This window comes from Tympanuchus pallidicinctus, unplaced genomic scaffold (assembly GCF_026119805.1).
Source record: "Tympanuchus pallidicinctus isolate F22 unplaced genomic scaffold, pur_lepc_1.0 scaffold5, whole genome shotgun sequence".
Taxonomy (NCBI): Eukaryota; Metazoa; Chordata; class Aves; order Galliformes; family Phasianidae; genus Tympanuchus; species Tympanuchus pallidicinctus.
The window spans coordinates 269,639-341,727 of record NW_026294769.1 but is presented as its reverse complement, the minus strand read 5'-3'; the positions used below and the strand labels follow the sequence as shown (position 1 = coordinate 341,727).

The following is a 72,089-nucleotide window of genomic DNA, read 5'->3' as shown; positions in this document are numbered from 1 at the left end:
ATTTTGTTTTACAATATGACCTTATAATATTCCTTGGATCTTAAGTCCTTATTTGAGAACAGTTTTTCCCTTCCCTTGGGAAGCAACCTCTCTTTTCCTAATATTGTTTAATTAATTCAATAAATATTAATTTCTATAAATTGTGAGAAAAATGTTGATGTTACTTGAATGCTAGAATATGTCAATCACCTAGCAATTTTCAATTCTTGTTAACAAGTATGCATACCTACATAGGTCACACCAAAGGTAATGTCTTCTATTTATTTACATGTATACTACAAAAGATACAAAGAACATGATTGCACTACTTGATAGAACACATTCTCATTTACAAAACACTGTTTTTTAATGTAGTCATCTCCATTAGCTATGCATTTTCATCAGAACAAGAACCTGTATGCCTCTCTCATAAAAATCTGCACCAGTAGAAGTGACCCACTATCACTGTCGTTTCTGCTGAGATACAAGACCCACCATCTCAATGTGCTCACATCTACTGTTTGATCTCCACAGATGTTCAGCAGGTTCAGCAGTTGATGAATGTCAATGGGTGTTATCTTTTTTGCAGGGAGTAATTTGATGATACACGTTTGCTTCACACACACATCCATGTCAGATGCCATTCTGTTTGATTGCCTTTCTGCTGCCATCTCTCACATGGAAACAAAATGTGATGGAATAATAGTAGGAAGGTTCAACCTCTGCTGCTATACCACCATCATTCCACTCTGACTTCATGAGCCAACAGAATAAAATGGAAGGCGTTACTTTTGGAGCAGCCCTCATATAATGCTGTGTTACTATCTTAGCACCTTATGCAATCCTCAGTCACTTTATTCTGCGTGTACACACCTTTTCTTTTGTCTTTAGTAGCATTTCTTTTTGATCATGAATTAGGTGATTTTTTAATTATCTAAGAACAAATGCCTTATACCTGTATAAACCTGGACTAAATTGTTGTCTTGTTCTTGAGAATGAAAATAGTACGGTTTTTCTTTCTTTTTTTTTAATAAAAATTGTCTTTCAATTTATGAACTGTCACCTACAAGGTATTTGTAACAAGAAGCTGGAGAATTAAATGTATTGTACAAAGCACAAATCACAACAGCTAGCTCTTATACTGCTTGTATAAAAGTTCAGTCTCTATAGGAAGTAAAGCCAAAAAAACCCAGACCATTCAAATGTTATGAAGTTTGTGCGCATCAGTGTAATAAACATGAATTTGCATTCCAAAAGATTATTTTTCCTGTAGTTCTCTTAGGGGGGTGAAAAAAAAAGAGAAGTTTTGGAGATACTTTAGTAAGCTTGTTCATCTTGCTTACTAAAGGGAGCAGTAAAAAGCATAAATACACAAGGTACTTTTTCCTTGCACCAATGCATGAAAATAGATGTTTTAATTCATGGAGTGCACAGAAAGTTAACAACTGTTGTGCATTAAGCAGTCTAACTCTCTTCCAGTTCTAATCCATTGAGACATACGATTTCCAGAAAGTCAATACAATTTTTGTACTTCTCTTGTGGGGAGTTACAAGATATTTTATCTCCCAGAATTAAGTAAAAATGAACCCAAAATGGTGTCCCTGTTTTTCAGCAAGCAGTAATGGTAATAGCAGAAAGAATCACAGAATCACAGAATTGTAGGGGTTGGAAGGGACCTCCAGAGATCGAGTCCAACCCCCAAAGCTATAGTAATAGCAACATTCCATATCAAATCTGTTTTATACAAATTCTAGACTTGAACACGTTTGGTACATTTGATATAGAAGTTTTCAAGGTCCTCACTTTCCCTGAGCATTTAGGGTCGACATGGATACACCTCCCAGCTAATGCTTCAGAGGCTCCGCTCAAGGAGAAGCCCGGTCCTTTAGTCTCAGTTTGAGCTATGTTGTATTATTTTCCTTGCCCTGAAGGCAGATCAATACTGTAGATAGTTTTATTTTTAGCTTTGCTTTACATACAGACTATATGAGCCTTGTCCTCTTAATCCCTATTTCCTCACTAATTTTCCCAGATTAATCTTAAAGATGATCCATGATTCCACACTATCTAATAACCATCTGGTAGCTGATGGACACCATCACCATCGCTTGCTTGAGTGCTGTGGGACTGTGCCTGGATGGTGAGGGTTCTGCCCTACTCTGACTTGTCTTCCCTTGTGGAGTAGCCTTGCTTGTGCTTTACTAATGCTCAGTTAAAGCAATGCCTGGGAACCTAAATCTGAGCTAAAACCAAACTTTTGGATCTTCTGGCCATGGATGCATATGTTAATATCCCAAAAGAGACTAGTAGTGGCAAGTAAGGTCCACTGGGCCTTGACAAGATGTGCAAGATCTTGTTCAAGTATTGCAGTATCGCAGTGCCTGTGAATATTAAATACTATATATTAATGGGCTATGTCATCTACTGGTTTGAACGTTTAGCTGAACTGGTAATGCATAATAAAATAAGGGATATATTTGACTTATTTAGTCTTTCATGTACTTAAACTAAACTTCAGAGCACAACTTCCTGCTTTCCCTTATTTTCTAAATTAGACAAAAATAGAAAACTACACTTTATTTTTTTCAGCCTCCATCAAGTCATAATTTGAAGACCTTGATATGAAATGTTCTTTTACAACTCTTAGATCCTAAAAGAAAGCAGGAATATTGTTTTCATTATGATGACTTTTCAAGAATTCTGGGCAGTTTAGTGTCAATCAAATGATAAGTTAATTACTCTATAAATTACTGAGCTGTCATTTTGTCTTGTTTTCTGTGGCACACCTTGACAGTTTTTATCTTGAAGAACCTTCATATTTAGAATAAAAAGAAGTACTTTTAAATATAGATTAATTGCTTCTTTTGAAGTTAAAAACAAGGCTAGCTGGGTGTTGTTTTCAGGTAAGTTATTATTAGTTATTAGTGTTATGATGCTTCTTTTACAGAATCAGGAACTTCTTATGCTGTTCAGAACAGGATTTCTGTCATGCTTAAAAACGGCAAACACATTCTTGCAAAGAGGTAGGCATCAACCCTGGCATGCTGCTAGAATGCATTAGTCAGAACTGGTTTAAAAGAAATAAAGGATATAACCACATGAAAAAGAGATATTTATTAAAAAATTCTGCTGATAACCTTCAAATACAAATCTATATTTGTATTTAGATTTTGTAATTGCTTGTCTTTAGGTTTCAGATGGCCTATGGACAGGTTTCACTGTCAGGAGATATTCTGATTAGCTGTTGGCTTGAATAAACAAGCCTATTCACATTTCCTTTGGATTTACTTTTCACTTTGGATTTACTTTTCACTAAATTGCAGCTGAGTAATCCATCAAAAGTGAACCTCATTCTCAACATGTATAAGTTACTGGATGTTTCTGTATTTTGGAACAAGCAAGTCAATGAAGTTTCATCTACAGCATCTCATTCTATACTAAAAATAAGGTTTCTTGCTTAAACCTTGAGCTTCTAAGTTGAATTAAGTGAAGATGCAAGTGAAAAATGGCAGAAGTGCTGTATGTGACTAGGGACAGGTTAAGCAAATATACATTAGAACAGAGGTGTGGATGAGCACTACTGAGTCACGGCCTGAACCTCTGATCACCTGAGGCGAGCAATGAGTCAGCCAGAGGAGCACAGGTGAAGGCAATTCTCCTGTGCTGCCGGAAGGAGTGGAGGCTGGCTCCAGCCCTCCTAAACCTATTTAAGAGCTGGCTACCAGCATGGAAGACTCTTTTCTGGAGATTGCCTATGCTGGTGTTTTGTGAGTGAGCTCAGGATAGGGGTAAGCCTTCTATTTATTCTCTTTTGTTGTCATGGTATGCTTTGCCTAACTCTCTTGTTTATTTTGTGAATATAACATCCTAATATTCTTTGATTATACAGAGGTGCTTCCCAGGCTAGAAAAGTCTCTTGCATTTAGATTTGTATTCACAGCATTCTTAGCTGTAGCTCCACATCTCAATTTCATACAAGCTAGAGAGAATTCTGTACTTGAGCTAGAAAGGTGTTTAACTCCCATATGCATTCAAGTCTGAAAACTATATGACTGAGTCTGAAGCTAACCCAGATCAAACAAAAAGAATATGGAGAACAGGATCTATCTGCCCACTTGAATGTTGGGATACTTAAGCTGGGTTTTGATCCTATTATTTGTGCTGGTGCCTGCAGAACTTGACCCACTCTCCTCCCCCTTAGGCTGCATGCTGACAGCCTACTTAAAGATATCATTCTTCCTTTACTATTTGACAATCTATTCCAAAGTCTGCTGAACATAGCCTTCACAAGTGTCTCAGCACACTGATCTCATCCCCTTTACTTCATGTTAGCTTTCCTGCTGATTCTTTTTCCCTTCTGAAAGATCTAGCTTTGTATTTCCAACAGCAAGTTGTACAGCTTGAATAACAAAGGGACATTTGACATATTGACCTCCTTGCCTTTGTCCCTATTGTTCTCAAGGTTGCTGCTGCACTTCAAGCTATGTTTCCTGCTTTTCTCAGTAATGCTTTTATGACTGTTTGATTGTGTAACTGTTCCAAAAGCAGACTGGCCTTTCTTCTGTCATTCATTTTAACAGAATTTTCTAGTCTGCTTCTGCTATACTAGATGTTCCTGATATCTGTCCCACCACTGCGCTGCTGTTTTTAAATTTGTGTAATGTCAAAAAATGAGTGCTGACTATCCTCCCACTACAGTACTTCTTTCTTACATACAACTTCAGATTCTTCTAAATTCTGGCAGGAAAAGAATCATTCCCCTTCTAATGAAGTAAGCTGCTTGTATATTTCATGCAACAGTTCTTCATTTCTTCTTCAAAGACTGCTCTAAAGTTCTTTCATTATAATTGCATTTAATCTTCTTTTCATTCTCTGTCCCTGAAGTTTCCTGTTGATCCATGTTTGATCTGGTACCTGAATGTAGTAGGATGATTTACACACTGGGACTAAAGAAGAACAGGTTGTAAGTTGTAATTCTCTCAGAAATTTTCTTTTGACAATGCAAAATTCCCCATTTGTGTATGTTTTCTCTTACTTGACTTATGCAAAGAATGAGATTATAGGGTTTCTGCCATCACTTCTATCTGTTGCCATTTTCATGCTGATTATTTTCTTGATATTTCTAAGTGCATTCATAATAAAGTTCTATTCAAGCACAGCCTTACCACTGGCACCTATGTTAATTAACATCAGAAGCTACCATGAAGCAGAGATTAGTAGAAATTTCTAAACTGGATTGAAAAGTGATCGATCTTGGTGGAAAGATTTTTACCTCAGCAATATGTCTACCACTTTGAAAATCCCTACAACTTAAGTAGATTTTGGAGCATGTTTGGAATATAATAAAATGACAGATAATTCAAATAAACTTGGGAAAGACCCAATACCAACTTGTTGAACTTTTCTGATGATCCTCCCCTTGTTAGGAAGCATTTATTTTCAAACCATGGCTATTATAATCACTAAGAAGTGCAACTTCTATCCTCACTGGGTGAGAACAGCTTTTTCATCCAGGACCTTAACTTTTGTCAGAATATTTACTTGGCAGCATCAGATTTCCCATATTAAAGTCAACTTGATGGTCAACATCTCAATGTTTTCTTATTTTGATTGTTTATAAGTCACTAAATATTCATTTTATTATGCATGTTGTCATACACTTCCCTCACTGCCACTTTGTTTGAGCCACTGATGTCAATTTATGCCTGTACATAAATTTTTTTATTCAGTGGGAATGTAGTTGCCATTTAGACTTTGACAGCTTTTTTCTGTAAAGACATAAAGATGCCGTTTTCAAAATGGTCCTTATACTATCCTATTGAAAACTGTATTTATGTAAGCTGAAAACACTCACCAAATTTTGTTTAGCTATTTATTTATTGTTTAAAGCCTTACTAAAATCATTACTTCTGATTTTACTATGGGACAGAAAATTTCACATAAAATGTAACAGTCTGATCCTAATCTGTGCCTCTTCTCATTCAGTCAGGAAAAACAAATGCTCAAGATACAGTTACATTGGTGTTACTTGTCAGATTCTGTGATGTGTTGTATCCACCTGAGGAAACAAAACAAAAGAAACATTTTCCCCGGTTCTGCAGAAAATTTCCAAGACACTTGGGCCTACCTGATATTGGAGGATGGGACTGGAAATCCTGAGATAAAGGATCTCTTATCTAGTACTGTCTTTTCTGGAGTAGGTAGGGTAGTTTTTTGCTGAGCAATCTAATACCACGTGTTTGTAAACGACTCATCGCTGCTGGTGAGGAACCTCAGCTCCTGTGACACTTCCACCCAGACCTACGAACTAGGTTTCCCCTTTTTCAAGGAGATCCAGTTGTATTAGTGCTAGATTAAAAGGAAGGAACAGGTGATACAAATTTTTCTGTTGTAGTATTTGTTAAAAATAGAATAAGCATCTAGATAACATTTGCTTCTTCGTGTCTCTTGCAAAGCCAGAATTGTTTTTAAAATCATCTGCATCATTGCTACTGCTCAATTCTGTCATTTGTTTTGTAGATGCAAAGGGAGGGGAAATATGAGCCATATAGATGGGGTTAAAGTTGCATAATAGAGATCATGTTACATTTTGCGGTGTGAGTTTGTGCTCATGGGACAGGCAAGGTGAATCCAAAATTATAGTAATGTTAGTTTTTTTCCTCATCACCTTTTCTCAGTATCCCCTCTCTTCATATGTTTTGATTTTATTTATTTATCTTATATCTGAATTTAAAGTTTGACGTAGTGTTGATGTAGAAAGTTGTAAAATGACTTAATCATAACTGTTTATTTTTTCTCTTCAAGTACTGCTTGCTTTGCTTGCTTAGTGTTCTGTTTTTCTGTTTGTTATAAATCTGCATTTGACTGCTTGACACTTTTTGGCTGTTTTATAAAAACACAAGGAGAAGTAGTGGATCATTACTATTGACAGTGTTTATGACTGGCATCTACTAAGCTGTTTTACATTATGTCCTTTGAGATGTGTTTGTTCTATCTGAATAATCCTGGTAGGCCTGATATTTGATCAAGGGAATTCACCAAAATACTGTTGTCTATTAATTGACACTATAGCAATGGAGAGTGAAAAAAAGATGGTGGTGTCATTTTCTTGGGTGACTTATACAAACTGTAAGACAAGTATAAATGTTGCATCAATTCTTTTTTAGCTGCTAACAACCTTGCTCTACACTCTTAAAGTTTGAGTTCTTTTTCTTTGTTTCAATTGCTTTGAAGAGATGAAAACAAGACAGTTCCAATTACTGAAATAGTACCAGAAATATAAAGACAACAGTTAATCAGTTGTTTATTGCTCAAGAGACAAGCAAGGGATGCACTTCTGGGAGAAAGCGGTTTAAACATTAAAAAACACAAATAATTCTGATATACTATTTACTAAAAAAACCTCTTATTTTCTCCACAGTGCATCAATTTCAGATTAGTATACTTTGTTCATGGTTACACTGGTGGCCAATGCTACTTTATGGCTGCTACTCTTAAGTCATTCTACCTTAAAGTGTTAGGTAATAGAACTGCCTGATAGGATCACGAACTGGCCAGGATCTGTAAGTGCAAGAATTACATCTTTTCCTAAATGGAAACTTCTAAAAAAAAAAAAAATATGCAAATGTCTTCTAACTTGAAAAGCTGGAGAATTTCTTTAGATTTCTTTTACTATTTTTATTTTTTAGATTGAAAGGAAAACAAACACATTTTCATTTGAGAATTCAGCAGAGCAGAATGCTTAGATTGCTGATATTATTTCATTAATACTTAAAGAGAAACTTTTGTCGTTTTCCTTTTAAGATTGAACACTAAATAGATATGATGGGCAAAAGCTAGAGGAAAAGAAAAATTAAGAGGCCTTACTGGTGATACTGGGGCAATTAAGAGAAGGAAAGTGAAGGAAAGAGGGAGTAGAAATCAAAAATTTTGAGAAATGAACTATAAGTTTTCTGAGAGCACCAAGAAGAGCAAGCCTGATTTCATCCACTGCTCTCAGGAGTTGAGCATGGTGGAGCTTCATAGCACAGTGTGGAACTGAGCAGAAATTGAAACTCTAAGAGGAGCAGCTACTGGACAAACTGAACATTTTAATTCGTCAATTCTGAGGTGTTCTGAGCATCCTCCTACAGTGTAGTGAGCAGCAAAATGGGAATGTGTTGTTCTGAACAGTAATGAAGGCTCCTAGGGGGGTAAAAAAAGCTTAAGAAATCTGAAGATGAAAAGAAAGGGAGTTAGCCAAGGCAAGGAAAGCTGATCCCTTCCAGATATAAAGAAGGTAACACATACAGTGTAAAGCTGTGTTCTGATCTTTGTGGAGGAGCAGAGAAAAAAATTATAATCTTCAGTTCTTTAAAACCATGAATTTGAGAGACTTTGATTAGAAATAAATCTGAATGAGCAAAGTCAAGGATGCTGAAGACTTATAAATGAGAGAGAAACAAATGCAGTGTTTGAGGGGCACGTGAACTAAGAAAATCTAGAATAATGGACACAAGGACCACTAAGGAGATAATAAAGTATTTTATCTCTAGAAAGACTTTCCACTCCAGGAAGCTGCCTGTGTGTCAGCAATCCAGCTAAATGATAAAATTACTGAAGCAGTCTCAGCAGTACTGAGTTTGCTCGATACTGGAAGATTGAATGTACTTAGGCAAGAGTGCTGAGAGGTAAAAAGGAAAAAGGTGAAGAGCTTTAATAAAGGGCACCCAGGTGGGAAAAATAAGTGCCAGATTATTTTGTGGAGACAAATCAGTGCTAGCAGTGTGAGTTAAACACATCTTTGTTCTCAGTATGACTGAATGCTGGAGATGTCACAGTAGACTTCTCCCTACTTCAACCAGCACATGGGGAGATAGACGCAGAGAGGTGGAGGTGAGGGAACTTGAAGTTGCTTCTGCCTTTCAGAAGTATGAAACTTAACAAGGTTCAGAGAAGATGAAAGCTCAGCACTGTGCAAAGGAGATAGACAATAGAAGGTAGGGAATTACTGTGATAGTTTCATGCTTAGTGCAGTAGTCTTCATGCTATGTGCTACGAAGAGTAAGCAAGCTATCATCTCTCTCTTTTTGAGAGAAATGTTTAGAGCTATGTTGTTTCTATCTCACAAACTTCAGTGCGTGCATTATCACATCACTCCCCAGAATAATTTCTAGTAGAGAGAAGATAGAAGGTGGTGAACATAATGGCATTATATGTATGCTTGTAGATAATGAAACACAGTACTGAAGTATTTAAAAGATAGAGGCTGAGCAATGAGAGGAAGAGCCAGAGATGCCTCTTCTCTAGTCCCAGGATGCCTACCTGTGGGGAAGTGAAACTCTCTGGAGAGAGTCTCTCCCTTAGAAGCATTGAGTGTTCTGGGTGAGTTGTCATTTCTGGTGAATTCCTGAGAATTCATTGATAATCCTATGAGGATTTGGGGGTAGTAAGACAGTAAGGTCTTACTTAAAATCCAAAGGAGTCACTGAAATGTCAATTGTAAGCAAGACAGTGCTAGAAATCTGTTGTAGTGCCAACAAGACTATTGGAAAGAACCTGTTGAAAATATTGAAGCACAAAAAGACAAATGTGTTTTTGAATGTATTTGATGCTTTCTTTAAAATTCTAGAGCTGAGTTTCATTTAAGTCTAGTTAACCTAGCTGTAGAAAAAAGGAGTTTCTCTGAAAGGCAGACCTGGGTTTCACAATGCATGTGATTCAAACCATAGACATACTAACTTTCATCCTGCACATGAGATGGGAATTAAGAACTTCTGTAGTTACAGGGAAAAAGACCTGAGCTGAGACGTGAAACTGAAATAGGAAATACTTGCAAACTACAAGCAGTAAAATGCTTTGTGTCAGCAGATATTCTTCACTCTGAAAATTTTTACTGTGGTTCATTTCAATACTGACCTTTTTTTGGATTGCATTTAATATAAATTCTGGAAGAGATAGAGGAAAATGGTCATATTGAAATGATTATTTACTTTTTAGTTTTACTGCAAGAAATATTGAATGAAGTGGCTTGGGTTAACCCCAGTAGGCAGAAAAACTTTCATCCATTTTCAGAAACACAGGGCTCATTGCACATGATGCTATGTTGGGAAGACAAACACTGTAACACCTTTCATCCTTTCTTCAAGTTCTCATTTTTCAGCATGAAGCAATATGGTATGGAACATCCCTTCAGCCAGATTAACTCAGCTGTACTGGTTCTTTCCCCTTCCAGAACCTTGAGTCCACTCAGCCCCCTTGCTGACAGCTGCAGGAGAAGCTGAAAAGTCCTTGGCTCTGTACAGCACTGCTCAGCAACAACTAAAACATGAATGTGTTATCAACATTTCTTTGATTAAAAAATTCTAAAACATCAAGTGCATCATATAAATATTAGTCAAAACCGGTACATCCAAGTATCTTCTTCCAGTGCTGTATTTTAAAAAACATTATTTTTGACAAATCATTTTTTTTCACTTTCCCCATTTACTACATTGCTAGAAAAAAATGGTAATGAGTTGAATTTAAAACAATAATTGTGCTATTGGCAAACGTAGGAAAGAGTCATCTTAGGACATTTGTTTAATAAAAAACATGCCATTATTTGCTGTTGAAATGGATGAGTAATGATCATTTATCTTTGAGATTATATTAATAGTATAATACATTAAATATAAATATAATATTTTAAAAATTGAAAAACTTAACGTAATCATCTAAAAAAAATTACATGGCAAACTTTAATTGAAACTGACATTCTGACATCTACTCCCATACTAAAAAACCAGGGTCTTAAATCTTACAATCTTCTGTATGGCTACATTATATTTCATGTATTTAAAGACCTTTGCATGATGGGAAATGTAGATAACCTGAAGCATCTAATTTGATTCAGTTTATAAAATATCCCACAAATAGCATTAATGTTATCTGTGCACCTGTCTCACTTCCTGGGAACTCTTCATATATATGTAAGCATTCCTATGAGACTTGGGAGCCTTGTCTGGATTGAACAGCAGCCGAAATACATAGGTAGAGAGAGCCATGGACTGCTTAAAAAGATAGTTGTCAAATGCCCCAAGCAAAACACAGATCATGATGTAGATAAAACAGGTGCAGAAAACAACTGGGCCTCTGTTCAATATGAAAGAGATAGTTGCAGAACCATGTACAAACAAATACTGCTTTTTTAGTGACAGGAACTGACTTCATCCAAATCAAACTTCCATCAACCTTATAACCAATAGCAGAAAATGTCAAACTCCTGATAACATTAGGGGAGTTGACTGCTTATACAATGTGTTATAAGTAGCATACAAGGTAGATGGCAGTTTAATTAATATACCGGAAAGTTTTCCTTGATTAATCTGCCGTATATAAATCACATTAATCAAGAAGGAGTCCTTCTATTAAGTTTAATTTTATAGGCGTTATACTGCCAGAAGAGTTTATTAATGGCTATGTGCATCCTTGATTATCACAAATACTCTGAAGGCCAGACCTGAAAGGTAATAGATTATTTCTACTTCATCTGAGATTTCTTGACCTTCTGGCTATACTGGGGAGGACATCAACTCTACAGGACTTTCAGAGTAAAGTACATGGTGTAATTGAAAGAATGGGACAAAATTTACGTGTGGTGACAACTGATTCTAAAATAGCTCTGCATTGCACTGAGGAGATAGATAATAGGGATAGTTGACCAAATGATTGTGAGGATATGTAGCAAGTCTCTAAATATTTTTACTTTAAAGCTATGGATAGTAGCTTACATATTATGTGCAAAAGTAATATTTTTCTTGCTTTGGAAAGTATTATTTTTCTACATGTTTACCATAAATAAAAACCCGTATCCCTATCTAATATTAAAAAGATATTTACTTTTCTGTGTGTTCTGCTTGTGCAAATATTTAACTAAGCATTATTTTCAATTCTAGTTCCTATGTGTGATGTTAATTACAGCATTGTTGGAAATTCTGTGCATAAAAGGGATGTTTCCATTTTGCCTGTTCTACTTAGAAGGGTGAGAGTAACAGCCAGAGATTTACTGCTCTCTCTTAAAAATTGATGTTGATTCAGTTGCTCAAATGCTGCATTAGTTTTAATTCTCCACTGTCTCTATTGGTTATAGTTTTCTTTGGAAAGATATAATGCAGACATTCAGGCTGTTTTGCAAGGATGGTATCTGGCACAGCTGACTTATCCGTAGTATAGGCTCTGTGGTTCATATTCAGAATACCAAGGTGTTCAGGTTTGGTATGCTGCTCCCTCGGCTCTCATAATATTCACTGAGTTTCAGTACTGAAACTACACCCTTTTCTACCACTATTCATGGAATATTTTGTGCCAGGATTAACTTACAGTTACGATTTTACTGTATGAATACTTTCTTAAGACAGGTAAATCAGCTTTATCATTCTTTATCTTGAGTATGAGGAATCAGTAAGAGTTCAAGGTTGTAGTTGGAGGAAGGAAAAATTTGATAGTTGAGTCTAGCTTTCACCAAAATTTGAGTTCTTGAACTCTACCAAACTGAATATTTTTAAACATTTTAAATTTATTATTGAGCACTGAAATTTTTTATTTCTGCCCTTAACACTTGCAACTCATGCATGTCCATTTATTTGTCACTCTTATACAGTTAAAGAAGCCATATATGACTTATGAAACTAACTAAAAATCAGTCATATAGCAACTAATCATAATTCTTGCCACAGAAAATATATTTCAGACTATCTGAAAGGTACGTGCTTTATTCTCCCGAGGAACTTTCTTTTCAGTGCTCTTGCATCAAAATTGAGATAGTTTATAACATTATGACTTGAAATCTTGGAAACTGCTTCTGATTTCCATAAATCAGTCAGTAGGATTAGATTATTATAAAAAAAAAATTGAAACAAAAATCTGGAAAATTGTTTCTGTAAAATAAATAAATACATAAAAATATGTAATCTCTCTTCTGCAGCATTTCCACAGATAATGGTTGCAAAAAAAAAAAAAAGACAGGCATGGTGGAGATGTATATAGCATATTGACACATCTTTTATTCTGCTGAGCTTTATTTTAGAAAAGGCAAAGTCCTTAACAAGAAAAGACTAGATCCCAGTGCACACAAGATAGTATTTAAGACTTTAACTTTTATCCCCTTACCAGTGGTGCTTTAGAATTAAATTTCGTATAAGTAAAAGTGTTGCAGTTTTCTAAGGTGAACATTAGAGAAGCTTGAGGCAAAAGAGCCTTGAGCATGCTTGTGGAGAAATTGGTTTGAACAGAGAATGAGTACAGTGACTTATTGCAGTTCACGGTGCTGCCATATCATAGGGGACCAAATCAGGAGTGGTTTCATTGAAGTCAGCAAGTAAAATTATGACAGTGACATTTCAAGGAAGTCCTAAATAAGGTTTTCAGAAATGATTTGGCGCGTATTCATGCAAGCTCATTTTTAGATCAGATCAGCATCTTGCTTTTTGTTCTAGATCTCACTGTTTTTTGCTGACCTTAAAGGTCACAGCCAGACGATGCTTTCAAAGGCAATAGATGTTTAAGTTTGATGCAGGAAGCTTCTCCTGTGTCCTCAAAATGCAATGGTAATCTGTTGAAACAGGACACAAAAATAAGCTATTCATATATGTTGCTTCCAGGAGGCAAGCAGGAGAAATGAAAGCAGAGGATCAGCTCTTCAAAGCTTACCTCCACTGACTGTTAGTTTTGTCCATTTCATACCTGCTTTTTGAGCACTGCTGCTACTCAGAGTCTCTCTTCCAGTGTTAAAAGTATTGTGAGGCTGTAGAGGTTTATTTCAAGCAGAGATGAAAATATAGTTTCTGTAATAAAACAACAACAACAAAGTCTACCATTCAAACATTTCAGAAGAAACATAAAAAATGCATGACTTGGATACCCTACCTTTGCTTCTTAGTAAATTTTCCTGCATGCCATTGAAATGTGGTTGCTTTGATATCTTGCCTCAAAGACAAAAAGGTGCCTTAACCTCACATCACACAACACAATTTTCCAGTGAATAATCACACAAGATCCTCAGGGTCTGAGGCTGATGAATCATGTGTTCTGCTTTTCTCTTCAGATTTTAACTGAGTTTATTGACAATATGAAAGAAATATTTTGTCAAAAGTGAAATAACATTTACACAATTTATAGAGGTATTTCACATATCAGCCAGCCACTGACTATACTTTTCAACCTTATGATCTGGTTGGCTCATCTGAACATCATTGGTCTTTATTTAGGATATTAATAAAAAAAATCCTCAAACCAAAATATTTCCCAAGATGTTTTATCCCTCTAGATGAGACCAATTATTTCAGATTACCATTACAGTCCATTTCATTTGCGTTAAAAGAAAAAAAAATGTGTATAACAAAAAAAGAAAAAAACACATGTACATCACACAATATATATATTTATGTATGCTTTATATAAAGCATATATATATATTTAAATATATAGCATATATATATTTACTCTTCAACATGATTATACCTGTTATCTACTGTTCAATATGACTTCCCCAGTATTTGTTTTGTGCCTATAGCCACAACGAGGCCCACAGTGAGGCAGTGCATGGTGCGTTTCAGCAGTAGTGACAGTATGTCACCTCCAGTCATGGTGATTTTTATAAGCTCAGCATGCAGGTTCTTCTTCAACTCTGGCAAAAAATGTATAGGTATTGCTGGTGATGATGCTGAAAAACAACGTTTTGTAGCTGAGAATTTGCTCTATCAAATAGTGTATTGTGTTCTTTGCATGTGTTGTAGCTGCCATGGAAAATAAGAGGAGTTATATACATTTTCAGAAATTAACGTTAAGTATTAATATAACTAATGAGTAGTTTGCAAGTTTTTATAGGAGAGAGGGTTTATTTGGATAGACTCACTAATAAGCTATGTCTTGTCTGAAGACACCTCCAGGAAAAGCAGAAAGCCCTACAGCATCCTTTCCAGGGTCAATAATCCTACATGTGAGTGATATTTACTAGAGAATGTCTCAAAATTCATTGTTACAATCTGAATATTTGAAATATCAAAGTCACAATCTTATATTTTCCATTTTGCAAGCTGCAGAGATTATTGTCTTTGTTAAAATGTTTATCATTTTACAGTGAGCAGTATGATATTCTTGAGTGTAAGCGTGATGTATTCCCATGTCAGTGAGAAGAATCTAAACCCTGCAAAGAAAAACAGGAAAAAAAAAAAAAACTTGTTTCATTCAACAAGTGCTGGTATTTTTGCTATTATCAACACACTGTAGGAAGATATGCTGGTATTTGGAAAGTGACTGCACACGGTGGAATGTCTCGAGCTTCAATAAATAGCCTTTTGCTTATCAAAGGAATGTTGTTCATCTGAAGGATTAGAGGTGTAATGCAAGAAAGTGTAAAGAAAACATTAATTTACAGTAACTTGAAACAACGTTTCTAGTCTGTATTTAAGTAAGTATATTTAGCACGTAATATGTCACCTCCATTTTTGTTCTTATTTGTATTATACAGACTTGCTAAACCTAAGATAGGAAATAATTCACTTAAGACCATATTCTTAATAACTGTGTTTTCCAGATAGCATTTCCCTTTAAAAACAAACAAACAAAAAATGCCCTTGATAGGAATAATCTCTTTCACAGATACATTTGTGTTAAAGATGCTGAGTTTTTTACAACAGATACTTTTGTGCTCTTTCTGTTTTCTGAAATTCTGGTATTGGACACTTCTTTCACTGTTATGAAAGATCTAATGTAAGTTGAAAGACATTAAGTGGATGTGATGAAAAAAAAAGAAAGGAGAAGAAAAGAAATTGACATTGAATACACTTATTTTCTAGCCTTCTGGTGCAATAATATATTTTATTCTGACATTCTGCTTTGTCTCTTCTGAGACACCCTGAAACTTATGGCCTTATTCTATGGGTGATTGAAAGTGATATAAACACCTACTTCTGTTCCCACATTTCTACTCACTCCAGTGAACACGTTCAAATAGTATATTACTTAAAAATACTGTGCTTATTGAGGGAATAATTCTCATTTTCTGGAAATCTAATAGTGCCTATAGGAAGAAGACAAGAGGTTCAAATGTATGTAAAAACACTAAGGAAAAACAGTAACAAAAAACACACCGACAAAAATGAATAAATTTATTTCAACTAATTAAATTGGTTACCAAAACCTGTGATCTCTTTATTGATACCTCACATATAGCAGAATAAATTGAATGTAACAATGAATGTTTCAATTCCTTACATTTTTCTGTGATTCTTAGTGGTGTATCCTGTACCATGTCCCCAGACTGCCAGAGAAGCAGGATATATGTAGTTTAAATACATCCTTCTACTCAATAACTTGAATTGGCTCAAATTGCAACAGAAGATACTTTACAGTCTGAGTCGTAGCTACGATTTTAAGGTAAGTTTGTTTTCTGGGTTTTGCTGCCCCACACTGGGCTTACAAGAAACTACTTCACAAAAATCTAGCTAAAAGGCAGATAACAAGTAGAAAATTGAAGGCAAACAAAAGATATGCAAAATGCATATTATTTTCGCATAGTCATAACACCTCAACTTTTTCCTCTATCTTTAGTTATGGTAGAGCCACGTTAAAGGTGTTTTTACTTATGAATTTGTGCTTTTAGCTGAACATTTTTGTGTGTCTTTCTTTCTTTGCTATTACTGTTTTCACTTATACAATGAACAGATAATAACATTTATCTCAATCAATTTTAAAGTATTGTATTTTGTAAATGATTTAATTTATATTAGTCTTAATTTGCACAGATGTGGACTCAACCCTGCAGTTCTTATTCACTCTGAATTGTTTGTGTAAAAGTTTTAATAGCTCCAGTACTATTAACTGTATTTTCTATTTCATTATGGTCTGTGCAATTATTCAGTATTTTTAACATATGACAGATAGCTTGAAAAAACTTTTTTTTTTTTTGACCAGTTGAGAAATACTGAATGAATTCATATTGTTTTCTAGGTATTATAACTAATTTCTTCCCTTACCTCATATTTGCTTTTTTTTACAAAGAATATGTGTGATTTTTTAGAAGCTCAGATTAGACATTGTACCATGGACAAAATGTTTCAAACTTTATGAAATTTTAATTAATTGTCTGGGAGATTCTATGCCAAAAGCAGTACTCTTGCCAATGATGAAATTACTCCTCTGCGTTTTACTCTTGGACACAGAAACTTGACCATATGTCTGAGAGTTAAGATAAATATATTATACTCAACACTAATCTAAAACTGCTTGCAAAAAAATGGTAGTATTCACTTCTGTTTCAAAATGTCTCATTTGCTAGTGTTTGCTGGTCTTACATGCTGAAATTTTTAACTTCATATTTAGGCTTAATGTATAGCATAATAATTCACTTCTTCCAAATGGTGAATGGGAGTATAGTAGTATAATCTTCTCATCTCTGAAATACAGGGTGTGATATCTGATTTTCTGTACTGTAGCAGTTTATAACAAAGCTTTACAGAACAAAAATGTAGTACAAAAACATAGTAAGTCTCTAGTGGTAAATGAATATCAGCGCATGGTCAGTAGAGAGTTTTAAAGCTGTGATGGACATAAAGACTGGATAGTGATTGAAGGAAAATATCCTAGCATGTAATTCTAAGATGTAGATGCATTTTTGTAAATTTTTGTTCTATTTTGCTGAAAAAGTTTGTGGGCAAATAAAAAAAAGCAAAAAACAAAAAAAAAAAAAACCAAAAAAAACCCAAAACAAACAAAAAAAAAAAACACCAAACAAGCAAACAAAAAAATCAACAAGAACAATTATGTGATCAAATAAGAAATTCAATGGAAACAAGGTATATTGTTGATATTGATGAAGATTGTGATCGGGTAAATCTCATTTCTAGACGCACTTCTAGTGTGACCTGACTTGTAGCTCAGTTCTGAAGTAGTTTAAAATGCAGGTTAAATCTCTTGACCAGACCAAAGAGACAGAAGTGGGCAGATGGAGTTTCAGAAGATTTTCCTCTTCGTTCAAAGTGAGTTTATTAGAAGAAATAATACATAGCACTGTGTTGAGCCACAGGGCTGGATGTGTTCCTGAACATTTCTCACAGGCTCTATTCATTACAATTGCTTGGAATTCACAGTTATGGCCCAATACACCCTGCTCAAGTGTTCAGTCTAAACAGTTGGTTTCATCTAATTAAATCACAGATTGGATTAATGATGAAGGCTAATTGACTGAACAAAAATTCAGATAGGACTGATGGACTGATGCTAATGGAGTGAAGAAATGAAATACTTGAAAGTTAAAGGAAAGATTACATGTTTTCCTGTAAGTGAAGGTTTGAGATCATTACTTTCTGTCAAGTTTAGATTTCCTTAATTGGATTCCTTCTTAATTTCTAGTCAGGAGACAAACAGTGACAAAAATATGCACCTGTTCTTAATAAAAAACGCAATAAAAGTCTTTCTTTCTTAGAATTTGCTAACTTTAGTGGTATATTTATCTTTAAGATCAGAATATTAAAAAAAAAAATCACTTGAATATCCCACACACTAGAAAAAAAAAAAAATAGTATTGAGGAAGAAGGGGGAAAAATTCTGAAGAGAAATTTCTTATTCTGTATGTATATTAGTAGGAGCTAATACCTGCACTAAAAGCCTAATTCAGTTAAGATCTCAGTCTGGCCTCTAGAAATGTACATGCTTAATTCCAGGTATCTAACTACTGCATTAACTTCAGTGGTCAACGTTTCTTGCTTTAATTTTCTCAAGAACATGAAACCAGACATTAACTTCGAAACAAAATTATTTATTTATTTAAGTATAGACTTCAACTCTCTTCAAAATTTTATTAATATAGATTTCTATACTGTACAAATCTAGAAATAATAAAAATTAGAGATATTTCAGATGCGCTGCTTGTAGTGTTTTATCAGTGTTTTGCCAGTAGTAATTACTGAATTAATAAATTATAATATTTGTAGTATCTGTAGGGGGAGTGTGATTATTAAACTGAATTATACAGTTCATCTTGAACTGAGGAAAGATCTTGATAAACCGAAGTCATATTCACAACTCCAGTAAGAGAAAGAGCTTAGGTAGAACTTAATTAAAACCTTTGTTTCTTATGAAATCCTACTTAGCATCTTTGGAGTTGTTCTGCATTCTGCGATCGATCCAATACATCAGGGATGCATCTTCTTGCCAGATTCAGCCATCTCATAATTGTCATCAAACAGTTTGAAACTTTCTGCTCCATAGATGGAGCTTGATTTTTGTCCACAGGCTTGCTGGCCAGTTTTTCAATTGCTTGGAGTTGTGAAATGACTTGGAGGAGAAAGTATTTGTCATACCTGGGCATTCAGCATTCCTGGAGACAACTAATTCTGCAGCATGTCCTTCATGGTGTCTGCCTGAAATCTAAAAACTTACCTGCCAGGGAGTTTGTTTCTTGTCTTGCTTTCTTTAATCCTCTTTTGATTTCTGTACAAAAAATGCAAGTCTGCTGTAAGAGTTTTCACCAGTCTCTGTGACAGATGTGACAATCCTCCCTTAGACAGTCTTCTTAAGAGAATATATTAAAAAAAAAAAAAACTTTTACAAGAGATGTCTTTACATATGTCAGACATGTCCTTATGGGACTAAACTTGTGCAGCTTTGAGGAACAATTTGTTGCCATGTTGCTTTTGTTGCTTTGGGTTTTTTTTTTTTTTTTTTTTTTTGTGCTCTGGAGAAATGAAAACAATTGCTTGGAAGTAGCACAACTGAATTTTTTAGATAAATTCACATCTCATTCAGGAAAATTACGTGATTTTAAAAAAACCCAGCAAACTAAAGCCATATTCAATATGTCTGTGTATTAACTTTTCTTAGTTTTCTTAGAATTTATTTCTTAGAATTTATTTTCTCTCTACTAACTGAACAGGGGAGGGAGCAAAAGCACTATTTCATTTTTCTTCATCAGTATTTCACAGTGACCTAATACAAAGGGAAGTCAACTTAGAATTGCTGTAAAAACACTTTGAAAAGAATATAATAGTACTTGTTATTCTTCTGTTCTGTCACCTTTCATTCTCACCTCAATTTCTATATGCTTAGCTATCACTATTCCAAACTATCTGAAACAGTCTCAACTTACAGGAAGTACTGGAGAAGGAAATAGAAAAGACTGCTTCAGTTCTGACTTTTCTTGATCATTACCTCTCAAATATGATCACTTATGCAACTGAGAACACCAAAGACAGTAACAACCATTGCTAACTACATCGTAACAGCTCTCCATTCTCAACTAATTTATATGCTAAGTGATAATGACTAACATTTTGATATAGAAAGTGAATAGTTGTTGATAATATATAAAAAGTAAGCATTAGCATGAAGGATATTGATAATAATCAGTTTTTGCATTTGATACTTAAAACTGATGTGATTTTTTTTGGTCATCAAAATTTTCCATCACACAGATTTGCAGTCTCTTTTTGATAAATGCTGATATAAAACAAACAAACAAACAAACAACAAAAAAAAAAACATTGTTGCAGAGGACCTGTAAAAAAACTGTGAGAGTAATTAAGCTAAACCTTTTGTACTTTGCAGCTTTTTTTATGCATTACTTTCTTAAATGCTTCTAACAGTTAAATCAGACAATAAAGGACGTTACTAGATGTAAGCTAATTTATGAAGTTTATAAACTAGAAAAATGCTCACATTTTGTGCTTCTGGGAATTAGGCTGGCCATTTAAGTATATTTTCTGTGCTGACAAAACATTGAAAATCATAATTTTTCAGAATGTGTTTTTACTATCTCAAAAATCATGCTGAAGTGTTTCATAGCAAGACAATTCTCAGACATCAAGCTGTCACTATCATAGCAATTTTTGACTGTATGTGATTGTCTATAACTGATAAGTAGGTACAATACAGAGTTTACAGTATTTCCACAGATTTTCTTGTATGATAGAGATAGAAAAAAACAGATATGAAGTTATCATTAGCTGTTTTTCTTCTATTTATACTGCACTCTTTTTAGAAGAGTCCATTCCTTCATTTGTATAAAGCAGAAGTCTACCTTCCTCATTTCTGTGCATCACTTTGAAACTATTTTTGAAGTAGTTTGTGTATATTGGTTTGAAACTGTGAAACGATAGATGAGTGTCTATTCTGCATGGAGGTGCATTGAGTGAGAGCTGATGCAGGGCTCCTCCTGGATCTTAATATGAGAGACCAAACAACAGATTGAGATTAATTAGAAGAAAATAATACAGATAGGGAGGGTAGGAAGGCCATCCTATAACAATATCAAGGCCAAGAGTCGGGTCATGCATTTCAGTCTCAACAAGCCCAGGCATGGCTACAAGCTTGGGGCAGAGTTGCTAGAAATCTGCATGGAGGAAAAGGATCTGGAGATGCTGGTCAACACTTGGCTAAAAATGAGTCATTGTGCCCCGGTAGCCAAAAAGGCCAGCGACTTGTATCAGAAATAGTATAGTAAGCAGGACTAGGGAGGTAATCCCTCTGTATTCAGCATTGGTGAGGCCACACCTCAGTACTGTGTCCAGTTTTGGGCTCCTCACTACAAGAAAGACATTGAGGCCCTGGAGAGTGTTCAGAGAAGGGCAACAGGGTTGGTGAGGAGTCTGAAGCACAAGTCTTATGAGAAGCAGCCGAGGCAATTGGGATTAGTTAGTCTGGAGAAGGCTCAGGGGAGACCTTATCACTCTCTACAATCACCTGAAAGGAGGTTGTGGCAAGGTGGCAGTTGGCCACTTCTCCCACCCAACTAGTAATAGGACTAGGGAATGGCCTCATGTTGCACCAGGGAAGGCTTGTGTTGGATATTAGGAAGAATTTCATTCCAGGAAGAGTGGTTAGTCGTTGGAAGTGTCTGCCCAGGGAAGTGGAGGAGTCACTGTCTCTGGAGGTGTTTAAGGAAAGGATAGATATCATACTTAGAGACATAGTTTAGTGGGCAATACTGGTGGAGCATGGATGGCTGGACTGCTTGATCTTAGAGGTCTACTCCAATCTCCGGTGATTCTAATGCTATGATTCTATGATCAATCTTACATGTAAATCTTTCAGGTGTTGAACATCTGGAATTCACACAGCATGGAATGGACCCTGAATGAACTTTCCCAGGCTGCTGCACAGAACAGGTCCTGACTACAGAGAGGATCTCTTTGTTTGAGAGCTGTGCTATACAAATTTGTGACAAAGCTGTTCCTAAAGGTGTGGACACAGGAGCTTCCCTCTACGCTATTGGATAGAAATGAGGCCTCTGGAACCAGGAAGGGCTGTGTACATCACTAAGCCCAGGAATTGGCACAGTGCATGCAACCTGTAGACTGGGCTGATCCTGTGGTACCTCCTCAGGTGGGCCAGTGTGGGTCACAGTTGAGGGCTATGAAGATGATCAAAGACCTAGAGTACCTCTAATATAAACATAGGCTGAGGGAGTTTGACTTGTTTAGCTTGGAGAAGAAAAGGCTCTGGGGAGACCTCATTGCAGCTATTCAGTACTTGAAGGAAGCTTACAAGCAGGATGAGGATCAACTTCTTACGTGATCTGATAGTGAGAGAACAAGGGGGAATGGCTTTAAAATAAAAGAGGAGAGATTTACTTTAGATGTTACAAAGAAAATTTTTACTTAGAGGGTGTTGAGGTGCTGATATATGCTGCCCAGAGATGTGGATGCCCATCCCTGGAAATGTTCATGGTCACGTTGGATGGAACTGATCTGTAAGCAGCCTGATCTCACGGGTGCCAGCCCTGCCCATAGCAGGGAATTGAAACTACATGGTCATTAAGATCACTTCCAATCTAAGTTATTCTATGATTCTAAGAAGCCAATTGCTTCTTAGCAATATAGATTGCTAGGAAAATATAGGCATTTTCTTCTATATTATTTTGGTTCTTCATTTTTGTGTCCTATGCTAATGATCATTTTTTTTTTATTAGATCAAAAACTTATCAAGCACTGAATATTTAGAGTATTTAACTCATTTAATTTGCTCTGGTCCCCTATTTTTTGTTGCTGTTGTTGTTTGCATGTTTTTTTTGTTTTTTTTTTTTTTTTACTTACTTAACTTTCTGTCATCTTAATGAATTAAATTCCTTTACTGAGCACAGAGTAGTAGAAGCATATGATGAGGTCTGAGGGGTGAAGGTAGAGCAGAAAAGTAGCTTTGAACACTAGGAAGGACCAGAGTCTTCCTTTGTTGTGCTTTGGATATGACTAAACTAATCCTGAAAGCTTGAAAGTAAATGCTGATGGTGAATATCTTGAAGATGATTGTTCAGTGAACAGATGTGAAAAGTGTAGAATAAGATTTACCAATAAAAGTATATTTTGGGTGTCGAAACTTTACAGTTGAGGGCAGCGCTGATGATGTAATATAAATATAACTCTGGAGGACATTTCAAGATGCCTTAGAACTTCTTTTCTGTGCTGAAATAGGTTTAATTACAACTTCTGTATCTGTTACTTACCTTATGCTGTAAGTAATGAACATATTTTTGAGTGGACTAAGCAGAGACATGAGTGTTAATACTTGCAAGGTAATTCCAAGATTTTCAGCGCAGATACTAATAGTTAGGCATTTAAAATAATCTTCTGTTTTTGAAAGTTCTCTATGATTACTAGGTCTTGTTGCTATTAAACATTTGAATTCCCCCAAATATGACTATAGAAAGTAGTCCACTCTTCCTCTGGATTTAGCATATTTTATTACTGGATCTGGAAATTCTCATCCCAGCGCTGTTAGACTTTTGCACGCAAAGTGTCATTTACTATATGTCATATAAACCCAGTGTGACTGAAGATTTCTCCTTGTCTCTGAAGTCTGACAGATTGATCCATTCAAACTGACATAGAGATCAGCATGTTTTTCACCCCTAATCTATTTATCTGTGCTTCAATTGTTTCAACATCTCAAAGGCTATTCTAAGTCCTCATAATGTCTCAGCACTGCTAAAATTGTGAACTGCCACCACCACTGAATTCAGGAATTCATACAGTGCAGTTTATTGCCAGACCTTGAAAACCAAATTCCTTTGAAGATTCTGAAGGTCCCAAAGTGCTTAATAGGAACAGTCACTGTGTTGTCCCACAGTCCTTGGAACATAATTCCATTGTGTCTCAAAATATGTATCTTTTTCAATGGATCAGCTAATGCCAGCCTACTTAGATGTGGCTGAAAGTCAGTGATGATATATTAGTTTATGCATATCTAGCAAGGACTTAAAGATTCTTGTAGTAATAAGGAGTTTTACAGATACGAAATGCTAGTAGTGACTGTTGCTTTCAGACTGTGCACAGGCAAGCCCAGCTGTTTTCAATAGATCTGCAAATATGGCCACTTTATTGTAAGCCTTTTAATTAAAAGAAAAAGAGGGATGGGGAAATCTTGGTAAACTAGTTTGCAGAATACAGAAGTAAGCAATTATTTTGTAATTACATGGTACTTGGCAGATGCAAGAATGTCCTTTTTATGATTCCTCCAATACAATTTTCATGTAATTTTCAGAAAGAAAATAACCATGTCATTAAAATAATTGCATTACTATTGTCAAAATAAACATTTTGTTTTCCTGATTACTCTAAGACCTATTCTGGAAGGACTAATGCAATAGAAAAAAGGTGTGTGTGGGGGTGGTGAAAGGGAAGGGGGGGAAGCAGGGTATATAAAAAAATACCCTCTATCAAACCAAAAGTTATATTTACATATATATATATATATATATATATATATATAAATGACTGGAATGAATTGTTTGTGGTTAATGTCTGTATACTTGTGTAGCAGAAAGACAATGCATTTGTGAAGTGCATTATATTCTGAAAATATTTTTTCCTTTCCAGAGTGTGTGGAAGTCATTCATCTGAGTCTTTGTCGACGAAGATTCTGCTTTAAGTTCACTGGGTAGCTAGGATTTCACTTCTTCGTGGATATAGATTTTTCTACGTCTGACCCATGTAGACTTTCCCTGTGGTCTCCAAAAATGATTATGATTCATAAGCTCAGATAGTTCAGATGTAGATCTGCTACTGGCACAGAAACATTTTTGCAACCTATATTGAAATGTAGCATTTAGAGAAATACGAGCCCAACTATTAGTATTTGGTCAAGTTTGATATATTATATGTATGTGATTTCATCACATCTAATGATCAACTCAGAGATCACGTTTGGTTTTGTTTTTTTTTTTGAACATCCACTGCACACTAAAAAGGTGTATATATGTTGAGTGGATTATATTATAAAATATTTCTATGGAGACTGATTTTTTATTTCTGTTGCTATCACTGAAAAATTATTTAGCATCTTTCACTGTTATGTAACTGGATAGGACTGGAACTCTCCTAGTTTAGAAGATACCAGAATACACAAGACTGGTTGACAAAGCACTGTGTAAAAGAAGCAGCAGCTGCTGATTTTGAGATGCTTTTTGTGATCATTGCATACATTTGGCTAGCTTCTGGAAAGCTGTTTTAAGGCTTACTGAGTTAGGAATACTGTTTCTGACCACACAGCAGGAAAGAGCTATGTGATGGTCTGTACTAAAGGAAACAGGTGTTCTCCTAAAACAGTTTTTAAAACAAATTAGATAATTTCCTCTGAGGGTTTATTTCATATTCTATCTATCTATCTATACATGAAGGCAGTTCCAAAAGTATTGCCTCTTATTTTATTATGTTGATTCACAACATCAGAGGTGGATGTTGGTGGTATGGCAATAGAGGGTGAACCTTCCCCCAGTATTCCATTACGTTATTGTGTGACAGATGGAAGCAGAGGGGTAGTCTGACCAAGTGATGTCTGACATGGAAGTATGGATGAAGCAAAGGTGTGTAACTGAATTCTTCTGTGAGGAAAAAATGGCACCCATTGACATTCATTGGCACTTGTTGAAAATCTGTGGAGACCAAACCATGAATGAGAGCACAGTGAGGCGGTAAGTGCTGTATTTCAGCAGCTGCAACAGGGGCATGAAAAACAAGCCACGTTCTGTATAGCCATGCAGATTTTTATGACTGGCATGAAGGCTTTTGTTAAGGACTGGTGAAAATTGTGGTAATTGTGCTGAAAAGCAGAACTGTGTATTATTCTATCAAATAGTGTTGTTGTGTTCCTTGTATCCTTTGTAGTTTCCATGAAAATAAGTAGGAGGCATTACTTTTGAAGCAACCTACTTATATATCTATATTTACATATATATGTGTGTGTATCACACACAAATACACATTTTAAGAAAACTGCATCAATATTGTGCTGCCTAATTACCTTAGCATTCCTATTGAAGAAAATTGATCACAGCATATCCTCCACACCATTTTTTTTCCCCCTGAAACTAGACGTTTATTAGTCCCGCATTGCTCCCCTTGCTACTTTGTTACTGTGGTTCCCATCTGCCTCTTAGGACAAATTTCCTCTTCTCTCTTCTGCCAGCAGGCTGCCTTGTTCTCAATTTCTGCCAATGAAAATATGTCATGCCGTCACGCTACTGAGCTTTCTGCTGTGTGACTTTCTCAGTGTTTGAATCAGACACTTGAGTTAGTATGGTGCTAATTTTAAAACTTACTGCTTTCTCTTTAGGAAAAGAAATGCTCAAGTAGCTCTTCTAAAGGTAGGTTGTCACTGCACACAGTGGTGGATGTAATATTAGTAATTATCCTTCAGGAATTAGTCTAGTAAAGCAGGGAATAAATCTGTACCTGTCTGCCCTCAGTGGAGTCTTTAAACATGCAGAAGACTATCTTCATCTTCCTTTTCTGAAGATTTAAAGACTACATTTAATTAATCTTTAAATGTGAAACTGAAATGAACTCTCAGCCTCCTCAATTCAAACTCCTGAGCCTGATTTTATGATGAATAGTGGCATACTCACAGAAAAGCTGAGACAATGAACTGTTTAGGCAATTGCAGAACATGCAAGACCATCTGTGGAAGAAAATATTCTTTACACTATTTCTTAAGAAAATTAGGCTTAGAAAAATGATATAATCATAAAACCAAAATTAAATCCTTCTATATATGTTGAATTTGTTGGGCTAATTTTAAATGGATTTGATGAAGGAAAAGTAGTCTCAATTAACTGAATTCCTGCAGGCTTTCTAAAAATATGATTTGGAAAGAAGAGGAGGAAAGAAATTAGTGCTACCACTGCTAATCTGACAGAATACCAACTAAAAATTCATCATCATGGAACTATTCAAAATAGGGCCTGGGACTCACAGGTTAAGTAAAGTAAGAACCTGGGAATACTACACACATATGAATACGGATCCAAATCTCTCTTGGCTTTAATTAGTTCTGCATTCCATGGAGTGTCAACGTGTGGTAAAAAGTTGCAGGAAAATACTGGAATTAAGTGATAATTACTGTACACTTTATTTCGGTAAAAGCATGTTATTCTGATGTTTTCATATTTCTTTGACTCTAAAGTGAACCAGATTTCTCACTGTATCATGATTTGGATTTCAGAGTCATTTCAGATGAAAGGAAGCTCATCTTTTCATATTCAAAGAAAGAGTACCAAAAATGTCATACTTTGGATACCAGATCTAAAGAGCCATTCATTATCCAGGTAAATTCTGCCTTTCTTTTTTTCTTTTTTTCTTTTTTCTTTTTTTTTTTTTTTTTTTTTTTTTAACTTGGACTAGAACATGGAAGAGCTACTTGGGAAACTAGACTGTTCTGTATATTTTCCTTCTGTGTATCAAGTTTTTCAAACACTCTGAAGTTAGAGTGCTACTCTTTACAGATGGAGGAAAAAAAATGATACAAATTTCTGTTACAAGGAGAGGTAATATTTAGTGTGTTCATTCTGAGCGCAATTGTACTGTCACATTTCTGTTTGTTTCTGACAGATTTTCCTCTTTTCGGAAGCTGAGGAAGAAATAACGTTGTTCTACCAGATAGGAGATAGTAGATGTTTTCCTGATTCTCTTTAGATTTACTATATACTTTCAGGCAATTTTCTTCATTACTCCTGAAGGCAACCTAGAGTGCATTTGTCTGCACTGCATGCGTGACAGGAAATCTCATGTGACTAAAGCATAAACTGGAATCTTGTTTACTAAATTATGACTTTGCCACATTTACTCATGTTTTCTGTGCAAGCAGCTAGCCTGATATGAAGTACTAGTTCCCTTAACCAGAAAGAATTTTTGACCTGAAGAATTTATTTCCACATTTAAGTACAAATAGCAGGGGTGCCTTTTGCACATTCCTTCCAAAGTGTACTTGTGAGAGAAAAATATAACTGTGTTTGCTGCTGTAGAAATTAGCCATAGTTTTCTTAGCTGGTTAAATTTCTGTATAAATACTTAAGTGGTTTCTGTGTTTGTTTTTGTTTTGCTTTTCTTTTTCCTATGCAAACCAAGAAACATCATTAAGGAATTAACTTATTTTAGATGTTGAAGAAAGAAAATAAAGATGTGAATTACTTCTTAGTAGTCTAACAAATCTGAAGTTATTGATGCTTTCTATCATGTTCTAAGAAATACTAATCCTGCTATCTGCATTCATAGAAACCAGGATGGCTGGGCAGAGGTGCAGCTAGAAGTACTGATGTGTTCCACTCTCTGAAGGGGACCAGGTAGGAAGACAAAAAGAGTGCAGTGTGTCTCAAGAAAAGCTGAAGAAGAAATTGTTCTTTAACAGCTGTTTTCAGGATAATAAGAAAATGGCTCAAAGCACTGTGTCAGTTTATTTAGATGATAGATCTTGGGTCAATAAAAAAGGCACAAAATACTAGCACAGCCAAACTCTTTGCCTCAGAAGAAGTAGAGGTGTATACATTTATTTTAATAAATTATAGAACAGGTATAACGTAACTTCTACATTCTGTATTGCAGTATTAATGAAATCCTAGATCACACTGATGTGGGTGAACACAGGCCAAGTACTTATCGTGCAGTTATGCAGTGGATTGTGGAAACATAGTCCAAAATGGCTAATCAGAAAGTTGGAAGTTTATCTTATAGAAACTACTTAGCAATGGTGTTAATGTTTAAAAATTAAAACTGGTAGCTCTGTAATGAATATAATTTCACCTTTTAAAATCAGATTTTTTTTTAAAAAGTAGAGTAGATAAGTAATGAGAACTTGTAAGAGAGAACTAATCTTCCTAAAATAATTCTGAGAAATAAATTGCATTAAAGACTTTGAGCTAATTTCTTGCTCTGTGCCTGTAATCACAGGAACATTATAATATTTCATGTTTTACCCAATACTATTATCATTTGCTGATTATCTGGACAAAAAAAAAAGTCCTAATTTAGAGAAGTACTTCAGTATAGGCCTAAGATTCTTCTACTTAATATGAAACCAGAAAATTCAGATGTTTAAGCCATCAAGCATGCCATCTAATAATTAGATTACATGCCTCAGAAGTGTTGCTTTGTAGATGCCTTTAAGTCTTTCTTTTAAACAAGGATGGGAGAAATGTTTGGCATTAAAATCTTTACAAAATGCAGGCTTTCTAAAGAAATGTGGCCCAATAAAGATTCAATAAAACATCAGTCTCTAACTATGCTTAATGGTAATTTTGTTCCTTGTTTTTTTCTTTCTTTTTTTTGGGGGGGCGGGAGGGGGGAGGAGGGGGGGTATATTCCAGATTTGCAGAAATATCTCCCATATATTTTGAGATACATTTTGTTATTTGTTGTCTACTGCTGTTGGGATATTTAAGCACTTAATTTCTTACTTTTAATAATAATTTGGCCTTTTTGTGTGTATCATTTGCTATGTACACCTACCTCACATTTGTTTCTGAGGATATGCAAGGACCTTCACTTGGACTGACGCAATCCCAAGAACAGATACAGGCTGGACTGCTCAGAGAGCTTGTGGATGGTCCCACCCTGAAAGCATTCAAGACCAGGCTGGATGGGAATTTGGGCAATGTGGTCTAGAGGGAGGTATCCCTACCTATAGCAGGGGATTGGAACTAGATGATCTTAAAAGTCTCTTCCAACTCAAACCATTCTACGATTTTATGATTTTTTTATATCAAGATTACAGTATTTTAAATGGCTTCATCTTCTTTTCAGTATGGAGGCCAGCAGTTACTGTGCAAGAGTATGCAGAGAAGGGAAGAAGAGAGCAGAGAGAATGAGGGAATGGAAGAAATTATATATTGTTGATAAGAGATTAGAACAATTTAGTACAGGGAATGATTCAGAGATAATTGGAATACTAAAGAGGAAGAGAATATGTGGAGCAAAATAGTTTATTTACTTACAAGAAAGAGTGAGGAGGTACAATAAGATGGAGGTGCTAGACAAGTAAGAGAGAGAAAAACCTCTTTTATTTGTTGTGTTGTATTCATTGAAAGCAAAGTTTTAAAACATATACTGATTAACTGCAAATTGAAGATGAATATTGCATGACTGGGGAAAACATTTTAAAAGAACGTAATACATTTTGAAATCAATTGCATGCTGTTGAATCAGCAACAGTGAAGGCAGTGCAGTGGTGTTTGCTAGAGACTATTAAAAAAAAAATTCCCACAGTATGTATTTTACTTTCCAAGGTAACGATGTGGAAAATCTCACATACCTATAAAGACTGTTCTAATTAGTTTTTAATGTGTATACAACAAATGACATACTCTTAGGGGCTAGAGACTTTGGTTTAAATTATAGATGTAAAATCTATTGCTCGGCTCACGCTTTTATACGAAATGAAGCTGTAATTTTAGACAATCTTACCATCTCTTTTCTGAGATGCATTTAGTTAAGAGCGAACTAAAGAAAATTTTTAAAACCTCGTTTGGAGTTTACAGTTACCTAAACATATGTAAATCAGTACTGAGGGTATAAGTCCTGCTTTAAAATTTTCCTGTGCTTACTAATGTATCTGGAAAAAAAAAAGAAATTGGCAAAAATACACCCTTTTAAAAACAGGTTCCCTGAAATTAATTCCCTTCCTATTTCCATTAAAAAATAAATTGACTAAGAACAGCATGAGAAATGATATATTTAAAAACAGAAATGTAATTTATATTAACTTTATTCATGAAGTAGTGAATATATTTTTCTCTTTTCCTGCTCTTGCCATTTAAAGTCATGCGTTTTGGAGAATGCTTCATTAGTCTTCTCTCTCCTTCTTTTCCTTTATTGTTCCCTTCTTTCTTTAATTATTTCCTCCCTTCTCTCCTTCCTTCCTCCTTCCCTTTCTTTCTCTCTCCCCCTTACCATTTTTTTGAACTTTTGGAGTTACTTAGATTACACTTTTTCTTTTTTCACCATCCTTTTGCTCCAGAATGTGGCACTTGTGGCAGCACACAACGAAACAACTGACAAAGTCACTAGAATTGGCAGCATTCGTGATATGTAGGATAGTGAAAATGACATTCATTGAGGTAGTAAGCCTATACATTTACAATGATGAGTTATTACAGGCGATAAAGTCAAATGCTTCTACCAAAGCATTTGAGCTTTTTGTTTTTAATGTGTTTGAATAGCCTCCGCAGTGCCTGTGAACACCTCACCAGGGCAATCTGTTGGAAAATAAGTGTAGTGACTAAAATGGGAAAGGGAACTCTCAGTAGAGCAGTGCAGTTTCTTCAACCATGAGGAGTGACACAAAAAAGTCTGAATAGAAAACCTGATTCATTTTTATGTTCTGTCCTTTCTGAGTGCTAAGGGATCAAAACTACTGTAATACTGACTAATTACTTTCTTAAATAAGGTGGGACCAATGAATAAAAGAACGTATGCACTTTTAATGAATATTAATGATAATAACTGATCAAGAAAGGAACAGCTGAACAAAATAAAGATGCTCCAATATTTATCAACAACAAGATTACTGAAAAATAAATCCTGTAATATTCACATTTGCTTTATTCTGTTCTGACTCTGGACTATGGGGGTCTGGCACAATTTCAAGCTGAGACCAATAGTACATCAGAGCCTCACAACACAGTGTTTTCAATAAGTTTTGATGCACAGTGATCTGCAAAAAATGTTCAGGACAGAGAATGTTCCTTTAGGGCTAATGGTTTGGAATCATTGACTTTGAATGAATATAATCTGTGAAAGACTGATTACATCATTAGCACCCAGTTGTGCTATTGATTACAAACAGAGCATGCTTGCTGTTCTACCACGACTTAGCAGTGCTTGACTGACCTTGCTCAAACATGCTGATATTATGGGGATGTTTTTTTCCTTATTTATTAATTGGTGTATTTATATGTATGCGTGTACAGTGATTGTATATTTCTAAGAGTTTTAGCTAAATTGGGCTTTAAAATGAAGAGTGATCTTTGTTCTGCCTCCTTTCATCTAGTTGCATTAACGCTTGCCAGAGCAATAATTAGGCTTATCTAATAGATTTCTCCACATTTTAAAATCAATAATAATGTGAAAGATTGGTCTCGTGTAACATTTAGTTGATTGTGGGTTTTTTGTTTGTTTGTTTGTTCTCTTTTTTTATCAGGGTGTCTTGTGGGTAATGGTGCAGAAGAATGAGCTACTTTATTTCTTTTTTCTTATTCTTCATTTTAATTAAAGCAAAGTTTAAAAAAGGAAAAACAAAAGAGTATGTTGTGTAGAAGTTGCATTTGAGACTATAGCTAAAGAGGGAAGCTTTGGTGCATGTATTGGGCACACTAATTCTGTGAAGTCAATAATTTCTGACATATAAAGTCACTTAACATTTTAAGGTACGTGCAATGTTTAAACAACATGTTTTTGGATCTGATGGGTCACACACTGTTTCAAATTTTCATCCATTGCCCTGTAGTTAAATTACTTCTGCAGAAGCACAAAAACACTGAATTGTTTCAGGTGCCACAGTATGTCTAACAGGTGTCAAAACAATAGTGGTAATGTATCAAATGGAGAGAAGAACATAGTGTCAAAAGAAAGAATTCAGAAAGAGAGGAGGAAATAATATTTTTGAAACTTAAGAAAGACAGGCAACACAGTACAGCATTAAAAGGCAAGAAAGATTGTGAAGGTGTAATTTGGAAATAAATCTGAACCATAAGAGCTTCTGTAGTTAAGCTGATATAAAGGTTGTACCTGAACATGTTTAATTGATTGCAATGTGAAAAATCTGTTTATGAGTATAACGAAATTTTTCATGCTTTGCTGACATGGAAGCTTCTCAGAAATCAGATGAAAAATTGTTGAGGTTTTTTGTTTGTAAGAAGAAAGCATTTACTTGATGGAATAATGCTAGTATGTTTGTTAGTACAGTCATGTTCTCCTTTAGAAGTATAGAAAATTATATGTGTACATATATATTTAAATTATATTAATTTAAATGAGGACTGGAAATAAACTTGAATAAGCATAGGTCTCTCTTTTGAAAATGTTTTTAAAGGCATTTACTTGATATATGGCGTAGTTAGAGGATGTTATGCACTGTACATGCATGTGCATTGTGAATGTATCTATTAAAAAATCTTTAAGCATATTCTGCAAGCCTGCAAATTTTGTGAAATAGTTCTTTCCTGCTATTAAGCGAGGGTCAAACCTCAGCTGGAATATCCTGTTTTTTTTTTTTTTTTTTTTTTTTTTTTTTTTTTTTTTTAAGATGCTCTGTTTTGAGGAAAGCAATATAAGGGAAATCACTGAGGAAAGCAGGAACAGAAAAGAGAATAATCAGATGTCTAGAGAATATTTCATCACTAAAATTTTGAGATAATCAGGGACATATAGAGAAACCTAAGCATAAGGGTGGAAGAGAGAGCAGGGTTAGGGATGGGGAGACAGTTTCTGGATGTATTTGGAACTGCTGCTGGCAAGCAGAAGGGGAAAGGGGCGGGGGGGAGTAGAAACAGTAATCTATCTCCAGGTACGTATGATAGTGAAATTAGCAGTACCGTAGAAGATTCATAAAAGCCATAAGGAGAATTTTCTAATGACATTGACAGAGATAGGTTGACACTATTGTGGGAGATTACAAAATATCTATTACTGGAATTTTTTTTCCTCTAAGTAATGATGGGTAAAAATTTGATGAATATGATGCTAGATGATCCTTTGTGGAGGGGAAGGAAGAATAATATATACCATATGATCTTATAGATGACCTCGCAATTAGAATCTGACAGTTGTTAATATAAGATTAATGTTGTAGGCAGAAAAAAAATTCAGTAGTGAAGATCTGTCAATGCACCACTGGCTGAAAGAAGTTAGGCTTTAATCCATTTGGTATATTATATTTTCAGCAAAAAATGTAAGGAATAGCTGAATCTTGATTCCTTATAATTAGCTTTTGGTCTTCTTCAATAAAAATAAATAAAAATGCATCTTGTGTTTTACTTACAATAATAATGGGATTAGAAGGAAAATCAGGCTGGAAGAAACTTAGAAGTCATCTAGCCTCCTTCTCACTCCAGTTTGCACTGGACTATTTCCAGTCTAGTCTTAAAAATTTCCAAAGATGGAGGTCTGTACAGCCTATGTAAGTAGCCTACTCTTAGGATTGACCACCTTCAAAATGGTAAATAGTTTTGTTTTTTATATTCAGGCTAAATTTCTTCTGATTCAGATTACTTGTAGGCCTTTCACCATATGTATCTGTGAAAGCTGTGGTTCCATCTTCTGAAGAACCAGTAAGCCTAGATAGACTTCTGTTGCATCTCACTGATGCTATATTTTCCCAGGCTGAACAAGCCCCATTTCATTAGACCATCATTAGCAGGTGGGTATTCCATTTCTTATGAGAGTGCAAAACATTCCGGGAATTTTTCTTAATTTAATCTGTTGCCAATCAACAAAAACTTGATTACTGATTTGGGTATTGAGGAAGAAAAGAAAGTAAACACTTGACATGTTTTTTTCTCTTTATCATGCTGAGAGAAGAGTAATAGGCCTTATCAGCCATACCTGAGGCCTCAATCTACCCACATGCATAGGCTTGAAGTCACTTAACACCCACTCACTGTGTTGTGGGTTTAGTCTCTAGCTCAGATACAGTTCTGTCTGTGCTTGACTATAGTGCTGGTGACCCTCGCCTTTGGACTGGCAGATGGATTTCCACCTTGATTTCAAGCCTGCCTTGTCACTATAAGCTGTCCTTGATTGAACCTTGCAACTATGTCTGGTTGCACTTTGCTCAGGTACCATGGGATAGGGCCCTGGCTGCACATTGCCTCAGTTTCCCCTGTCCCCCTAATATGGTGCACACCTTCTGACTGTGTTGTAGCATTCCATAGATCTGGCTGTCTAATTGCTTATGTTATTGGCTTCCTAATACAAAATTCCCTCCTCAATAGGAAGTCTGATTGCACTCAAATACCTGGCACTTTACTGGGCCCACTTGGAAAAAAGCAGTTTTCCTAATCAATTATTAATAGGATCACACAGTTGGAAACATCAGGTTTTATAGCAGTGGCTGTGAATGTTCCCTATCCTCCTTACAGTGTAATTGCCCTTCTCACCCACACCCTCATTTAAGGATTAGTAGCCAAGGGAGCAGCACCTTTCTGGATGGAGATTGTACTCCTCTTGGGTTGCTATCACTCTTCTGAAGGTATGCGCAAATTCAATTTTTTTTTAACATGCTATTGCTTCACAGTGTTTGTATCCTACTAGAAGGTACTGTCATGACTTTCTTTTGCCATGTGCTACTGGAAGAATTTGAGTGGTTACATTCTGGGAGGCAGCATTATCTTCTTCATGGGTCTATTTTGTAATTATAACTGTAGCATACTGTATGGGTTCAACTTTAGCTTACCTGTTAGCACTTCTGCTCTCAGCCTATTTCTCTAATAGAGACCATCAGCCAGGCTACCTCACTCCGGTAAGTGGTCCTAGTCTTGAGCATTGCACACAGACTGCAATTCGCAAGGAATGTCTGTCCTGATTTGGATCAAGCAATTAAGGACAGAGTTTTTCCTAGTTAGCTAGGCCCTACCTAGCCTGTGTCCTTGCTCTAGTGATTCTTGTCTGGACAGTTTTGTCTTTGAATCATTCCTCCTGTTGGCTGCTTCTCCAGTTTGTTGAGGTCTCTCTGAGTGGCAGTTGTGTACGCCTTGTCCTGTAAATAGATATCATCTGCCTAATTGAGTCCTCCCAGGATGCATTTCTGTGGGATTTGTTGCTAATCCTCTGCTAGAGCAGAAGCCATTAGATATAGAGCTGAGTAACATAACTTAGTGGGAATGGTAGTGATGAGTTGATAGTTGAGCTGAATTATGTTGGTGGTGGTTTTCAATCTTAATGATTCTGTAATTTATCAGTACGCTTTGAGCCAAGTAGAATTTTACTAATTAGGTTGCTAGCTCATTCAGGTCATAATTTCCACACTTGCATCTGCTGTCTGTAAGTCATCTGCTGCATTCAGCAATGTGCATGTTTTCACTTGATCAGGAATTTTACTCAGCGTGTGGCAAATGGTCCTACGTACAGGATGATAGAATGTTACAGTTTGAGAAATGCTATTCAACATTAACAATATGAATCCAAATGAGAATTTGGATCCAAATGAGAATTGTGTCTGTTGTTGTCATTGCTGTTGTCATTGAGGTACTGCAAATAGTAAATTTTTCTTCTTCTAAAACTTTGTGGGAATAATTATAGATTTTTTCATAAACCCATTAGTATTACATGAGTAAAACAAGATTATTTGCTATATTTCATGTATTCAGAAAACTTTTCTGGGTATATTATTTTTATTTACACTTTATCTATGCAGAAAACTGATACGGGAAAGAAGTTTTCTGAAGACTGATAATTTTGATATCTACTTCTAAAGCTAAGTGAAGATTTTCTGGCAATACATAGATAGGGGGAAGGGGGAGGGAGGAAGCTTTCTATTGTTCCTCCTTTTCGTTTTGTTTTATGCCTTTTGCAACTATTTCTCTCCAATCTGTTCCTACTTTTACTTTTTTCATTCATGTGTAAGTTGTTTTCTTCCCATCCTAAAAGTACCTGTATCAATCAGCATTTGCAGTATTCATGTGCAGTGCAATATATTGTGCAATTGTAGATAAGTTAGTGTCTTGTGAGTGATGCCTTTGTATTCTATTGCTAAGATAAATTGTTAAGAATCTCTGTAATATCTGTTAGAGTACTGGTACATTCTGTATATCTACTATGAAATTTTTTGAGAGTACAGTGCTTTTTCTTATGCCTTCATTTATGTTTAATTGCTTTAACACTTTGGGATTATGGAAAATTAAGGGAAACTTTTATTTACAGGATTTTTTTCCATTAGTAAACAGTATTGTTCCATTAAACTTTGAACTGAGTTGGAGCAGTGACGTGATCAGCTGCTTCCCTTCTATTCTAGATGTTGGCATGTAAAAAGCTCCACAACTTCTACATATTAATGAATGTAGAAGTGCAGTAAATGAATCTTCATGCAATATGAAGTTATTGATGTAAATACTATAGGAAACAAAACAATAGTCCATTATTATAGATTTGATCCGTTTTTTTCCCTATTGCTTCTGCTGTTCAGTTGACAATAATTTATCACATTCTTTTTCTGCAATATCACTTGACTTTGCTTTAGTATAATTGTTTTTGCCTTTTGAATGCTATGAAAACTATGATTCTTGTTGTGTTTTTTTTTAATCATCTAATAGAAAAGATAAAATATAGCATCTTTTGGAAATATTAGGGTGAAAAAGTAGTTTCTGAAACAATGCTGGTAAAGAAAAACCACAGTGTTTACCAGTTTTCTTCTCTATTAGAACACCAAAGATGGATTTTTAGAGATTAAAAAAAAAAAAAAATAAAAATCACAAATTTCAGTTTCAACCTCCCCTTGCTGTTGAATGCAAGCCTGTCCTAATTTCCAAATATTGTTAATGTAGTACATCTTTTTGCTTGAGCTCTAACACTAGGTTATGAAACTAAAATTGTGCACTGGATACCAGCAAGTCAGTCTCAGTGGTGTGGTTCTGTACCTGAGGGTTTCATTGCTTTCTGACTATTGAATTACCTTGCAGATGAGGCCCAGTAAGAAAACCATCCTAGATATCTTGAGAGGTAATATTTCTTCATACTAAGCCTGTGCATATTGGTGATTGATTATCCGATCAGGTTATGCTTATTACTGAATTTGGGTATTTCCAATGGCATATATTTATTTCTGGCAGTAATTTTCATACTGCCAGAAATAGCTTAGTGGCAGTTACTCTGTTGTGCTTAACCTCATCTCAGTTGCCTGCCTGCATTCTTGTAAATGTTGCCAATGTCGCCCACTCAGTTCATGTTTATACCTTTATTTGTTATATATATATAACATATATATATATATATCTGTTCTGCATGCATTCATTTTCCAGTAGCACTGATTTGACTGAAAAAAATGGCCTGTGTGTATTCCGTTATGACTGAACTAGACTCAGCTGCCTACCTCTATTTCTAAAGTAATTCAAATGCGGGTAGATTCCTTTCCAGATATCTGTCTTTGGGTTGCACACCTTATCAGCTATCCCACATGTACCTTATAGCTAAGACAGCTGGGCTGGTTCTGTTCTTTAAGCTTGTAAGATTACTCATCACCTTAACACTACCTTTGTTATAATGCTATTTGTATCCATCTTTATAGATCTGTCTATAACACAACACAGAGGTATCCATACAGAACTCCTGGCCCCTGAAGAAATAAGTGTTGTATAACTTCTATTGCTATTAATGCAAATTTGTAATGACTTAATGGAATTTTTCAGCTGTTTAAATTTCAGAAACTTCTTTACAAATATTTGTTAGCAAATATCAAATGCAAGACAAAAAGGTTTTCAGTCTGATAAGTCAGGCTCAAGTAATTCTAGTAAGTGGATTTGCGTTAGGCTGGTGATCAGTCACTAGTGGAGTTCTCCATTTTAGGGCCAGTTCTCTTTTATATTTTAATTAATGACTTGGATGCAAGACTTGAAGATCTTAAAGCTATGCTTAATAAGTTTGTGGACAGCACTAAATTGAGAGAAGCTGTTAACTGGCTGGAGGGTGGAGAGGCCTTGGATGAAATTCAGGAGGAAGCTCTGGATTCTGCCACCTGGGCAAGGGCAGCCCTAAATATGTGTTAAGACGGGGGATGAGTGCCAGGAGAGCAGCAGCCCTGTGGAAAGGGATCTGAAGGTTCTGTCTGAAAGCAAATTGAATGTGAGAGTGCAGTGTGCCCTGGAAGCCAAAATGACCAAACATACCCTGGAGTGCATCAGGCCCACCACTGCCAGCCAGGTGGGGTTGGGGTTGTCCTGCTCTGTGGCCACCCTTTGAGCACTGTGTGTGGGTTTGGGTGTCACAGTACAAAAGGAGCATAAAATTATTACAGAAAATCCACAGAAGGGCTATAAATATGATGAAGGGTGTGGAGGGCTAGAACCTGTTGGGAGCTGGATTTAATAATCCTTGTGGGCTCTTTCCAACTCAGGGTATTCTGTAACTGATATAAGAAAATACAGAAAGAATCATTAAGATGCTCGAAGCACATTTTCTACAGGGAGGAAAAAAAAACCAAAACATAGTATACGGTTGTCAAAAGGTCAGAGGATGAATGAATATGACTTATCAGTCGTGTGATAAGATTTTCATAGATATGATTCATCAATGTTCACCTTTCTCACTCATGTTTCAGTCCAATTTATTTTCTGTCAGAAAATACAGGCATGAATTGCAAAACAGGAGGAAATATATTCTGGGTGCTGCCTATTAAGTAAGGTGGGCCATTTGGGCTGTCTTGGATGCACAGATTGAATGACCTAGATGTAACGTAAGGTTTCTTTTTTGCATAACTTCAAAGATCTGGAAAATGCAGTTTCAGTAAGATATTCATGCAGGTATCAAGTGTCAGGAAAAAAAAAAAGAAGACTAAGGAGGAATGGTGGATTCAGACACGGTTCAGATGCATTGGCTTTTTTTTTTTTTTTTTTTTTTTTTTTTTTTTTAAGTTACTTAGGATGATAACCACAAAAGAGACTGTGAAGAATTGTTTAATCCAGAATAGGTAAGCAGACCAGGGAGGTTTACAAATTGGCTTTTACTGCATGGACTTTTCTCTGTGCTCCTGTGTGAAATAATTTTAAAACACCTACCAAGGATATACGATTTCAGAGCTTTGAATGGTAACCCAGATGAAGTGAATTTATATCAGGCACTTATTAAATCAGTAACTGAAAATTTTTGTTTCTCGTTTTTCTATTTTTTTTTTTTTACATGCTAGTGGAAACTACAGGATATTATGCTTGTATTCTTGTATGTTTAAGAATGTAGAGGGGGGAAAAAAATTCAGCAGTGCACTAGATTAGTATAATAACCTAGAATGTTTGAAAATACTTGCATGGAAGAGGCAGAATTAGAAATTTTCATCAAATAAAGAAACTGAACTGCAGAATTCCATGACATGCATCCAGTACATCATGGTGTTGGTGACAGAGAGGTCCCTGCTCACTTTCCTGGACTTACAAGTGGGAGGACAAATAAGGAGATGATTAATGATTTCAAAGAACAATTTTTTTTATATGTAAATAATGTTTGTTGTCTAAATGTTGAATGTGTGTGGCTGTAGTTTGAGAAGATAAACTGTCTCTAAGAACATGAACAGATAATCCATTTGTTTTTGTAATACAGCTTCTTAAAGTTTTTTTTTTTTTTTTTTTCTGTAATATGAAGTTAAAATTATTTTCTAAGCCAATTGTTCAAAGTAACCCACAAATTTATGCTGTCCTGCAGATTGTCACTTCTGTTGCTTTCATCTGCCATCTTGTGGTATGTTAGCTTAATCTCAGGTGTATAAAAATACAGATACATTATTTACTGTTTTACATTTTTTTCCCTATCTCACACTTGCAATTGCTAAAATGAGGCAAGCTGATTTTATTTTTATGAGCTAAGATGTACAGTAAATGGATTTCCATGCACCATTTTCAGTATTGGAAAAATAAAAAATGGTTGAAAAATCAACAATCTACAAAGTTCTTCAATGTATTTCTGCTTTACTAGAAATCATATATAAACAGACTTCTGGACTTTGTGCTGATGTGGCTTCGTAAATTAGAACTTCTCATGAAAACTGAACTTTTGAAGTTAGTTGCTGGTAACATTGTGAATATATGTAAGCTTAAAAGTAGATTTCAATAGGCTTGTTTTAAAGCCAACAGAGTTCTTAGAAGTTATGCAACTTCTCGCACTAAAACTAAGTCTTGTTTTCTTTATGTGCTGAGCTTTTCAATGGAATCTGGGGATTTCTGTAATGACTGCTTTTCTATTCTTAAGAACAAGCTACCGAATCATAGATTTTTTTTTTTTTTTTTTTTCCCAAGGAAACTGCTACGAAAACGTATATTTCTGCATTAGCTGTATGATATCACTGTCAAGACTGTGTCATTGAAGTTCTGATAGATCGCATGGAGAGGATCTAACACAATGCTGCCTCCCTAAACACATGGAAAGATTGGAGATATTCTGTCAACGGTTAGCAAGAATAACACTGGTGGCTTTTCCAGTCAGTATGGAGAACTTATGGACTTGTCACATTTTCATGTGCCCTAAGTTGCCAACTCAACTGCATTTCACTGTTGATTACTTTTTTTTCTATCAAAAACACTTTACTGTATCAAGCCTTTTGGGCAGTTTTGCAGATGATGCTTGGCAAGATGTAAGGTGTCAACAAATTCATCATCTGAGATAATAGATAATAATTGCGGTTGTATTTTTCACTAATGCTCTGTTCTGGTGGTTTAAAAGACAGTTATCATACTTTCAAGAAGAAAGTAGAAATTGCATCCTATCATTACTGTCAGCTTTTTTTTCTACTTAAAATAGATGGGGTGTGATTGCAATGGATCACCTTCGATGTGTTAATTTCTGATAGAGACAATATAAGTTCTCAATTTTGGTGCGTGCTTTGTTTGTTTTTCCCTCTAAGAAATTCCTAACAGTTCATACTCATTGAATAAGCAATCTAAAAATCTAGAGCTCCACTGCAGCCAATCTAATTAAAGAAAAGGCTTTGGGAGGGCACCAGAATCTTGAGGGAGTTTAAGTGGTTGTTAAAAGTTTTATGATTAGAAGAAATAGTTTTTTATATCTTGTATCTATTTATTACATCATAGTTGCACATACTTAACACAAGCTTGCTTCATATACACTGGTATAAGATGAATGCTTTATAGTTAATGAGATTACTTTGGGTTGATAGTGGAATAACTAAAAACATAATGTTGTTTGAATATTATAGGAGTAAAGAGAAGTAGTACATAGTTTCAACAACTAATTTGACTGAACTATCAGACATATTTTGATTAAAGAATCTGAAGTAGCCTTATTCAGGTATAGGTAAAAATACTTATATGACACATTACATTTTCCAAATACGTGGGGTATGATTCTTTAATCTGTCAGAAAGATTAGTAATTAAAAGAATGTTAAGTTCCATGTGCGTGTACTAAACGCTGTTATTATAGAATGCTTTTCCACATACAACAGTGTAATAGAGTGCTTTGTAAAATGTTAACTCTTAATATTTTAATAATTAATCAGGCATGAGCTAATTAATGAGTAATATTTAAACTTGTCTAGCATTTTAGAAGAATATATACTCTTCTGTTTCTCTGTCACTCAGTACTGAGTGCTCAGTTGCTGACGTGAAGCAGTTCTTAGAGATCGAATAGGCTTTGAGACAAAACTTACAGAAGATCTGATATTGTTTCTATCTGTCTTCCTAAATGTCACATGCACATACTTAACAATCTCCCTTCACTCTCCTTATCTGCTCTCTTGGCCTAAAAGACAGATGATTTAGCACTGCCAAGAGAAATAATATTTTCAATATTTTAATTAAAACTTTGAAGAGAGACTTGAATGTGCCTGGATATGACTGGAGCATCCCTATTTTGTAGCTTCTAATAAAAAACACGTTAGAGATGTTGAGTATCTTTTTCTAGCACTTAGGCATTCTACTATTATCCCAAAGTAAAAATTCTGACCTGAGTATTGATGCAGTAATTGTAATGAACATGTATTCATGAAAAAGTGATTGGGCTACTGTAAAAAGGTCTTCTGCACTTCAAGGCATATGATCACTGCGGATAAAACTTTAGGCATGAGCTGATATTTTTTAAAATAGTATTTGTTATGCAAAACAACTCTGGGAAGATTAGATAAAACTTGGGATATATAGTAACCTGAGGAAAGAGGTTAGTTGTCTGGATGACTGATTTTTATCTTTGCCTTAAGGGACAGGTCTAATACCCTGCACAAAAATCTGTTTAGCTGGGGAAGAAAAACTTTCAAAGTTTGAAGTTCTTGTTCCATTTAAAAGGAATGAGCTACTCTGTATCCCTCAGGTCAAATGTAGATATTTTAAGCTATCACCTGTGGAAACTGGTAAGACAGAAATATAGCCTATCTGCCAGCAGAGGAAGACCGAACTAGCCATTGAGAGGAAAATACTGCTTTGTTACTCTCTTATCAGAGAAGTATAGGAATGAATACATTGTTCTCTGTCAAAGAGAACAGGAGAATATTGTTTCTTTATTTGTTGGGGTAATTATTATGAACTGATGCACAAAAGTCACAATTGATTCAGAAGATGCTTAAACAAATTTTAGTGTTACTAAAAAATCAATGCAAGGTGAAAAATGTACAGCAGCCTCTCATTTGTATCTTCAGAGCTATATGTGGGCTAAAAGCTCTGCCAAAATCCCTCTTCACTTAAAAAGAAAGCGCTGTAGTCAGTAGCATATTTTATCAAATCAAGGTGAAAATGGCTGACTAAGGACACTGACGGATTACCATATTATTTTTATCAGTGATTTTTGCTCCTAATTGGAACTTGATCATCAATTCCTTCTTAGTCCCTTAAATTGTACAGAAGTCATGAAAGTATGTATTTAGAATCAGCTTTTGTGCCAAAATGTAAGTTGGTGCTTAAAAAAACAAATTCTTCTAGTTAGATGGAGTGTCAAACTTGTATCAATCCTGAACTGTGAAGTAGGTGCTTGCCTCGTTAAGAGCAGGTAGTTCTACCTGATTCATGCTAACAAAACTTAACTTTAGCCTATTATGTTACTTCCACTGTCATCCTCACTTCATGTTTGTTTTAATTAATTGACTCTTAGCAGGAAAAGGAGCCAAGACAGCCCATTAGGGCAGCAGACCTTAACTTCTTCCAGAGACTTATTTTAGCCTTGTTATGTAAGCCAATCTGTTTCTCCCAGATGTAAATTTAGGCAACTTGTTTGCTTTATACTTTTATTTCTAAGAACTGAGCTGGGGTTTAGGATCAGAGAACATAGAAGAGGCTGTTGCTGGGCTCCATTTCAGCAATTTGTGGGTTGCAATTACTTTGTCTATTAAAAGGATTGCTTGCCGTTATGTAGTTTTCTAATCTACAGCCAGGATTAGACTACTTACTGGGGTTAAGTTCATGGTTCAACTAGAGAGCATCATTACTCAAATGTGAATGGACCCTATATCAGTCAGTTGAAAGTCGAAGGGGGGGTGGAGCAGAAGGTTTTCACTAGCATGACCTTTTTGATTTAAAAAAAAAAAACAAAAAAAACAATGTTGATGCTGGTAGATGTCATTGACTCAGATAAGGCAAGAGTGTTCACACAGAAAATGGCTATAAAGACATAGTGTTGGACTGAAAGAGTAATTTGGATGACCTTTTGGCTTGGTGTTGAGACCTGTTTCCAGATTACGCTTGTTATAAATTTGTCAATATGGCTAGGCTAAAACTAAGTTTTAAGATTGGCTTTTGCATTTACTGGTTAAAAAGTAAAGGGCCTTGGATTGAGATGAAGCTGAAAGTCCCTTATGATCACTGTGGACCAGCCTTCCTACTGCATTTAGCAGGAAGTTGCCATAGATTTCTTTCATAAGTCTACAGTAAATCTGAAATCATAGCTGAAGTCCATGGAAAGGACTGGAAGAGCATAACTGTAATTGCCACTGTGTAGTTCTGGCTAAAGAAAAGATCTTTAATAATGCTTTTTGTAAACTGAAATTGAGAGATGTATCATGTATTGTTAACAATGCTAGTATATCTATTGAATGACTCATAGTTGATATTAAAAAAAAATAATAATCTAATAAATACTACTTTTCCATCTTTTCTGTTGATTCAAATGAATTGAGGAGTTTGAGATTTGTACATTATCTACAATATATATATATATATATAATACAATAGTAATGCCTCTTATTTCCATGGAAACTACAACAGATACAAAGTACACAATAAAATTCATTAGAGCAAATCCTTAGCTACAAATAAGCAACTATACAGATGTATAATTGCCAAGTATACAGAGAACTTAGGCTGGTCTTTAGAGAACATTTATCTGGAAAGATTATCATGTTGGAAAGGAATAATCAGAAGTGAATGGAAAACCTTGCCTGTGTCACGGGCTTGTAGAAAAAGACTCAAAGAAGACCAGTTTCCAGAGAGAGATCCTTCCTTAGTGACAGTAAGCCCTTAAATGGGGTCTAGGAGAGGTGGAGCCAAGCCCCATCCCTTCCAGTCACATAGGCGAATTGCCTTCACCTGCGGCTGCTGAGGCTGACTCGGTGCTTGCCTCAGGTGATCAATCAGGTGTTCAGGCCATGATTCAATAGTTCCCATACACACTCCTGTTAGTTATGCGATTTTTTGCTGATGATGGAAAAAAGCCTCTGTCGTGCTCATAAAAGAGCCTGAATGATTGCCCAGAACATGTTTGTCTTTCACATTACTCACCGCTTTAAAACGTACCACACACCACCTCACTGTGTTCACATCCACTGTTTAGTTTCCATGAACATTCATCAATTGTTGATGAATGCCAATGGGTGCAATTTTTTTCCATGTGGAGGAATTCAGTGACAGATTTTCTTCATCCACACTTTCACACTGGAAGTCATTTTGTCAGATTGCTCCTTTGCAGGGAGATTCTCTAAAAGGAGGAAACAGGATTTGACAACAGCTCTTGAGAAATCTTTACTTTTATACTAAGTTTGTATGATGAGTGAGATATTTTGATCATATTCTTTCAGGATTTGAATTACAGTTGTCGTATCTGCATTGTGTCAACTTGCAGAGTTCCCCTATTCCACACCTAACATTTTAACCAAGCATAAGGCTAGCCCTGATAAAGCCATTTTGAGCTTCTAAAATATTTTTGCTTTAATTGTTCCATCAGAATCTTTGAAACCTGACAAATGGAGTCACAAGGCTTTAAGATGTTTTATTCATGCAGCCTTATACTATTTTCAATAACATTAATTTTTAATAGAAATAATAGTTGTCATTTTTATACTATTTTCCATCTCAAAGAAGGCTAAACTACTTTCATGTACTTTCTTATATATGTCATACCTTTTTCACTAATGAAATTCAATCTGAAAATACAGTACTAAAAAAGAGTTCTTGTTTTTTTCTTTCCCCTTTTCTGTTTTTCTGTTGCCAGTTATACTTCTTAACAGTACAACTGGATTCACATGTATGCCTCTGTGAAGCATGGTACAAGTATTAACAAATATGTGGAAATAGAGTTGCACTAAGCAATGCAACTGAATGTGCTAAGCATGCTTATTACTGTAATGTACTCTAATGGAACTGGCATGCAAGAATATGAATATTTGGTCATTATTATTGGAAAACAGATTGGAATGTTTGAAAGTATTGTAATTTTGAAGAGATGCAAATACTACTGTTTAAAATGGACTGATCTTTCAGACAGTTGAAATCTTAGATGGGAAGGAGAATGAAGGAGAATTAAAAATGCCTCTGCACTGATAATGAAGGAGAAAGGATGTATGATGTGTTTGATCAATTTGTTTTGGTAAGGTACTTGTTGGTAAGGTACTTGTAAGGATTGAGGAAAAAAAAATCCATTTATTCTAAGGAATTATAGATCCACAGGATACCCCTTTTACTTCCATAAAGAATTTTTTTCTCTGAATCCACTGTTTTGGTGGACAGTTTTTCTGAATGTTAAGAAATGAGTTTAAATATTTGTCATGGCAGATACTCAAGATCAGTATAAACATGATGACAACCTTACACTCTTTTTTCTTCTAATATATAACCAATATGTATATGCAAGTGAAGGACTAGAAACTGCAAGCTGTGTCATGCTGAAACTGAAGTTGCAGAAGTGCCAAATATCTCTGATGTCAGAGTTTTAAATACTTATACCAGTATGGCCAGAGTAGGAGGAAAGGTGCAGGAACTGCTTGTAGGGCAAGTAACTTAGGATGTATCAGCAAAAGATAATTAGGAAAAACTGAGTTTAGTCTACTGTAATACTGCCTGTTTAATTTTATCTTAGGTGAAATCCAGTGGTGATCTAATTGCTTTTCAATTATGAAGAATATTTAAATATTTAATTTGAAGAAAAATGATTAGTAATTGTCAAGGGTTGGAATGATTACCTGTAACTATGATAGTTTAAGCTGTATAGCTGATATGTATAGATGCTTAGAGACATAGTTATAACTCTGATTATATTTTGTAAAAGCCATTTAAGCTTATCCTATTGCAAGAGATAAAGAATTGAGTCACTGCATTGTATACAAACATTTTTTTGGATGGTGGAAGAAATTAGTATGGTAGTTCAAGTTGTATTCGGTATATACTTATGGGACAGTGAGTACTGAGCATACACTGAAATGTTTATTTTGTCTTTAGTAGTTATCACATAATTAGATTTTAATATTTTTAGTTTGTTTTTACGTATATCAGAAATTTGGGAAACTTTCTAAAATTGAAGACTATAGAAGATTTCTCCTTTCTCTTTTCTGTTCCCCCTCAAATAACCAATTTAAAGTTAACAATTATCCATGTATTTTTTTTTATTTTTCCAAAATGCAGTTATAGCTTTCCTCTACATTATAATGTCTTTGGGGCAGGTTGTCAATATGTGATGGAAGGTGAAACATATTCTTTCTGTTTATGGCCCTGGTATTATAAATTCCTTAATTACTGACTAAAAAGCACTATACTTTTAGAAACAATTAGAGGAATTGTATTTATTAGCCCTTCCAGAGCAGATGAATTATAAACATCCTTTTATCCAGTGACTGTGAATGAATAAGGTATAGTTTGTGCAGGACACCAGCAGTAGAGAGTGAAAGACATAATGACCTCAGTGCCAAATGCCCTTGTCAAGCCTTTTTTGAAAAAGTATTCTTTGATTTTGTTATAGGCATGATTGCTCATTTCAAAAGGATATCCATATGGCAGAAGAATGAGATGGGTATTGCTATGTCACAGAAAGGCACTGAGAAGCAAATATACAAGCTTTCACTACTTTTCTTCCATTGCCAGTTAACAGTAGCATCTTATCATAATCACAATACAATTTGCTTCAATCATATTTATGGATCAAAAGATTAGGTAACATGCAAACTATACCGGATCCATGAGACCAAGTAAACAAACATAAGCTGTTTTCAGTTGTTTGATTCTCTGATCTTTGGCAGGGATCTTCTCATGTCATTGGTCCATTGTTTAAACAGCTGTGCAATCCTACTATCACAGAGGCTGTGCATCACTAATGCCGCAGTGAACTGGTATACCATTTTGAAGCCTCATTGTAAGGATCCTTGTCTGTTTCCTGTGTTTCCAGAACGTGTCTCACAAAAGTTAGTACAATGAAAAGGAGAGCACAGTTGCACGTAACAACTTTTCCTTGGATAGTCATTAACAAGCTTAAAAAGAGTTTTGTTTCTGCAGCAGCATGGTTGTGAATACGCTGGGCCAGTTCCAGTTCATCCTTTTTTTTTAAAAAAAAAAAATTTTTGGTGGTAACATAGTTGCTCATAAGAGTAGAACAGATGTTACAACACTAAAAATAGATAAAATTATATTGCTACTATGTTTTGTTACCAGTAACTTGTCCTTTGGAGGACAGTCAGCTGTAAAACATATTATTGGTGGAATTTATTATGCACTGAACAGTTACCAAAATTCTTAACCGAAGTACGAAGCTCCCCTTGTTTTTTGTTTTTTGTTTTTTTTCTTTTTTCCTTATCACCCAGGCGGTTTATTTCACGGTTAAAAATCACCTCAGGTTTAGTTTGGTGTACTTTTTTCACACTTACTACAAAGTAATTAGGATTCAAGCTTATTTTATTCCACGAACATTCTGTGGTGGCTATTCTCAAGTGACTTCTATTAGCTCCTCTGTGTTATCATTTTTAATTCCAAATTCATAATTTAAAGAGGATAAAAAGGTGAAGAAATTGGACATGGTAAAATAAATTGAAAGAAGCAGTTATTCTAGGAATAAGGTGCTAAGATTTTTAATGCTTTTTTCTTTTTTCTCTGTGCCTTCCAAAAGGCTTAATGTGATGCAACATTGACACTGTTTAGCAATTTAATAATCTGCATTGGTCCACACAGGTAATTTGTACCTAGGTGTGACCATTAAGCACTCAGTGTGAATTAAGGAGATGGTATTCTGAATTAGGATTAGTCTAGCAGATTCAGTTCTGATGGTCTCCTTGGTGTTCTGCACATAGAATTGTCTGTGTACAGTGTGTCAAAGTGAAAGGGCTAATACAATTAGTGTCTTTTTTTCCTGTCCTGACTTTCAAGACCACCTTGTGTTCTTTAACAGCATAAGGTGCTGAGTAGGATACTGTTGGGTATAGCTATGATGTACTGTTGGGTATATGGTGATGGGTTTTTTTGAGCTTTGTGGTCCATGACCCTGCCTAATGATGAGAGAAAGATGTTTGTGCAGTTACATTATGCTAGGTTGGCTGATCAAGGTAGCAAGCAATGCACAAAACAAAAATTAGATGACTAACCCAAACAACATTCTTTACTGGTCATGTGAAAACTAGATATGGAGTGGGGAGCTTAATATCCTACCCTGAACTTCATTAGAAAATTCAGGTTCTTTTTTTTTTTTTCATTTAAATACTTTTAAGCTGCTAGGGGACATTCACAATTGAGGCCCAAGTTCACCTCACTTAACTGAGGCATGAATCATTTTTTCTTTGCCACTGAAAAAGCTGGTTACTACCAGACTGAACTATGGTGGCTAAATGGCTTTCAGGAAATATTCTTGATTCGTTGTAACTTTTAGGCGGGCTATTAGATGCCTTAAAAAAGAAATTCAGAATCTTAGATAACAGTTCAGATCTTGTTTTAAAAACTTATGTTAATTTTTTGCTAAGACTAAAGATATATACCTGCAAGGCAAAGGTAAACAAAATGAGTTGTTCCAAAACAATTTAAGAAATAATGAAAGAGAAACCCAGTTGAATAACAAATGGACATAACAAAACAAAATTTATTTTGGACTGTGCAGAGAGCTATATTATTTAGAAGAACTGAGGGCATCCTATTTTCTGCCAACCCTTAGGGAAATTCAAAAAAGGACAATACATATACAGCTAAAATAAAGGGTTTAGTTATAATCAAACCATCTTGTGTAATGTGTAAAGCAAAAAAAGAATGAACTCTGGATTTTCCTCAGAACTTCCATGAGGAATAAAATGAAATTTAGCTGGAACTGAAAATGTAGACATGAATATCTAAGGAGATCCTACCACCAGGATGTTCTGATACAAGATTAAAGGGGAAGGACAGAAATATCAACTATGCTAGTCCAACCAAGCAACGGTATCAAAGCTTGTGGCAGGAAAAGAAAGCATGACTTTGTTGGAATTATGGTTCCAAATGTAATGCTAAAAAACACATAGGATTATGTTGTTGAAAGAGATAATAGCAGAGGTTTGAACAAGATTTTTCTCAGTAACATTTCTTTTAGATTATAGCAAGTGCTACGTGTGCATGGGCACATCTTCACTGTTAGTTTTGATAGCTTTTGATAGTAAAGCAGTGGGACAAACTTTTTGATGTTTGTTGCGAAGGAATAATTTACATGCAGAAAGGTGAATGTCCATATAGGAACAAATATTTCTTTGGTCAAATCTTACAAATGTATGTCAAGGATCTGATGCTCGTATGAAACCATGCTGTTGCTAATGTGTTGTTACTTAGCTTTGCAATATCAGTTTTATCATTCAGTCTTACTTTTTCTTATAGTACTTATAAAATTAATTTACTTTAAAAAAAATATTAGATGAAGATCTCCCCCAAATGCATAAAACCTTACAGGTTTTTTATTTCGTATCTGTTACCACATTCACCTCTGAAGGTCAAAGGTACACTATGTACTTTTACAGGCCATATGGCAGTGCTTTCACATTTGTATCAGACTTGTGCCTCATTCCCATCAAAATCACAAAGATCTGGGCATGTTAGGAACTCATAGTGTTTTGGTAAGGCACATATTAGAGAATGGAGCTTGTTCTGTTTTCAAATGAGTAATATAATATAATATGTAAATAGACTTAAATAGACTATAGACTATATAAGTCTACTTCAGTGTCAGTGCCAAAATGTTTGTCCCTTAGAAAAATAAGATTCCAAATAGCTGTCTTCTGCCTCTTTGAGAAGAGGATTTAGAGTATGGAGAGGGTTTTGTATGTTTTTTTCTGTTTCATTTCTCATTAAAAGCTAAGTTAGGAAGGCTTTCTATTACTTAACAGTTTATACTCATTCTACTTATGGTAGAAATGATGCTTCTAAGTTGTATAAGTTGCATAAGAGTGAATTTTGTTCATCTGCTACAATTTTTTAGCTGCATTTGCTACGAGACACACAGCTCTATCATCTTCCCTGTTTACTGTTCTTGAAGGATAACAAAGCTAAAAGAGCAAAATTAACTAAAGTAAAAGCATTGCTGAGAGGTACACAGATGAAAGAGTGTTCAAGGAATATTTAGATACTGTACTGAGGGTCAAAGTTTAGTGGGAAATATTGGGGATAGATGGATGGTTGGAGTGAATGATCTTGGAGGCCTTTTCCAATGTTAGTAATTCTGTGCTTCTACAATTCTGTGAAAATTAACAGCTGTTGAAATGCAGTTCATAACTAATCATTAACATTTCCAGCTTCTTTTGTCTGCATTATGGTATGTATTTTAAATAGACATTCAATATTTTTATTCTTTTTTTTTTTTTTTTTTTTACAGATGAGAATTCAATTCTAAGACTGAAATACTGTTTTCAATAAATAATGTTTTATGTTCAATGTTTTGCAGGTGTTTTCATCAAGTTTCTTAAAAATCTGGTTTTCATACATCAACAGTTATGATTTCCATTTAACTGTGGTTTGTTCTCTGTGTTGTTTTGTTTATTGTATCTTTAAAGAGTAATATATACAAAATATATAGTAATATATAAAAAATATAATAGTAATATATAAAAATATTACTATTATTTTTAAATACTAGATTGCTATATGGTATTTAGGTCTCTCTATGCTGGAACTTTTATAGAAGTATAGAAGCTATAGAAAGCACTTTGCAAATTAGAGAAACATTTTTAGATCTCTTGCCATATTTTAACATTTAAAATAACTTATTTGTAGAAAATACATGCGAGTGTGTGTTCAAGATAAATTTCAACTGAATCTTGAGCTTCTACTAAGACTTAGGAACATAGTGGATAAGTAGATATATTTTACTACTAATGGTTGATTATCCAACAATTTCTAGGACCATGAATCCTTTGACCAATGTCTTAAGTGCTTAAATCCAAACATGCCCTTTAATACTGACAAAAAAAAAAAAAAAAAAAGACTTAAGCTACATTACCAACAGGTTAGAAAATAACACAAGCTGGATTCTGTATCCATTTCTATTAATATTTTATTAGTACTCACAAGTTCATTTTTGCTTTTTTTAACCTTTGCTTTAAAATGTTGCATGCTTACTGCTGGAGGAACTGCTTTTAATACTCTCTATCTCATGCCAGTGTAACAATAGACAACACTACTTTAATTATCTTTGTATCCAGAAAAACAAGTTTCATATCAAAGTTAAGATATCACTTATGCTTTCAATATAATGTGCTTAAAAATACATCAAAGTATATTAGCATTTCTATAAATGCTTCATTCTGTGGGTAATGAAATTACGGTTCAAAACTACAGAGCAGTCTGCCAAACAGAATTTTTACTTTCCTAGCCAGCCCTCAGTTAAAGGTCAAAGCTGATTGATACATATGAAGGTCTAGTTTTATGTCAACCATTTCTCTAATTGAAGTGCTCATTATGATAACAGCAATAGTTTATGTATGAGCTTTTGTGTGCCTATGCGTGCAAATACATTCATTGCAAACTTTTCTATTTTATTTTTGTTCTTCCACAGCTGTTACTACATAAATTTCTGCTATGGTAATGCAAGATGAGTCACTGCCAAGTCAGCTTGGAACTGAAACTGTAAATTAGGCCCCTAAGGAACCACAGAATTACCAGTTTAATTTTCAGATTTTCTATGGAAAGATGCATAGCATTCCTAGATCATATTCTAACACCACAGTGACCAAATGCAGATAGCCATTGAGTGAAATATAAAATCACTTCATCTTGTTTGACTTCCAAGGTATTTAAAGCTACAATTGAGACGGAAATTATGGAAAGAAATGTTTGTGGTTATGTTTAGGATCATGCTGGTTAGCCACCTGCTAACCAATCTATCTCTCTTTAGTAGAAGTATTTTCTTCTACAGTGAAGTATGTGTTAAGCCTGAGGGCCTATCTCTGTGACTTTCCTATATGCTGTACTTAGCTGTGGGAAAGATCAACTGTTCTGCAGAGTATTATATCTGCCCTGTGGTAACTTAATACCCTTGTAAGAGCCACCTAGGAAGTAGTAACTACTCATTTAGTTGAAAATATCCTATCTTCATTTTTCCTTTTTTTAACCGTGAACATTTAAAAAACATTAAGAAAGGGTGTTCTCTTCTTGATGTCAAACATCAACATTCATTTTGCAGAATTTCAGGTTGACATAACCAGCCTGAGAAGTTTTATACTTTATACTGCCATATGGTGCAGTGTATCCTTTTTGTATATCCTTCAAATTAAAAATATAGCATAAATGCCATCAACATGAAACGCTTAACAGTTGCCTGTAAGGTATGCAATTATCTAATCACAAATGTCTTGTGCAATGAACAGATGCAAAAAAAAAAAAAAAAAAAACCCAACCAACCAAACAAAAAAACCCCTTGTAATCTACCATGCTATTACAGTGCTTTTTTTTTTTTTTTTAATTTTTAGATGTCATGCAAACTTAGCTCTTTAATGCTTGTATTAATTACTCATTTTCTGTGACATTGTTTTATATTTTCCTCCCCAATTTTGGGTGAGTAGCTTATTTTAATGAAATGCTTAAGACTTCTTTCATCAGAGCAAGGATATAACAAATGCCTAATAAATATTTAAACCTTCCATCTGCCACAGTAAACCAGTATAGGCAAGGCTTCCATGTCCTCTGGAAGTATTCTGTAAAACATTCCACAGCATGTCACTGTTCTAGGAGAGCACGTCTTGGCACTGAATGGGAATAAACTAAGCTTTGTAAGGCAATCTGTTTTTAATTACGTGCTGTTTTAACAGTGAGGTCATCATGTAAAATACTTTTTCTTGGAGATATGAATAAAGTAATAAAGATCAAACAAATCCAAAATTTCCGAAATCTTTTTGTGCTTTTAAAAATTAATAAATACTACCTGTATAGTTAGTAAGCAGATCACAGTGGTGAGATTATCTAAGATTTCTAGAGAATACTGACCATGTGGGGTTAATACCATAGCACAACAAACTCGTGAGAAATCTCTTATTGTGATATAACTAGCTCTGATACAACATTGCTGTATTTGCTATCTCTTTCATTCTTGTTCAAGCAATATTTTTTAATCTTCAGTCTGTTCGTTGGGTATAAGCGAGGTATGTGAAATCTTGAATGTATTTAGAAGGATTCCATTATCAAATGGTAAAGTTATCTTTTGTATGAAAGTCATTCTTCATAAGATATCAAAGATGCGATGTGTATCAGGTGGTCCACAGTGCAAAAAAATATGCAGAAATTCTGTCCCCCAGCAAAATATAGTTGCTTTGTCTCTAGAATTGCCGATTACTGCGTTGCTGGCTGTTGCTTCAGTAGATCGTCTTCAAAGCACTTTTATAAAGGGAGAAGGAAAGGGGGAGTTTTTCTTTGAGGACATTTAAATTCCACAATAAAAATATGCTTGTAAAGTTTCATGTTATTCCACTTCACCCTGAAGTACATGTAGGAATTACTAAGCTAAACTGCCGATTCTCCTATGTTATAATAGCATAGTTCTACAATCAGATGAATTAAATCTGAAGACCTGAAAATAAATATCTGGAAAATAAATCTCTAGGGAAAATAATCTCTGCTGTAGACCTTAGTTTAAGGTTTGATTACATAAGCATTTTTTTTATTTGCACTTGCTTCACTCTGGGTTGGCCTGGAGTTGGATGAAAAACTTACTGATTCTCCAGCTTTTAATGCTCAGAATTCAACTAGGATTTTTTATACATACTATCAACTTAAGCAGAAATGATAAATAGGAAAGGAAAAAAATCAGCTATATGTATGGGCACTGCTGAGTCACGGCCTGAACCTCTGATTGATCACCTGAGGCAAGCAATGAGTCAGCCAGAGGAGCACAGGTGAAGGCAATTCTCCTGTGCTGCCGGAAGGGGTGGAGCCAGGCTCCAGCCCTCCTAGACCTATTTAAGAGCTGGCTACCAGTGGGGAAGGATCTCTTCTGGAAATCTGCTCTGCTGGAGTTTTGTAAGTGAGCCCAGGATAGGGGTAAGCTTTCTATTCTCTTTTTGTTATCATTTGCTTTGCCAAACTCTCTTGTTTATTTTGTAATTGTAACATCTTAATATTTATTGATTATACATCTGGTTAATTATCTGTGGAAAAAAAATGTTTTTTTGAAATGCGTTGGAAACACGTTTTTCTCTAGTTTTCCGTGACTGGGAACAGGAGGTGAAGTTTGAGTAAGGAACACAACACGCTGAGCCAATATCTTGCTAAAAATGGTCATTGTAGCATTGGTTTTGTGCATGAGAAAGCAGTGGTTTTTAAGTCATAACTGATCTTAGAAGTTAACACGAGAGTTCTTTTAAAGCGAACTACACAGCTTATACCAGCTGGCTAATTTTGGGAGCTGTTGTGATTGATGAAAGTAGTTTGACAGTGCTCTGAAAACTGCACAAGGGTCATTAAAAAATCAGCTGCCAGAATCTCTTGTGTCATGCACTTTTTCAAAGCAATTATGACTAACTCCTCCCCAGGCTATTCTGACAGATAAACTGTGGAAGAATAAGCTTAAGTCTTACTCCTTCTGAACTATTTCTGTATAAATGTTTTTAAGATATCTGAAACAGAAGTGAATCAGAAACACTTGAACTACAGTCTAAAATCAAGGTTAGAAAAAAATACTTCATGGGCATGTTTCCTTTCTTTAAGAGAAGCACTGTCAACCACACTGAGCAGCAGAATTAAGATATTTCAAAGGCCCTGTCAGTTCTGCCTTGCAAAAAAAATCCCTGCATGGTCAGTGTTGTCAAGGGACATATCAGACAAAATTCAGAATTCATTTTCATGACTGAGGTTCAGCTGCAGCATTTAAATGTGCTTAAGGGTATACAACTTGCGTATTTTGAACTATAACAGTTCTAAGTGGTTGGTTTTTTTTTAAACAATGTTCTCTAAGTATTTTGTTTATCTGAAAGAAATAATAAGTATGGTAATATTCACTGAACAGTGCCATTTTCATTTCAAAGTTGTGATTATTTTCTCGTTTTTTTTTTTTTTGTTTTTTTTTTTTCTTCCCCCCCCAGTTTCTTGCATGCATTTTGTGCTTTGGAGTTAAGGAAACTTGCTCAAGAAACTAAGACATTACAAAAGTTGTCATCAAAGGTAGTAGGTGACAGCAAATATCTTATTCATATATTAACCATTCCCAGAGATGTTCATCCTTTTGACTGATCTGGCTTCTTTGCAACCTACTGCAGAAGATTAAATACCTTGCACCTCCTAAATAAATAAAAAGATTCAGAGATTCAATATTTTCCCTAACATTTGGTCGTTTGAGACAACTACAGAACAGGTGGTAGAAAAATCTATATCTCTCTTAACCTAGAGAGAAAAATCAAATTAAATTGAATTTTAAAGGTGTATCCAATAAACTAGTGGAGAATGATGTCATAAAGTAGAGGCACTGGAGAATCAATTGGGACCCACAACTCCCAAAAGCCTCAGTGATGAAGAATGAGGACATTTATTTCCTTGGCAGGGCATATGAAGATCAGAGTGAACAATTCAATCTTAATATGTGTATTTAGAATGCATTTGGAGAGAGTCCCGTTTATGCCAGCTGGATTCAAGAGATTACTGAAAGGAAAGCACAGACGTTTACTTCATATGTCACAAAGAATTTTTGAAAATGGCCTTAACACCTCCCAGTGGGCCTGGAAATAGCTAAAGAATCTCTCACGGTTGATTTTGGTTTTATTGAAGTTATTGAAATATTTTAGAAAGTGATTTAACAGATACAATCATAGTATTATTAATTTATATAAATCTTTTTACCCTGGGAAAAGCATTTCCTTTCTGGTGTTGTAAATAAAATCGGAATGTCAAAAGTTGTGATTTCTGTTTTGCTGGAAGATGATGAAGCTGCATTGGGCAAACTTACAGATTACTATATTGGGTTCAGAGGTTGACGTAGAAGTGGTATTTTTCCACTGCCTTGAAACAAAAACCAGTGCACAGAATATGACTGGATTGGCATCATGAATGTTTCTGGTGTAATGTATGTGAAGAAAACTGCTAATGTGTATGAGGTAGCTGTTAGTACTGCCACCACAGATTAAGCTGTTTGCATTGGTGTGGCTATAACACACCATCAGAGGAGGATGGAGAGCTCAGCAGAGTTCAGTGTGATGCTGCTAACTTCATAACTTTATGGCTATAAATGCTCAAACTATTTGTAAGTTGCACTTTGTTGCCACCTCTGTTCTGCAAATAACTAGCTGCTGTTCAAACCTGAGTGCAGAAAGAATCTCTATAAATGTTCTTGTTTTGATGAGATGATTTAATGTTTTCCTCCTAGATCAAAAGACATAGACTTGTGATGTTTTTCTCTCATGGATCAGTCCATGTTTTTCTCTAAGATCAGTCTGTCCTTAAATTGAGTTGTAATTATTTTTGCTTGTGACCTAATATCCTTTGCAATTCTGTAGGCTTTGGATATCAAAAAATAAATGTGTTATAGAATGTCTGTTAACAGTGATAGTTCACAGTATATGTGAAATTAAGAAATACTTTTTCTGTAATTAGAGCCAGCTTACTTCACGCTTTTGAAGCCAGCATCAAGAGAATCGTATGTCTAAAAAACTTAAGAAGGCACACAGTAGGGAAAGCTCTTGTCACTCATTAAGTAGATATGAATACAAAATTTCAGATATTAGATCTTCAGTGTTCCTGTTTCCCATAAAGAGTTTTCAAAATTTAACTGCAACAATGCTCCAGTACAAAATCTTTCCCAATAACTTGTCTTTGAGGATGGCAAGTTAGAAAGGCAGAGGAAAACCAGTATAGGAAACAGTAAAAAGCAAGGATTAAATTGGTTCAGCAATCAGTAGCTTATTAGAGGATTCCTGAACTACACGTTTTGTCTAAGCTATTATTCTAAATAGTAACTCATGATCTGTCTTTTCTTTACCCTGTTGTTTTCCGATAGATTTTATCTTTCTGGGCTTCAAAGGAAATATATTCAAGGATATCACAATGGTAAATAACTTTTCCCTGTGAAAACTGTTGATTTATTCCAACACTTTGCTTTCTCTCTATTAAACCAGTATTCTTTCAGAAGTTTGCAACTTGATAGCTTCATTAGCTTTGGTGACATATCTCATCAGAATCTTTCAGAAAACCAAGCATATCATATTAACACAGTAACCTAGACCAGCAAATTTGTTGGGTCATTGGAAAAAGTACAACTGTATCTGTGAAGTTGTCTACATTACCTCACCCTAATATGATAGAAATGTATTGTTTACCTATATCTCTACTTGATGCAGAAATTACTTTTTCATACCTGAAGCTGAGATGTTCACTTCTGAAAATACACTTAAATATCAGTGTGATATTTAAGTCTTTCATTTGTCCAATACTGAGTCTGCTTTACACATGAAACCTGATATTTAACTAAGTATTATGACCAAATGCAGATACAAAATGTCTGAGGAACTGTTGATCCTGTTCATAGACTGTCCAATTTATTCAGTTGTGCTTGGTGCTCTGTATTATTATTATTATTATTATTTTATTATTATTACATTTATTTTTAACATCACTGAGCTTTTTCTCTGACAGTGGATCCCTATCCAGTTTCAGTGTGTCAACTAGCTTACAGACATTAGGGATACCAGTACAAATAATTAGGATAACCCATCTGTCATATCTTTATTCTTACTGGATAAGAATTCTTTCATTTTTTAACTATCTATCAGTTCTTTTGACTTTCATTTTCAAAGTTTCCACATCTTTATTGTGAAAGACATGGAAAATGCTAAGCTTCTTCTAAGCCCTTTGGCCTATTTGTATGTGAATACTGTGTGTGTAAATTATCAGAGACTAAGTTCTTAACCATTTCCCCTCTTTAGGTATGGTCCATATTTTTAAAATTTATTTTTCTGAGATGTAGTAGTAGTAGTTTGTTTTTCAACTTCTTTTTTTTCCCCTGGGAAGTAGAACAGGAAGAAGTAGAAAGAAGTGGTAAAAGGGTAGATGAGTAAAAACTTTTGTCTAAGTATAGTGTCTTTAGACAATTTTCCTACCATCTGTATTGCATATTTAATTGCTCATTTTTATTTCCTTTTAAGTTTATTTTGTGGTATACCTTTCTAAAGTAACTTTACAGACAAAAGTTACAAGGACTGAGTGCTTTCTGAAATATTTCATTCTACACTGCAGGAAAGTCTCTATGTAGTTCCTGATGATAACTTTAATATCCTTGTTCTTAATAACTAGATTCAGGTGATGACCATATCTCAACTGATTGACTAGCTTTTGTGGCTAGAATTAAGGGCAGTAGGGCTTATATCAATTCTGAATCTGATCTCAAAAACATTTATTTGCTTTTAGATCTTACATTAATGTGAGTCAAAGTAAGCTTAAATACTCAACACTGACACTAAGCTTAATAAGCCATACCCAAATATTTAGTATGTAAGGCATACGTACCGAATTGGATTCGAAAATCATGCTTTTCATTCTGTCCTCTGGCAGAGAGAGGTCTTTTCACAGAAAGGACAGAGGATCACTTTACTGAGAATGTTTAAATATAATTTGATTTCTAAAGATTAAATGTCTTCAGAAAAAAAAAAAATCATAGAATCCTTGGAGTTGGAAGGTTTCTCTAAAGGCCATCTACTCCATCTCTGCTGCAATGAACAGGGACATCACAGCTAGATCAGGTTGCCCAGGGCCTTATCTATCCTTGCCTTTAAAATCTCAGGATGGGGGGATGGAACATCAACCATCTCATTGGGAAACCTGTTCCAGTGCCTCACCACCCTCAGTGTAAGAGATCTTTTCCCTATTTCTAACCTAAGTCTATGCTCTTTGAGCTTGAAGCCACTTTCCCTTGTTCTATAACCACAGACCCTGCTAAAGAGTCTGTCCCCTTCTTTCCTGTATCTTCCTTTAGATACCAAAAGACTGCTATCAGGTCACCTCACAGCCTTCTCTTTTCCAGACTGAGGAGCCCCAGCTCTCTCAGTCTCTGCTTATAGGAGAGGTGTTCCATTCCATGGGTAACTATGGAAGTCTTTCTTTTTTCTTAGCATCTCTAGCCAAGTTCAGATCAAGGTGATGTTTGGCTTTCCTCATTCAAATTGTATTTATATATGGAATGGCAGCTGTTACTGATGATAAGTAAGTTAGTAAATGCTTGTTAAGTGACATTCATGCATATGTATATGAAACCTGCTGTATTTTGAATTAAGCAGAATATGATTGAACAATCTAACAACTGTAAGTAAATTATTTAAAATTATGCCCTTAATATAAGAGACTGAAACTATATTTTAAGTTTCATAATAAATTTCTGTAATTAGATTTTTAAGATGTGACTTATATTTCATACACTCTGACAGTTAGCTACCTTTTTCCATATGAATCATTCCAAATTTCAACCTTTGTAATGGTTTAAAAGAAAGAGACTAGAGAAGAGTTTGGAGTAAAATTGTACCAAATATTCTACTTCATGTAGGTATGTTTGAAACATCTGTTGTACTAATTATTATCTACTGATAAGCTGTTACTCTCATCCATTCATGTAGGCTATTACCAACCAATAGCAATACTTAGCACACAACAGTTTATTTTGTTTGTGCTAGTTTTTTGTTTTTTTTTGTATGATTTAAATTCTATAGGCTACGAACAAACACAGCGGTGTTAATGCAAAATTTATGAAAGTCTCTATAGCCACTGTCTCAGGAACTTCACATTCCTATGTCTGTGATTTTAACCATTCTGTCTCTCTTCCAAGTACTTGCATTTCACAGATCATTTAATCTCTTCAACTTATTTTTTTCTTGTTTAGATGTGTTCATGCATTCTCTCCACTTTCTCTTTTAAATTAAAGTACTCAATAAGTGTAGATCCTGTAATTTTTAAGCATGCAGCAATAAATTATTTCAATCCACAAGACATATTTCATATGCCTGATGATTTGGTATGATTTTTGTCAGCTATTTTCTGATTTTTACCTTTGTTTTCCCAGTTTGCCTCTTTCTTTTCTAGATGTTCCTTGTACTGTCTTTAATAGTGTTCCAAAGCAAACTTGAATCCTTCTTGAGTTAATTTTTGAGGACACAAGCCACAGTGATTATCTTTTGCTAGATCGATCTTTGTTTCCCTGTTCCTGCTATACTTCAAAGCAATTCCTAATGAACTGTCAGGACTCAATGTTGATCAGCAAGAAGCTGCTAAGCTTGTTTGGCATAATTTCTCTCAAAGAGTAAATTTCCAAAATGTATTAGTAGGCTCAAATTTCCAGTGGGAAGCTATGTAAAGGGTAGTCTGTTAGTTCTGCTAAGACTGCGTTAATGAGCCATTATTTCAACAGGTTAATCTGAAATAATTAAATGGGAATTGAAGGCATCAAACTTATTATGAATAAATTGAGCAAATAATATAAGTATGTTTGACTGATATACATTTGTGACATAAATGACTGGAATTTCTCATCAACACTAATTAAACCAGCTTTATCTTATGTGTCTTACCTTTTGATATACTTTTCACCGTTCAAAAGAAAGATAATTTCTTTTATTTGGTGTAGTAAGCACTTCAGCAATGCATTTAATTTTCATGATATGTTTACGATTTGATTAGGATTCTGAGGTAGTTTGTTACATTCCATATCAAAATGCAATCAATTTTATGTAAAAACTTCACTGAGTTTCTTTGGCATTGTGCATCTAGGAAACATTAAACAAGCAACCAAAGAAGGTAACTGTAAGTAAGCAGCCAACATCTCAAGAAATGGAATGGGGAAACAAGGGATGGTTCCTGGGTTGAGATTTCCTCCACAAACCCATGTATCTGCTTTACAAAGTGGAGGATTGATTTAAAAGTTCCTGTGACAGAAGCACTGCCTCCCATTTCTTGCAATAAAATTTATAAATTAAATAGGGTGAAATGACTACACTGGAAAATAGTTTATCATTAGTGAGGAAGAGAAAAATAATTTGGAAAAATTGAGATGAAGGAAACTCTTTAGAAGTGAAATAGGGACACCTTAGCTTTAACTTAAAAGGGCGTCCATAAGAATATAATTATGTAAATGTCAAGAAGGCTGGAAGTGGTTTTAGTGTTGTACAGTAAGATACATATTAATAATATGATGGAATTAGGAACTGGAAAACTTACACCAAATATCATGAAAAATGTTCTGACAGAAAGACGCATTAGTCTGTAGAATAGTTTCCCTATGGGAAGCCATCACTTGAGGGCTTTTTCTTCCATCACTAAGTTCCCCAATTCTATGAAGATTCATATTCAGCTCTTCATGTCCAAATGGCAAATTAAACAAGAGAGATAATTTAAGCAGGTCCCTAAGTCCCTCAGTAATTTCAAGGAAATTCAGTTACATCTTCTTATCAAAATATCCCTTGTTGGGGTTAAGAATAGACCCCTACATGTATATTTTATCAATTTATGTTTAAAAAATAATTTTATTTAATTAAAAAGTGCATATCCTTCTCCAAGTTTTGGTCCTGATCTTTTTTAAAATATACTTTTGTCACCTCATTTGTCCTATAAAATTCTGGGGCTTTTGACAGTACTGCTGGTAACAAATGGAGTTGGACAAAATATTTTCAAAATGCTGTGTAAAGTGAATTTTGCATGGGGGTATCACAACTTGGGGTTCAAAAGAAAACCACTTCATCACAGAAGTACGTTTGCATTTTAAGATTAATGGTACCAGTGATCTGTCTGAGGCAAAAGGCAAACTGAGTCTTAATCTGATACCAGAGTAATGGAACCCTTCAGGTAAAGAAATGGCCTTCTCCAGAAATATATAGGAATTTTGAGTGTCAGCTCACTCTGAAGTTTTGATTATTTTCATGGGATTTTCCTTATTTTGTCCTGACCCTCTTGATGACAGATTTTACTTGTTTCAGTTTTCAAATTAAGCATGAGGAATGCTTCCTTACTTTTACTTTTCAATTGCAATTTTATTACTATTGCGTTTTGGGTTTGTGGCTAGACAGCTTGTAAGATCCATTATACTGTGCTAGCCTCAGTCTGGAAAATGATGATTTAATTAATGGCTCTGTCACAAATTATAGGATTAAGCAACCTGTGATATAAAGAGGTTTTTCACTAATATACACAAGAATTGGTAAGTGAGAGACCTTAAACATGAAAAAAAAATATACCTTTTTGGCAGTTCATTCCATGTTCTATGAAATCTTGAGTAACTCATTCAAATCTTAATCATTAAGTACATTTATATAATAGTTCTCATCCACCTAACTGGTGCTGTAGGACAATCTGACATGACTAAGTACCAACTAAGGTGTAAAAGAAAAAATTGACCCTTCATTAAAAAATTGCATACCTATTTATTTTTCTAAAGAAGAATTGGTATTTCATATCGCTGATGAATTTTGTAATATTTCTGTTCAGTCTGATCTTTGATTTTCTTATTGATGCAATGTATTTTAATTATTTTTTGCTTAATTTAGTCCCCTGTAGTAAAAGTCTGTCTTGTCTGTTTGAAAGTTTTGAGTGTACTAGGTTTTCTGCTTAAAAAAAGTGTTTCCTACGGCAATGACTTATTATTTGCTAAACTATTGATTAAACAGCAAAACAAATTCTTACACTGAAGCATTATATATCTCTATGTATGACTCCTTTGTCTCTAATAAGCTTGTTCATTTCTTTTCTTGACAATCCAAGAGGTACTTTACACATTCCTATATGTCCATGTAGTTTTCACTACATGGTATGTATTATTGCCTAAATGAACTGATAAAAATTAAGTCAAATAAGCAAATTTAGCTTATCTGAGTAACTGAATTACACTGAACTACAGGCATTGAGAGTTTTAGCTGAACTTTTCCTCATCAAGAAGTCTGCAATCCTTTGCTAAGAAGCTTTGCCTCTGAAACCCTCTTGGGGTTTACTAAATGAATTTAAAGCAATACAGATACCTTCCAAATCCCGTAACAGAATTTGCTAGTAAGCCAAATAAGCTGGAAAAAATTCTGTAAGTAGGGGAGGGCAACTCTTGTTGAATTAATGAAAACTGAAAAATCTGAATTCTCTGGTTACTTATAGCCTAACTCAATAAGTCTCTGAACAAGTAAGTTAGAGGAAAAAAAAAAAAGTGGGTTGGCCAATTGTAAAATGTTTGCCCACTATGATACATGGAACAATTACTTAAAAAAAAAAAAAATAAAAAAATTCAGGCAGCAAACTGAAATGAAGTGTGTCAAATAGGAACCAAATCACAGGGGACAATAAAATCCGTGCACAATATATTTGTTACTTAAGATGCACAAATGCCTGTAATTTTTACTGTAAGCTATATCGCCACTTTCTTTATAGCACTCAGTATAGGGCTACACAGGAAGGATCTGAACTGAGATTCAAAGCATAATACCGTGGTATGTACTTGTGGAACCAACAATACGAAGCCAAAGATCTACAAGTGAGCCTTTTTTATTTAGTAATGCACTGATGTATGAAAAATTTCAACACTGAGCTTTGAACAAAAGAAAAACAAAAAAAAAAACCCAACACCTTGAGAATGTCAGTTCATCTGTAATGTATCTGGAAAATAAATACTTATTTCAAATAAATGATATCTTAAAATATGTGCTGAAAAAGAAATAACTGACACTGATGTAATTGGATAATTTATTTCAAGTTCTTTGCCCTGTTGACTGCATCTAATTTAGATGTTCATATCTTGGTTATCCTGACCCATGCTGTAACAAGCTGATGAGAATGAGCTCAGAGTAACTTTCATTAATGATGCTGTTTTTCAAAGGATGGATTGTGCATTTAAATCTAAATGTTGTACATTTAAGTATTTCTTCTGTAAATATCGTGGAGAATTTGTCATTTGGCCCAATTTCTCATTTGGGTCTTGTTCTTTGCAAGATTTCGAATGCTTAACCATATTGGCAATTTTTTTGTTGGGAACACACACACACACATATGCAATAACCATTTTGGCTACACAGAGAGGGCATGCCATTCTTACAGAGTAGATCTTATTCTCTTAAATTTGATTCAGAAATAAACCAAGCTAAAAATGTTTTATTCATTGTCCACTTTTACATTCTCCCTTTGATTTTTAAAAATGTGTTTTTATACTTAAGTTGATGATTCTGAATTCCAATCAAAGAGTAACACGTAAAAGACTAAGTAATCTAAAAGGGAACTGAGTATGCCTCCCATTTTCTACAATAATGCATTTTATGCATTTTTTGAGAAGCTTGTTGCTCACATATATAGCTACCTGATATCATTAAGTCTGCTAAAGATGTAATGTGACTACATCACACAAAGACAGTGAACTTTCATGCACTTTACTATCTTAGCCTCTATTATGACTTCTGAAAATTCTTCCAGGGTCTCCCTGTCAACTTAATTCAGTCTCATCTAATCATAGGAAAGCACTTTTCTTTTAACTGATATACATGTTTTCCTAACTAAAGGAGTTCCCGGATATGAAATGAGGCTGTAGAGAAAACCTGTCTATGACATATATTTAGCAGATAAGTTAGAAAAAGTGTCTGGAGATACTTGTTAGTTCATGCTTTATATAACATGCTTTATATTAACATTTATATAAATGTTCATCTTTTGAAAGTACTTAGTAAAAACTAGTATAGTTTCTGATGTCTTCTAGTAGCATATTAGAAAGTTTTGACTCCATTAGTAGTAAAACAAGGTTAACAAGTATGTGATTGTTTCCTGCAGGGAAGTGTATGTTTCAAATACATTTGAAGTACCTGAAACGTTATTCATTGTTACTTCCGATGACTTTATTTATATGTGCAATTAAGACTGTGCTGTACATGGTACTTTCAAGGATAACTGAGCAAAAAAAGAATTTTCACTGCGCAAATAAAGAACACCTTCCAATCCCTTCATTTTGACAGGTAAGGTGTTCTAGAATAAATTGACAAAGTACTTGAATCATTTAGAACATTCTCAACTAAATTTGAAGTTCAAGTGATTAATCAATAATGCAGTAATAGAATTTTAGATGTATGCTAGACTGATATGGATTTTGCAGCATTAGTGTCATTATGTGTAACAGTGAACATTCACCTTAGCCTGCGCACTAATGCATTTTTCTTTTTAATATATGTGTATCCTAGTAAGTCTTGTTACTTGTGGAATCTTATTCATAGTGAGACAAATGCTCTAAACCAATGAATGACAGGTGAGAGTTAATCTCTACAGCAAGATTTATAATCCCATTTCGTATACCTATATATAATATCCCTAGGCCCTGAGCAACAAGGAAATGCAGCGATATTTCACTTGAACTCTGTATTTCTAGAGTTAGTAAAGGAACCTCTTACAGCTTCATTTGAGGGGTTTTTTTTTCTATGGCTTGAAGTATGAAGGAGGGGCAACTGCTACAGTAAATAAGGTTTCTAACAGCAGCATCAGGATCCTTTACAAGTCTCGCAAATAATCCTCTTTGAAGATAGAAATGTGTGACACTACCTGGCACCCAATATAGTCCGAAATTAACTGAAAACTCCTATTCAGCCTGATCCCAGTTCAGAAGGTTTACCTAAGTGTAATATGTGTAAGTCCAAATTGTAGAATTGCAGCTGGAAAATCTGTGAAATAGAGTTGAAGGTAGGAGGGAGACATCATTTTCACTGCTGATAGGGGCTCACTTGAATTCAGTGTTGAGGTGACTAGTAGGTGAAGGTCACAAAGGCCTCAGCTTTCCTTTGGATTCTTGCCAGTTTCTGGTTACCTCTTCTCAGTGAGAAACTCAGGCTCAAACTGTGGGCCTTAACTGAGATGTGTGCACCTCTTGGCAGCCTGGGAAGGGCTCACTTTGTGCTTGACTAATATAGCAACATGATATAACGTTGAAGTTTTACTTCATTTTTGTAAGGAATGCAAGCCAATGGTCTTATCTAAGAGTTAAAATACATAACGGAAATATTCTCCAGTGTTATGCTTTCACTAGGAAATACTTTTTTTTCTTAATGTTGAAAGTAAAGTTCATAGATTCACAGTGTTGTAAATACTTAAATACTGCATGTGATAATTTGAAATGTCCATTGTGCTTAGATATCTTAGGTACCATGGAGTTAAGTAGGTAATGACTTTAGTTTTATTACTATGCAGTTATTTGTAGTAATGAGGCTAATAAATGGTCTTTGTTTTCCCTCAGAACCATATTTTTAAATGTATAATTCATGAGGCTGGTACTTCCCTTGCCTGTTTGGATCCGTTTACTGTGCGGGGCACCTCGTATTCCCCAGCCGCGTCTCCACACAATATAGAGCAGAGCCGTGTTCTGCTTTCTCAAATAGCTGCTCAGCCATTCAGGAAAAGCTGCAGGACATGGCTTTTGTGCAAAGGTGATTTGCTGATCTATGCTTTGCCTGATTCTCTTATCTGTTTACCTTCTTTTCGAGCAGTCTGTCTTAACCAGAATTCAAACACTTCCAAATAGGGAACTGTGTTTATCTGACATTGTAACTTTGTGTTGAAGTACAAATATATCAAATAAGAATTGTATTGATAGTTACAACTAATGCCAGTAACATTTAAAAAATGTAAGGGAGATGAGCTCCTTTACAATGTGTTCAAACTCTTTTCCGACCAAGAAATTGGTTAGGGTACCTCTGAGCACATTATTAGCAAGCTGTGGTTCCCGCTTGGTTTTAATCAGGTGTGTCATTGCAGAAGGGTGAAGTAGCTTCCAGGTGTCTATAATACAGAGATGCATGCCAGCAGTGCTTGAGCAAGGAGCCCTGAGCTATGCTTCCCATACCTGCTCAGGAGCTGAATGAACAAGCAGTGGGAACTCTGTTTTTGCTGCTGTACTAACCATTAGTTAAAGCCATCAAGTTTAGACAAGGAAAATATAGATTGCAGCTGGACAGTTTTTAGTGCTTGGTGTGACCCGATGAATGCTCTTTAAAACAGCTGCAACCCTCTCAGTAGATACATTTGTGCACTAATGCAGGCACAGTGCCCTGTCTCCAAATACCACCACACTGTAAAGTGCAAGTGTTTACTTCAGGTCAGTATTAGTTCAAGGCCCACTTTCCATTGTATGGTGAACGTATGTTTTTTCTTAGTGTTTTTGTTAAGCATTTTTTGTAAGGTATTATGTTGCCTGTTAATGAATCCACCTAATTCCATGTCCCTACAAAATGATGTAATCCTGAGTGGGAGTGGTATTAGATACGTAGCAATGTATTTGTACCACTTGTGGTAGAGGCAAAAATTTCCTAAGTGTGTATGTGCAATTGTTTACCTTGTTACGATAACCGTAATTCATTACAGGAAGTTATAGAAGTTAAATGTCAGAGTAGTCATTTGGCCATAGGTAACCAATGTGAAACTCAGTCATTTAGCCATAAGTAAAAATAAAAGTAAAGGTGAGATGTTTTTTTTCCGTTTTGCTGTCTGTTGGCTTTAAATAATTGTATGAAATTTATGTTCAGCTACACTATTTCAGTAGAAATCTCACAAAAGGGTAACGAGGTAATGCAGATGGGTAAAAAGCTAGAGTAGGTAGCTCTCTGTACCTCCTTAATTTACGCTATTATCAGTTGATTACTTTATATAGATCAATTGTATTACAGATATGGAAAACAGACTTTTTCCTTACCTCATTAAGTCTTGATAAATTGAAGAATCAAAGTACATGTTTTAATACCGTTGTTTTTCTAGGGGTTAATATTTTCCAGTTGGGTTAAGCTTGTTGTACATTCCAAAATGTATCATTGATCAACTTCTACTATAAGGTTTCTCAGTGTCCTTGATAATTTCAATACGTAAAAATTAAAGAAAAATATAAACAACCTTAAGCTTAAAAAATCACAATGTCTTCGGTAAGAGAACAGTAATCTACTGAGGTCTCTGAGACATTAAGGAACTTTCTAAAATGTAGAAGAAATGTTTTTAAACTTCAAAAACAAGTCAATCACAGTAACAAATAGGTTACTTATCTCCTAGGTTAAGAAATAATAAGTTACAGTTTATTTTGAAGATTAATTTACATTACTGCAAAACAAAGCATGTAGAATGGTTTGGAACTTTTGTTTCTAATAACTGTGGAAATGTAGCTAACTTTGCTTAACGTTAATGAATGTTTAAGTATAGATTATTTGCAATTTTCAGTTTTGTAAGAAAACAGTATTTCAGTGCTCAACATTACACTGTTCCAATTGTTTCCTCTGGAAGTAGAATTATTGCAAGGTGTATCAGTGCTCAGGCTTACACAATGATAGACAGTCTGAAAATTATATAGAAATGAAGATGTTAAGGCCACAAGAACCTCTTATAATCTGTGATGTTTAACTAATGATAAACTTTTGATGGTTTATTTCTCCCGATGATAACAGAACTGTGGAAGTAATGACCTGGGAAACTTCTCTATATAATGTATACAGGCAGCAAAAGATTGAAGTTAAGGTTGCCAAAACTATGAAACTCCACCACTAGCTTTTTTGGTAGCTCAATCACAGAAGTATTTCTTTTGGAAGTACTGTAAGAGGAAGCTAGTATTTCATTTCACATAAAATACATGATATTTGATTTCTGATCCAACAGCAGTAAGTTACATCAGTAATAAGAACAGCTCTAAGTGTTTGTCTTGCAGAAGCAAAATTAATTCCCATAGTCTGTGCCTGAAACTTGCAGTGAGCAGAATAATCAGAATGATTTTGATAGCCTAAGCTTCCACAATGAATCTTTGCCTAAGTGAAATTCTAGTCACTAATCACTGAACCATTCACTGTGCAGGTTGCATATGGCTTTGTTAGCAATTACATTTATTTTAAATGGAGAGAATTACTTGGAAACACTGTTCACTGAAGATTCAAACAGACCAGAGCAATTAAGCATTAGTTGCCGAAGGCCTTCAGTTAAAATTACTGGATGGTACTTTCACTATAAATGTTCATCTACCTGATCTCTGGAGGCTCCTGGCTGTTTTCTAATAAACGTTCACTATTTCCTCACTAACATCAGTCTAAGCATTTAATAATTAGAAAGAAAATAGTATAAAAGGGATTAAGTTCCTCTGTTCTTATGGCAAAAGACAGAGAGCGTCCCTTAGCCAGGTCAAGAAGCTGTAATAATGTCTGCCATTATTAATTGCAGCCTCTTCAGTGTAAGAATGGAGACAGGTTTAATTAACTCAGGTTATTCCTTTTCCAAAAGTACTGAATCAAGCCTAATATTTTTATAAATAGTCATAATGAACTTGATCTCTTTGATTAGATGGCTCTCTGAGGTTCCATAGAGCAGGTATTTATTAAAACTGTGAGAAAAAAATTACAAGCAGGCAGAACTTACTGGAGATAGCAGGAAAATATTTAAGCAATTTCTAGTAGTTACTCCAAATGCAGGTTCCAATATAAGCTTCTAATGTAAGTATCTTGGTACAAAAAAAAACTTGCTTTTTCAACATTCATAGGTCAGCAAGGATAGTGCATAGTCACTGCAATTTTGCCGTTTGTTTGCTTCCAGTAATCCTGTAAATGGTCGGAGGCAGAGTGTAAAGATGCGAGACATCATCTTTTTCTAGAAAGAGAGAGAAGGGAACTCTATCATATTTATAGAATGTAGCAGATTAATTGTAACAAAATTTAACTTTTGTTTCTAGTTTCCACTCTGTCTGGTGGTTACAGTGTAATTTTGACAAATGAAAGATTAATTTCTTATATTTTCATTTTCTCTAGAATGATGAAGGGGAAGGCATGAATATAATTACATTTTTAAAATGTAGATTGGTTATAAATCCTGAAATATAAATATATGTGGTCACTACATTGATTCACTGAAGAATTTATTTTTATTTGTACTTAGGATGAGGAAAAGCTTGAAATATATACAATTTTCCACTGTGAATGTGTATTAGAAAGCCATCTATTTAGAAATTATTGACTGCAAATACATTAGCAGTGCACTGAATAGCATTTAAAGAGATTATAAATTCAGTAATTGAAACACAAATTATGCACGCTTCTTATTTATGAAATTTTAAGTATTGCTTTTCATCAGAAAATGTAAATGATATTTAAAACAATTAATTATTCAGATTGGTGAAAATGGGAAAAGCTGGCAAAGCACTTTACCATCCCTGAAGTGAAACAAAATAAATTGAGAAGACTCTAATTTCTTATATTAGGCTGCTTAGGCCTAATGTAGTAGCATAAGTTACTGTACTGAAAACCCAGCTGTAATTCTGAAGTGTGAAGGGAACATTGCAATGTGTGTTCTTGTTTATGATTAAAAACTTTTAAAATGTGTTTATACTAGTTCACCGAGACATTTTTACTCTTTGCCTTCTCTTGAAAGAAGAAGCTTTATTTTAACAAAGAATAGTATAAAGTATGGGGAAAAAAAAGATACTGGCCTTGAAATAATTTTTTTTTTTTATCTCTTTTTAACTATCTAGTCGTCTTCCACTCCTGGAGGAGAGAGATTAGGATGTGAAATTAGAGAAACAAGTAAAATTTGACATCTTCTAGTAGCACTTAACCTTGAATAGGCATTTACCAACTTGGTGGGGATGTTTA

The 72,089-nt window shown here is 34.9% G+C and overlaps 2 long non-coding RNA genes across 2 annotated transcripts; both read left to right on the top strand.

Annotated features, from left to right (window-relative positions):
• The first annotated feature begins 24,809 nt into the window (after positions 1-24,809).
• Positions 24,810-29,438, top strand: LOC128091311 (uncharacterized). Its single transcript, XR_008211347.1, has 3 exons — positions 24,810-25,900; positions 27,430-27,532; positions 27,816-29,438. It is a non-coding gene; the product is annotated as an uncharacterized LOC128091311 (long non-coding RNA).
• Positions 29,439-35,409: 5,971 nt separating this feature from the next.
• Positions 35,410-41,212, top strand: LOC128091313 (uncharacterized). Its single transcript, XR_008211349.1, has 3 exons — positions 35,410-35,445; positions 37,871-37,910; positions 41,189-41,212. It is a non-coding gene; the product is annotated as an uncharacterized LOC128091313 (long non-coding RNA).
• Positions 41,213-72,089: the final 30,877 nt, after the last annotated feature.